The following is a 60,948-nucleotide window of genomic DNA, read 5'->3' as shown; positions in this document are numbered from 1 at the left end:
TCCTGCTCATTTAGGAGTCAAAGGAAATGAGCAAGCAGATAAGAACGCTAAGAAAGCGTGTGAGTCATCTGAAGTCACCATGAATATAAGTTTTAGTAAGGCTGAAATTAAGACCATAGTCAAGGCCAAGTCTAAGAGGAAAAAAATGATTGTAACAATGCTATCACCAGGAGGAAGTACTATAGTGTACAAAGGTATGTTGGTGAAGCAAGGTCAACATCTAGAACTACTCAAGAGGAAAACATAATCTCTAGGATGAGATTTGGGCATACTGGGTTAAGTAGTACACTATTTATTTTAAAGAAACATGCTGATGGTAATTGTAGTGTATGTAACAGTGCAGAGAATGTGGAACATGTAGTAGAATACTTTGCTAAATTTGTCCAGCAGAGACAGCAACTCATCCAGGAGCTGGAATCAGAAAGTGAGCCTTTAAACATAAGTACAATCCTGCAGAAAAAATCAAGTGAGGTTTGCTTCAGTTTATTGTTTAATTTCTTGAGAAGAACTGTTCTGATCAGTTGAATTTAGAATTATTATTATTATTTTTATTTTTATTTGTTTTGGTGTTACTAGTATCCAGACTCACACTCCATATCGGTAGGTGGCGGTAATGCTTCCAAACGTTGTTTGCCAACCACCATTAAAATATAAGAAAAAATGAATTTGAGGCACTATTTTTCTTCTGGTTTTTTTAGATCTAATTTTCAAGTTTCTAAAGAATTGCAGTTGCTTGGGAGCCACAGGGAGGCTATTTCATTTCAACATACGTCATGATACAGGAAGTAAACAAACCAGAGAAGCAGTTGTCATCAAGACGCTCATGAGACCTCACATCTCGTGCCATGACAGCTCGTGCAGGTTTTTTATTATTTATTTTTTTGATAGCTATGGACATGTTGATCTCGGAAAGGATGACACTTTATCATTATGCATGACTTTACACTGCACGCGTGATGTGCTCTCTAAGTTGTAACGTTAGCTAGCTTGGTCCTAGCCAAACGCAAGCCACAAATGTATCAATTTAAGTTAGTCATGATTATTGGCATGAAGGTACACTTTACACGACATAACTACCGACCTCAAACAAATGATTGGTATCTTCTATTCATTTCGGCATGAATTCAGCACGCGATAAAGCCTAGTTTTATTTGTATTTCAATTTGTAAGCCCCCGCCTTCCATCTCGAGTCCTGTTCCATTAGTGATGAATTAACACCAGCGTAAAAGTGAAGGTGTAGACCGAGCAGGATTAAAACGTCAAATGAATCGCAACCTATATATAATTTTTGGAATATATTGTTCCAGGTCGAAACATCTGTGTGCCGAATATTCTTCTGTCGCATGTAATGGAGGAAAATGGCTTAAAAAACATTTTTCTCAGGCAACCAGGTAACGATATCATAATCCAGACACGTTACGTAGCTTGTGGGGGTTACAATAAATGATGAATACAGCTTAAATAATAACTTTCTAAACACAGGTTGTGCTAACGTTAGTAGTTCAAGCTAAAACACATTAACTGTCGAGAAAACTTAGCATCAATGTCCATATGTATTTGATTTGGCTTTGCAAATGCTGTTCAGTTAAATAAGCAGTTTATTATTAATGCATTGTGGTATGATTAAAAAGTGTACATGAGGTATGAATAACAAATCCCTTCTTAATATCTTATTAATTCAGCTGATATTGGTGTTGCAAAATGTTAAGTAGTTACATCTGTCTCTAACAAAACTATACTAAAAATATCAAGTATGAGCCATAGTTGGTTTCTGTGGTTTAAGGCAAGATCATTTAATACAACCTGCCAATTTTAGGCAACACTGTTCTCCATGGTTAATTACAGCACCATAGTACATGAAAAAATAGCTTGAGGAAAAGGGGTCAGTAGCAAATACTCGATCTGACTCTTAACCTACTTAATTTCTTCAGCTTCTGTTTTAATATAATAGATATCTGTATTCTCCATTGTTTTTGTTCAAGGTGTGATGTTGCTCTGGCATGAATGATCTCCAGATCTCCCATTGAGGGTGTCAAGCCGGACACGAACCCCTGCCGTATCATGGCAGAGGTGTTAGGACAAAGGAGCTTGTTGGGCTTTGGTGTGGTGTTGGCATGGCTGGTGCTGTTCCACCTGCTGGTCAACATATGGCTGCTGTGCGTGTTCACCAGCCTGCTGGTGGTGCTTGGGGGCTGGCTCGGGTCACAGGCTGTCCTGGAGTCCAACAGTGTGGTTCACCTGGAGAGGTTTATCTCCATGGAGCAGGTAAATGTGCATTGAACTTCCAGTGTTTTTGGAAACAGTGTGGGATCATTCCAAAATAACATAATTTACACTTTGTCATCGCTAAATCTCAGGTTCCACCGACTGTTGAGGACGAGCACAACTTGGACCAGGAGATTCACAACACAGTGAGGAAAATCATCAGGGACTTTGTCAACTCCTGGTACTCCACTGTGTCCTCTGAGAGTGCTTTCGAAACAGAGGTTCAAGAGGCCATGATCTCTATGGCCATGGAGCTGAAAATACGTGCTAGACAGCTCGACAGGAAGGTAATTTGATTCAAGATATCAATGTGGGGAAAAAAGGTTGATTTGGATAAATGTTTAAGAGATAAACAGTTAAAAAAATTAAAATGTGTTTCTGTTGATAAATGTACGAATAGAGTTAGGTATTCAGGGTTTTTACTGCTGATGTATCACTGGTTATGTGTGTTTCAAATAAATTTTAAATACACAACAGGTTGTAATCAGAAACACAAGGCCACATCTGTCTGTTCTGACTATGATCTTTTTATCTCCTTAATCCTGATCACAGGTTTTTGCATCAATGTGGACATGAGCTTTTATCATTTCATCGAAAAATTCACTTTCTCTTTCAGTCTTACTAACTATAGATTTTTAGATGCCTGTGGAGCTGAGTATTTAAAAAAATCCTATATTTGTATGACTTAGTGTCAACAATTACTTTTAGTATCCTTTAAATCATCTTATGACCGATCCCTTTTTTAATTTTTAATTTTATTTTAAAGAGTTGAGGACAGTCCTTTAGGCAGCAATGGCAACAGCTTAGTTGGAGTAATTTAATTTCAACATTTCAACATTTATTTTATTTTATTTTGCATCAACAAAACACCATTCATACTTTCTAACATCCACCTTATATTGCATTACTTGTTTTTATAAACACATTTGAACATATTGAACCATGTACTTTAAAATTAAATTAGAGGAAAGGAACAAAAATACCTAAACACATTAATTTGGATCAACTAGAGAAGTCTAATCTTTGATTGTGTATTGCTAAACGCCATGTCTTCTGCTTATTATACGTATATACAGTATATGTATAAATATTACTGTATGATATTTAAAAAAATGTCCCTCATGCAACAGAGTTTTTTTTTCTGACAAAGAGAAAAGAATAAATTGTTTTCATTTTGGTAATGCTGAGGACAAACCATCCTTCAATAGTGTATATCCTATATGCTGTATATTGCACAATAATGCTGGTGATAACAGAAAATGTCACGAGGTGAACTTAGCAGATAAAATGATAATGGTTTTATCTTTTTTTGAATGACTGCAGGAGCTGACCCAGAGGATCCTGGATCTGTTTGGCTGCCACCTGCAGGACTACATCAGAGCAAAAGAGCTGCTGACGGAAACGCCTCTGACTTCGAAGTGCAGCGGTGAGAGCGAGCAGTTGTGGAAAGCGTATTCCATGGTTACCCCGCCTCATCTTGCCAGCGACACGATGGAAGTCAACTACACTAGAGCGATCACAGATTTGTTGCTGCATGTTTTGGTGCCATCGCCTCACTTAGAGAGCCGCACCGGTCGCTTCGTTGTCGGTGAACTCATCACCTGCAACGTAATGCTCCCTCTCATTGCTAAACTGTCGGACCCAGACTGGTTAAACTTTCTTGTGATCGGCATATTCAACAAGTCCTGCGAACCACAGGAGCCAATTAAATCAGAGCCACGTGCTTCATCACCATGTCTACCACCACCACCTGCTGAATCAGAGCTTGCTCCACCGCAGGAGACAACACACGTACCGCAGAAGAATAATGACGTTTCCGTGACTGAAGCTGTCAGTGATGCAGAGATGGCCTTGCCAGAGCTTACCGCCTACGATGTGATTGACTCCGACGAGGTGAATGAGAACCTAACTGAAGAAGAAGAGCCCACTCTACCCTTTTTAAGGCGTTACATGAGAGGCACCAAGTCAAACCCATTCTACCAGGAGAACGACTCTGACTTGGACTCTCCTTCTGCTGACTATAAGCAAAGTTCCATTGATTCCCTTGTCATGGTCGGGCAAGAGGACAACAGTAATGGTGGGGACCTGGAGGATGTTTGCCCCAGCCCACTGGATGGCGCTTGTCCTAAAGTCCTTGTGAATTCAGAACCGGTGGGGCATCCTTATGGCTGCGAGCTGTCGTCAGGTAGGACAGCAGAGGGGACTCCTGGTAACGGTAGACTTCAGGACGTGGAGAAGGAGGGCAGTTGTTCTTTGGTAAATCCAGCCCGAGAGTTTCTTCTGGGACTAGAAACGACTGGGTTGGGGAATCCCAATGAGCTGACCGTCAGTCCGTTACAGGTCTCCTCCCCTATACAGTCCTTCAGTTTTGAGCCCCTCAGCAGCCCTGATGGTCCGGTCATGATCCAGAACCTTCGCATCACTGGCACCATCACAGCTAAGGAGCACCGTGGCACCGGCTCACACCCATACACCCTTTACACTATCAAAGTAAGAAGATTTTTTATCTAGTTCTGCTTCTTCTTCATCTTTATTAATCATGTTTTGTATATGTTTGATAATGTGGTTTTCCAGGTTAGCATGATAATATTTGTAATCCAGTTGTTACATAATAATTTGATAAAGGGGAACAGGTTACAACCCAGAAATGACCATATTTACAAAACAAGAACAGTTAAACATTTGAAGTCACCCTGGAAAGATTTAAAATTACTAGTAGTAATTCTGACCAATGCTTTTAAGTTGCAAACAACAAAGCAGTGCACCAGCATGGACAATTAGGACAAAAACTTGATATCGTTACATATTTCAATGTTTTGTTTCATCCAACCATTTGTCCAAAACCAAAATATATTGAATGTACTAACATATAAAATAGAGTAAAAGCACAAACTCATCAAGTTTGAGATTTGTAATAAAAGTATAGTTTTAGCATTTTTCTTTCTTGAGAAAAAAGAGGTTGCATAGGTTGGTGTGCAAATGGAATTAGTTTTTTCTATTTATTACTTTCATAATATTGTAAAATGTATATATTTATTATTTTATTAACATTGTGTGAGAGCAAACAAGGTCGTGTTCACTTTTAACTTGATTTTCTCAGAGCTGAAATATCTTTCACTATTTTATGAACCATATAACTACAATGAGTCAAATTAAGCTAAGAAATCTGAAAATGAAAATTACCAAAGGGAAAGAAAATGTATGAAAATAGAAATTCAACTATTGTTTTTTATAGTGTAATAATTTCCATATTTTTTATATAATTACATTTCATTTAGTAGGGATAAAGTCATCAATCACATCAGGATTGAATGTAATCTCCTTTTGAACATACAGTATTTCACCAATTTTTTTTAATGTTATTATCACCCTGTGTTTCAGTAGGGTTTGTATTTACCCAATTTTATAGATTAGAACTGTCATCGTTGGCATAGAAATTGTGAAATTGGATAACTATTGAATACTGGTTCAATAGTATCTGTCAGGACTTTAAATACACAAATGTCAACATCAGACTTTTTACAAAGTGTTTCAAAAACATAGTTTAACAGCCCCGGGCTATGGCGCAACTGGCTGGGGCACCTGCACCATACACCGGTGACCTGGGTTCGATTCCCGACCCGTGGTCCTTTCCAGATCCCACCCCGACTCTCTCTCCCATTTTCTCTCACTTTCCACTATCCTATCCGATTAAAGGGAAAAAGTCCCCCAAAACATAACAAAAAAAACCAAACATAGTTTAACATCGGTTAAGCCCAATATAATGTATTACAGGATTCTGCAACATATGACCTTAAACTTTGTTGTGTTTGTTTTCAGTATGAGACAGCAATGTGCTGCGAGAACCCAGAAGGTGTCCAGCCAGGCTTTGAGGAGGCTGAAGTCCCACCTTCAGGTTGTGAGAATCCATCACCCATTCAGCAGGTGGCCTATCACATGGTCAACAGACGATACAGCGAGTTCCTCAACCTGCAAACACGGCTGGAGGAAAAAAATGAACTACGGAAACTCATCAAAGGTAGGAAAGATCTGGATCACCTTACTCAAAAAAGAAATCCATGCATGGCTTACAAACAAACCTGGTCCAAGTCTAGGCCATTGCTGAAACATTACATTTGATACATGTTTGGTACTTGAGCTAGCATCCAGGATTGTTATCTTTCAGGTGTGAAAGGTCCAAAGAAAGTATTTCCCGACATGCCGTTTGGAAACATGGACAGTGATAAGATAGAGGCCAGGAAAGGACTTCTGGAGACCTTTCTTAAGGTATTTGTATGCCAAATGTACAACTTATTTTTGTTTTGGAAGTTTTAAGATTGTGAAGAAGCATTTTCTCATCTTTTTCAGCAACTATGTTCCATCCCTGAAATCGCCAACAGTGAGGAGATGCAGGAGTTTCTGGCTCTCAATACAGACGCCCGGATTGCCTTCGTCAAGAAACCTTTTATTGTGTCACGCATAGACAAGGTTTGACCCTGAATAGATTTTTTATGGTACAGCTGATACTCTTCTTCAAGTCATAAAGACAAATATACATGATTCTTTGTAATGCTTGTACATTGTTCATAGTGAGTTTGTAATCAGGTTTTGTGTGTTTTTGGGTTTAGATTGTGGTGAATGCCATCGTGGACACTCTGAAGACAGCGTTTCCTCGTTCCGAACCTCAGAGCCCGACAGAGGATAACGAGTCAGAGATAGATGGAGGGAAAATAAGTACAGAGAAGAAGAAGTATGACAAACGTTTATCTACATTCCTAAAATAGTAACCCAATCAACTGTCATTCATTCAGGTTGGAGTAGCCAAAGATTTTGCTGATTCAACCTTGCTTTACCTCGTCACGATAAACTATGAGTCAGCTTTTGATCCTGATAGCAATACTGCCAGAGGGTTTTACAAACAATATTAGCAGTTGACAGAACCTCAATATCTATTTGGCTGGTGTTCTGATGCTGTAGAAAATATCACATGAACTTCATCAGCAGATTGATTTTGTCCAGGTTTGGAAATGTTAACTTTTCTGTTTTGTTACCAAGCACTTTAACGACCTCTCATCCTAGTTGACCTCATAGTCAACAGCATGAAGTGTCAACCTCAAATTCTGACCCTGTCAGTGTGTGGGAAGACCGCGAGGGGTCATGACCCGCATGGAGGTGTCTAGGACTTGACTACACTGCTTGAAACTCTTTCTGTATTATCCTGGACAAGCTCCTTTCTGGCCGATACAGCTTAACTAATCGTTTTATCACACTATACGGGATGATTGTTACAGGGTTGAATCAGACTCATGCGGTCATAATACAGGTTTAATTATTGCACAATGACAAAAGATATATTAATGTGTCTGTATGATCCCAGGTCTCGTCTGAAGTTCTCCAGTAAAAGCATCCCCTTTATGAATGGATCAGACATTAGACCACCGCTTTTGTTCAGTTGGGACCTAACGAGCACAGTAAGTAGTGTCACTAGCATGTTGATAACCACCTATTTGACATTTAGGTTGTCAACTTCCTTTTTGGCATGTTGAATTTCTTTCTCCATTTAATGCTTTTTCCTCTCTGTTCGCAAAGGTGTTTAGCAGGATGTCTTTTAGAGACTTGCAAGCGTTTATCACTGATCAAGAAAAACTGTCCGTCAGAGTCGAATCAGAGAGGGAGGGCAGTCCAGTGAGACAAGAATTGGGAGGACATCTTGATGACTGCTCGGGAGAAAAGCACAGTCAGGAATCTGGTAAGAGAGGAGTTTTCACTGTGTTTGATCTCAAAATTCACTTAATTTGCTAGTTGGTACTCCATGTCTCAAAGTCGTGTAGGTATTTTTAAAGAGATCAAAGTACAGACCTCAAAAGTCAGATTAAACTAAACACCCTATCATCGTCCTCAGTCACACCCAAACCACAATTTCAAACAAAGGGATTCTACTTCTAGATGGACCATCTTAAATTGATTAAATCAAACATTTTAATCCTCTTATTCTTCTTGTCATTTGAAAAATATCATTTTTGCCAGGCGTATGAGTTTGGTCGTGTAAGTGCATGTGTGTATCTGTTTGTCCATCCGCATAATATTTTGGGGGAAAATGTATCTCAAAGAGATCTCGTGGTTTCCGTGATTAACCTTTTTTGATACACAAATTTTATTGATTGACTTCTTGCTAATTTCTAATGGCAAGTAGGGATCCCAAGTGATTGACAACTGCTTTAGTAACAAAAGCCATATCAGACCATTGGCCAGACTTAGAAACAAAACCTCCATTATCGCAGGGTTGTTTTGGCTTAGGTTGGCTTTATTGTCCTATGCACAGTGGCTACAGTGTAGATATGGCAATGAAAAACTGAAGTCCCAGGCTCCTCCAACAATGGATCATAATAGATATAAGACATAAAACAAATAAAACCAATACAAATAGTGAAAGAAATAACAGAATAGAAATAAAATTATGCAAGAGAATGTTGCAAAAGGTGCAAGTAAATACAAATAATAAAAATTAAGAAAATAGTGCAAGAAGAGTCTATATCCATGTAATGTAATGTGATTTATACATAAATAAATTGCAAGATGCAAACAGATAAACACTTATGAAGGCACTTTACAGAGCATGTGTTTAATAGTGTTATGGAACCGGAGCTTTTCCAGATTATTTTAATACCCGATATCTAAGAATTCACTTAAGTAAGGCACGATATAAATTGAATAAATCCCTGCTTTGTTATCTTCAGAGGGGAAGGAAGATGTACCTGACTCATATCTGCTCTCTGAGTGCACTTTTCTAGTTATCTATTCAATCATCATGTCAGCTTGTTTGACTCGTCTGCTTTCCTTCTTGCTTTGTGTCTGTTTCTGCTTAACTCTACCAGTTTCCATTTACTATTTCACCACGATTGCAGCTAGAATAACTGATAACCAGATTGTTATTCATGAAAAATACTTGTATATGCCTTGTTTTTTCTCCTTTTCTACACCAAACACTAACATGGGTTAAAACTTTGATGGCCGAATGGTAAAAGTGAGTAATACAAAATAGTTCAATAGCTTCTTCCATTAAGTGACAATCAACATTTAAATAATGCACATTTTTGGACGATGTTGTCATTCATGACTTCCCCCTTTTTGGTTGTTTTGTTGTCAAATTCCTTGTTTTGGTCTTAATCAACAAATAATTTTTTATCAATTGGTTTGTTTTTGTGAGGCTGGATGACTTATTTTCCAATACTTAAGAACACATCTCTTGTAAACAATAGATTTAAAGAAGTTTGTGAAGACACTCAAATCAGTTGATCGATTAGTCATCAAAATCGTTTGGGGGTTAAGTCAACTGAGAAATACTTTAGACAAGGACAGTCCTAATATTATAAGTATTAAACTGTGTGTAAATATAGATTTGTTGGTGGCTGCATTGTTTCCTTCTCCTGTGATAAAAACATTTAATTGATAAAAGGACTGATGTAACAATTTCCAAACCGTGAGATTTTGGTAACGACGCCAAATCTAAACCTTTTTTCCACAATCTCCATAGAAGCTTTGAATACAAAAGATGGGTTTTGTGTACAGCCATAAAAATAGCACTACATGTGGGGTTGGTGTGTCCCTAAAGGAAGCCTCCCAGTACCAGTGGGGATGGGGTTTTTCAGGACATTCACACTGTCTCCGGAAAATCTCTGACAATTCATGTTTGATCTTTACTAACAGGAAGCATTAAAGAAGTACTCTGCTTTTTCTCATTGCCCATCTATAACTTTATGACTCATGATGGACAATCCATAAAAGCAGCAGATATATTTTCGTTTTTAATTCCACACATTTATTTTTTCCTTATGAATGGACCCCGTGCCCATTGTTAGCCCTAACCCTATCCCTCAACTGTTAGTTGTCCTTAACTCTTAACCGGATTGTATCTCGCCATCCACCATATTGTATCACGTATCGTCACTACTATTCCATCCTTCTCCATCACAGGGAATCTCCATAGGAAAAATGGATGATATCATTAACGTCATATGGGAACTATCTCTGCATTGCTAGACATTGGAATTCAAAATATTCCACTTTAATTGAATCCAAATTGCATTTTTCCCTTGTTAGCCATCTGGCCATTGTCTTTTTGAAGGACAGATTTTTTTTTTCCAGACAGTCAAGGTGATGAGAAGTGAATACGCACGTAGTCCTGACCAGACCCTGAAATGTTCCACTATAAATGTTAGTTGACTGACAGTTTATTGAGAACTAATTAGCTGCTTTCACATCAGATGTAAAGATGTCTGAATACCTCAATGTTTCAGTAACTGCGTTTTCATTTTGTTAAATCTTTAAAAGCAGTACTTATTCCATACTAAAAAAATTCCAATTTCCTAAACTACAGTTTCTTTATTTGGACTGAGCTTGTTAAACTTATACATAAAACACTCAAGCTTGTATGGAATTAACTTTCAAAAATATGATCCCAGAAAGAAAAGTTTTCTTAAAGACTTCTTAAACCAAACCCTTTTCTTTTACAATTATAAAACCAAATTAGAAAATTAGAAAATCAAATGCAACAACTCAGTCAATTCAGATTTAATGGATTGAAATTAAGACGGGTTTGTTTTCCGATATATCTAAAAGCGGTCCAGAATTAGAATCAGAAATCTTTTATTTGTCCCACAGCGGGGACATTTACTTTTGTTTCTGCAAAAGTGGCATAACAGGTAAAAAAAACATCCATGGCTAAAGAAATGATGAGCAGCAACTTCACAAGGGCATAGGTAATGTAAAGTGTTGAGACATTATACAAATTGTGATTAATAATAATAATAATAATAATAATAATAATAATGATGATGATGATGATGGTGATCATGGCACAGTGTTTCAAGAAAAGTGTCTTGTCTTGTTATTACACAAGATCAATACAATAGAGAGGTTGACATGATTTACTTCTGTGCTTTGCAGCCAACTTTTACACCTCACTTCCATATGAAAAATAGTCCTAAAATATTTAAAAATACAATTTTAAGAATCTTGTTTTATACAATATGCACACAAAAAGGTCACAAGCCTGTGGGGGCAGTGCTCTGATCTGGGGTTGCTGCAGTTGGTCTGGTCTAGGTTCAGCAACGTTATGTGCCCAAAGAATGAGGTCAGCTGACTACCTGAATATACTGAATGATCGGGTTATTCCATCAATGGATTTGTTCTTCCCTGATGGCACAGGCGTGTTCCAAGATGACAATGCCAGGATCCATCGGGGTCAAATTGTGAAAGAGTGGTTCAGGGAGCATGAGACATCATTTTCACACATGGATTGGCCACCACAGAGTCCAGACCTGAACCCGATTGAGAGTCTTTGGGATGTGCTGGAGAAGACTTTGCGAAGTGGTCTGAATCTCCCGTCATCAATACAAGATCTTGGTGAAAGATTAATGAAAGACAGAAATAAATGTTGTGACATTGCAGAAGCTTGTGGAAACGATGCCACAGTGAATTCGTGCCGTAATCAAAGATAAAGACGGTCCAACGAATATTAGAGTGTGACCATTTTTTTGGCCAGGCAGTGTAATTCCCTCAACATAATCATTTAACTGGAGAAGTTTCATGGTGATATCTATAAAATACATCTTAAAATTACATATTCTGCCGATGGCAATAGAAAGACATAATAAATCCAAATTTAATGTAGCATAGGTGAGTTTAGTGCAAGAATACAAAAAATGACTCTTAGCAGAACAAGCAGCCTTTCGGTGTGACCACATGAGGGCAGTGTTACTAAATGTATGAAGCTGATGGTATTGCTGGATCAGATGCAAACAGAATAAGCATACTTCTAACAGATCACTTATGTTAGGTTTGCGATATACATACAAGTCCCTCCATCTTTTTACCAGGTGCTGCTTTTGCATGCTAAACAGACATACATTATGAGTATGATATTTGAATGTAGAAAAATGATCTTTGCCAATCACCAAGTAAGTCATTAAAAAAATAAATGACATGTAATGTAATTATCTTGTAATATTGAGTTTTTTTTGTCTTGCATTTTGTGGTGTAGCTTCTGAGATGGCGCTGGCTGAGGTGGCTCTGAACGTCCTGTGTCTGCTGATGAAGGAGCAGTGGAGCTGGCTGTGCACGGAAAACATTCAGAGGACCATCAGGCTGCTGTTTGGGACTCTTATCAACAGGTGACGTGATACATTTGTTTGAGAATGCCTCAAAAATGTATTATTAGTGACGTTTTTACACTAGCAAGAGATACAGAGACACAAAACCATGGTTAAAACTTAGATACGTAACATTGGAGAAGCAAGCAAGAGTAAGTTGGATTTTAAAAAATGATCCACCCAAATCACACAGTCTTATGTTGCTTTTTCTCCAAGGAAAGTTGCAATCAACACTACCTCCAGTCATCTTGCAAGAAAACAGCAACGCTGACATAGTGAATAACTATATGACATACAGACTGTAGAAAGTAAATTAGAGTTTAGATATGTTTAGCAATGCAATATTTTCATTTTTGATTGTATCCTAATCTTAAAATGATCCAAAAGGCTGTATTTATTTGCGCTGAAATGTTTGTATAATGGATATGCCTTTCGAACCCTCTGACATGTTCTTACTGTATCTTTGTATTCTGTCAGCTTTTTCACTACTCTAATAGGGAAGTTGCAAGAACTGATACTTAGGCAAGTCAATGCCAAAATTAACTAAATGTAAAGTTGTTTTTCTGAAGTAACACTAGTGGGATCCGGTCTTGAGAATAACGGCATTGCATTGTCTAGCAGTAAACTCACTATCTACTATCTGTCCTGATACATCTACACAGTTAAAAACAAATCTGTGTTGAATTTGGCAGGACTAGAGCTAGTTAACGTTAGCTGTTATCTGTTAGCTGTTATCTGTTAGCTGTTATCTGTTAGCTGTTCTCTGTTAGCTGTTAGCTGTTCTCTGTTAGCTGTTAGCTGTTATCTGTTAGCTGTTAGCTGTTAGCTGTTAGCTGTTATCTGTTAGCTGTTAGCTGTTAGCTGTTAGCTGTTCTCTGTTAGCTGTTAGCTGTTAGCTGTTATCTGTTATCTGTTGGCTGTTCTCTGTTAGCTGTTATCTGTTAGCTGTTATCTATCAGCTGTTACCTGTCAGCTGTTATCTGTTAGCTGTGATCTATTAGCTGTGATCTGTTACCTGTTAGCTGTTACCTGTTAACTGCTATCTGTTAGTTGTTAGCTGTTACTGGCCAGCAGTTGCTCTATTGAGTCCAACTCAGTTTTAGGTGAAGGTTAATTATAAAGTCATTAAGATGTGTTCAAATAGAATTTAGTTATTTAGTTAATATTGTTCAAGAAGATGATTTCACAGCAATAAAATAGATACAATAGACGGAATTGTGACCTTTTAACTTCCCAGCAAAGTAGGTAAGTATGTGTGGTAATTAATTGGGTATCGAGAATCTCACTGGTTTTGGAAGCAACTAATAATTGTTATTCTTAATGACAATGGAGATTATGTAATATTGCTGAAACACAACTTTACTTGGAAACTGCAGACACTTTCCCCATCCTCTGTGGCTAATTCTAAGCAGATGCCGGTACCAATTTAAAACCACCTAATATAGATATTTCCAAGTGAACCTGGCTGATGCTGCCACAACAATGCAAATCATTTTTCTCTCTCTTTAAAAGCAGTAGCCTCTGGTTGACTCTTGTCTTCTTAAAGTACTTTTACGAGGTTCTATGCTACAAGCTTTCTGCTGCTAAGAAGTGATGGAAATGTAGACGTAGTGGGACGTTGTGGACTCAGCCAGGTCAGGACATGAGAACACTTGGTTCCTAGTGGAGATTCCACAGAGAGGACTGTTTATGAGCTGGAGAGGGGACTCTGGCTCATGTACAGTCGTTAGTCAAGAGAGTTGATATTTTGGACAAGGCTTGGCCATGAGTGCTAGCAGTGGTCCGTGTTTTAAAAGCAGCATCACTTGCCATGCAATGCATTAACAACTTTACAGAAATGAAAAAAATCAGAGAACCTTGCTCTTGCTTGCACAGTATGTGGTATTTTTATTCGTACACTTGTTTAATAATTTATGTGCATACGTGCATGAATGCTCACCTATTTGGCACTCAAAAGAATGCCTGACAGCAACTTCCCAAACATTTGTCGCAGATAGGTATAGCTCTGACTGCCAGTAAACTGAACATGCAGACAATGTTCTCGGGTTCTAGTGTTTGTGGTGTCAGTGCTGTGACCTCACGTTCCCCGGGGTGTCAGTACTGAAATATCGTTTCTTCACATTGATACTGGGTCCTCTATTTTAAGAAGTTCCACCAGCCAAGTATGAAAGGCCTTTTGTTTGGCCTTGTCTATATGAGGCTGCCGTCTGTCAACATTGCAGTGACAGCTCTCGGTGTGGCAGGTATCTCCTCTCATCAACTGGTTTCTCTGTGAAAAGGAGACAAGATGCTCTGGACAGCTGTTTACAGAAACACTACCTATGAAATTGTGTCACTAAGATACAGTAGCTCTGTTCTCGATCATTTTTCAACACAGTTTTAAACAAATGCTAAGTGGTATATGGTAAGAAGATGCAGAATAAAAAGTTATGTGTGAATGAAATGCAGCATTTGCTTGCATTTTAATTGAAAATATTAATAAAAAAGGACATTAAAGCACATTTCAGTACACCTTCAGTGTCAGTCCCGTGATATAATTGGGCTCAAAAATACTTAATTTGGGAAAAAGACATCTTTTGGTATATGCTTAATGAACTACCTAGTAAAAACAACCTGGTTTGAAAACCTTAAAGTTGTAAAATGCTCTTAAAGCCAAATCCAAAGTTATTTTCTCTTTATAATCATTTTACTTAGACAGGAGGTGATGCTGTCATGATGGTTTGGTTTGGAGGCGAGGTTTAAGGAAAAGGCTAGTGACCATGCTCTATTGGCCCACTGAATAGGGAAGATTGCCAGAAGGTCCCGTGATGATCTGGGTATTTTTGTTCTCAAGTCAGGCATACAAACGCTGTATTCAGTTCTCTTTATCCATCCATCATCTAGACCCATATGTTTTGGGCTTAAACCATGATTTACTGATGTTTAACAGAAAACATGCTTTTTTGGGGATTTTCTCCTATTAATTAAGACATACAACACATTTTGAGGTCCATTCCTACTATATGTAAGCCTTTAATAAAAAATGCTTTTAGCCATGCCAGCGTGACTTTAAGGGTGGGAATAATGGCTGGCCAGTTAATCCACCACTCTGGTCCAGACTTATTTATCAATAGCTTGCCATGGAGTCTGTCACAGACACTCATGACTCCGAGTGGAAGAATTGTAATGACTTTATTGATTCCCTAAAATGAATCTGGCACCATTAACAGGTCAAACATGTAGTTTGTAACGCTACAGTTTATAAGTTGGACTAGCAGTTTCTGTCAAGTGCTGTGAAGTTTGTCTTTTTTTCATAATATAATCTGACAACTGTTTGGTAGCTGTCAAGTATAAACTGCAGAGAGAAACCATATCCATGTTTGTTGGTGGGAGATACAACCAGGACCCAACAGGCCGTGTGTGTGTGTGTGTGTGTGTGTGTGTGTGTGTGTGTGTGTGTGTGTGTGTGTGTGTGTGTGTGTGTGTGTGTGTGTGTGTGTGTGTGTGTGTGTGTGTGTGTGTGTGTGTGTGTGTGTGTGTGTGTGTGTGTGTGTGTGTGTGTGTGTGAGAGACAGGTCTGGCTGGAAAAGCCGGCTATGTGCTCCTATAAATGGGGTCCAAGGCAAAGCTCTGGTTTGGGACATGTCTGAGTTTTATGGACTGGAAAGTGGGAAAGTTTAGGATGAATATAGTCTCTTTCTCTTAGACAGCAGTCTGGATGGAAAATCTAGCTGGAGCCAGATTGTTGTCGGTGTCTAGATGTAGAAGGCAGCCACTTTATGTGAACATCACCAGCGTTAATATGAACGCTCATGTTCTGTTTATTAGTTCAACGTGACGCTTCCTTCGTCTGCCGAATAAAAACGTTTATCAAAGGCCATCTTGAGTTGCACTTGGGTTTAATCTGTAAACCTTAAGGCGTAAACAAAAAACAAATATATATCGCTTATTAATGATGTTACCAATTTCACCCCAATTTTGTTCTGTGTAATGCAATGCACTGACTGGAGTACACTAGACAAAACATTGACTTTAATTACATTTATAGATGAATTAGGTTAGTTGAAAGCAATTGTATTACTCTTCTAAATATTAAACTTAATATTATTGCTTTCCACTCACCTAATAAAGTTGTGTAATCTGTTGTCATAATTCATTTTATTAAAGTCAATGTTTCAGTTATTTTAGTGCAGTAAGAAGCATCACTTCCTCGGTGTGATGGCACACCTAATCCTTCTCAAATGTTAACTGTACTCACAGAAACTGCTAGTCCCACTAAAAAAACTTTATGATTTGTATTTAATTTGTGGATCAATTTATTAAAAGGAATCACTGACCAAAACGAAAACAATGAAAGCCCTCCAACCAAAACCCTTCAGTGTTGTTGGGTTCTTGGTTAGAATAAACATCTAGGTGGTTGCTACTCGTGATGTCTATATTTCAGTCTGGAACAGAGTGGTGGATCAACTGGCAAGCCATTATTCCCATCCCTAAAATCTTGCTGGCATGGCTAAAAGCATTTTTCATTAGAGGCTAACATTTTTCCCGGAATTGACCTCAGAATGTGTTGTATGTCTTAATCGAATGCAGAAAATCCCTAAATAAAAAGTCATGTTTTCTGTTAAGCATCAGTAAATCATGGTTTAAGCCAAAAGGCTCTGGTGAAAACGGATGAAAAGCATTTAGCTGCTACAACCTTCACTAGCCAGTTTCTTGAAGTTGCACTACTGGAGATAGGGGACACAGATGGTGCTTGCTAAATGTTGGCTTGAGTAAGAATACCCCTCTACGATATATGCCCTGTTTAGTGTACATTATAAGGAGGGGAATCCCAGCTGCTCTCCGTGACAGTCGCTTTTTTTTTTACGGTTTATCGAGTGTCCAAAAATTGACGGACTTCATGCAATAATTCTGAAATAATAATAATACATAAAATTTGTATAGCACTTTTCCTAATGCTCAAAAACGCTGTAAATAAAATCAGAACAGAAATCATCAAAACTCGAGTGAAGTGTTATAGTAAAGTAAAAAAAATCTGTCAATTTCTCTTAGCATTTTGCCATGCATGTCTTTGTTGCAACACTTATTATTTTATCCATAGACACCACTTACCAAAATACAAACAAGTCAATGACAAATTCAGAGTGCTGAGACTTATGTCCGCCTTTTAAAATGTGTGATGTCATTTCCATAAATGCTCGCGTGAGTGTTTAGGTTGCCCTACTACAGAATAAAATATGCCCTCAGAGACTCTTGATATTCACTTACAAGCAGCAGACATCCTTGGCTGCAGCGAAGCGGTGGAGAAAGACAGTGAGTCGCAATGATGATAGAATATAATGATTGTAATTAATCTTATTGCATCAAGTGGCTCAGATTTTCTTGGAAAGCTGTTTTGCCATTGGGCTGTGGTTACCAACACACTAAGTTCGGAACATTTCCCTTGTGAGTGAGTTGACGTCATTCGGCCTGATGGACGGACAAATTTACCACTCCAACTTATTGGAAAATGCTTTGCCAGTTCACCTGCTCTATGGTGCTGTGTTTGTCTTTTCTCTTGTTTTTTCACTCGGTTATTTGTAGGTTGGACCGCCTTCCTTATTGCTTTTCAAGACATTTTACCGCAATAATCTCCATGTGGCAACTTCATTCTGCCCATTACTGCACCTGTCACACAATGACAGGATTCTTTATTTTTACTCACTAATACAGTATATTAATACTTCTATAAACAAATCAAATGGTACCACCAGTTCTTGCTGACAGCTTGATGATGGAGGTGGGGATGAAGGGAGCATGGAGGATTTGAAGCTTGTCAACAGTTGTCATAGAGAAGGAGAAGGCTCTCACTCCCTCAATCTTTTTATTTTGCCCTCTCTGCTACAGCTACACTGTTAATTAATACCAAGGGATCTCTGTCTGACATACAGCGGCCTGCTTGGGTTTCGCCGGTGGTGAAAAACAAGTTGTTTGGCTTCAGGAAGGTGGTTTTGGTCTCACAGCTGCACTATTTAGCTCGCAACCACATTGTGGCATTTGGGGAGAACTCTTAAGATGCGGTCAGAACTCAAACATTAACAAAGTACAAAACACTGGGTTTTATAAGTAGTATTTTTTATTCACCATGACTCCATTGGCATGTTACTTCGTAATTTTGTTTTTCAATGTTTAAATATGTCAGTTTCACTCTTTGGTTCGGGGTGTATCCAATAACAACAGTCTTCAATGTTAATCTGGTTTATAGTCTTTTCTAGTGTTTTTGCTTCAGGCTCATGTAGATTACATTGTGAAGACCCTGTGATATAACAGTCTGAACAAAGCCAGATACCAAAGTCTCCAAACTAAACGGGTTTTTAAGCCACTGTAAAACCATAGTCAGGGGTTTGTCGCAGAACAATATTAACACATGGACCTCAAGCTAATTATTTTCTCAGAATTGTTATAGGAGTATCTCACAGTCTTTTTTCTTACTGAAATAAAGTCTTCAAGTCAAGAGATTGTCTTTTATTGTTTACAAGGCTTTCTGCAGAAAAGATTCAAACAAAACATGAACACAGCAAGAGTCTGAAGAAGAGCGCTTGTGTTGTATGCTCTTGATCTGCTCTTCGTAAGCTAGAATCGCAGCATTGTTGGGACTGTTACACAGTGTAAAAACAACAACAACTTATCTGTATTGCAGAGCTAGACAGTACATTTACTTAAGCGTTTTGCAGTGTTAGAAAAAACACACGGTAGAAGAACATTCAGTAACGTGTTCACTCTTGCACGTGATTAAGCAAACTTTGCAAATTTTCAATGACAATAGAACAAATCTATAACATGTATTATTTATATATACAGGTGTCACTCAGTTACAGATATCTTCAACAAGTGAGCAAAAAACATCTAATGAAAAAGACTAGGAAATAAGTGTTAGTGGACCTTGCGTTATGATTGGTTTTTATTAAAGCGATATTTATCATGTCAGGATAAACCTGATACTTTATGCATGGACTCTTAGTATATGAAAAAAGATATGGTAAATTATGGTCCATTTTAGAGTTGTTAATGGTAAAACTAATTGGTTAAGGCACACTGATCTAATGTGCAAATATGTATCAGCAGATATTTAGTTTGAAGTATAAACAGTAAAAGAAAACAGTCATACGTGTCTGGCTTTGAAGACTATTATATATCTTCTAGTTCTAGTTCCCAGAATGTATTATTTTGGACATTGTGTATCATTTGGCTCGTATGCCTGGCTTTACTAAACTCTGAGCTTATTTTTCTGTCATGTCCTTACATAACAGAAAACGTCATGCAGTATTCTGGATACTCCAAAGACTTTATTATTATTATTCTCAGTGGTGTGGGGAGTCCAGGGATTTAGGTATTTTGATTTGTCTAAAAACCATCCATCCTCAACTCTAGGATTGTTTTAGACACCCCTGGTTATTCCTACAGTGAAGAAGTGATATCCTTCGCCATTTTTCTGTTCCTTGACATATGGCTCCCGGGGCCAGGCGAGTGGTGTACACAGAACACCCTGCTGGGAGCTCCAAGCTTCTCCTGTCAGCAGGAATTTGCTCTCAGGCCGAGTGTGCTGGTGGCCAGACGGGTGGGCTACACGACACGGATTTGGTATTGCTGGGAAGAAGAGGAGGGAGTGTTGGATGGAAAGCTGCTGTTACATAATGGTGCTGGGCTTCTATCAGGCTCTGTTGAGTGGAGTCAGTGCAATGACCCTGGACAGGCTGTTCCTGAGAAGAGACAAACTCAGACGCACCCCGTAACGTTGGGTCAGTCTGTAAGTGGTTTATATCTCACCCTGTATTTCAGTTGGACGTGTGACCTATGTCGTGTCACTATCACGTTCGCTTCAAGAATTATTCTCTTTTCACATCTACGGACATTTCTGAAGAATAAATATTGTCTTCTATTACAGGCTAATAGTAGTCTGCAGTTGCTTTCCAATTCTTACAGACCTATGTAATCCTCTCAAGGGGACATAATAGTTCAAATACTTAGGTCACTTTTCGTGAAGGTTGTGAAACATACTTATCCCCGGCCCCTGGGTGCCATCAGTTCAAGCTTGCCAGCCTCTGTGTTCATTTATCCTTATTTAGTGTCAGCAAGTTGAAAGGACGACAAAATCCTCCCTCTCCAGGACATGAAAGATAATATGTGTCATTATTATCCACACTCTTGGGAAGATTAGATGAAGAACTAGTGTCGTGTGCTTGAACACCATCCGGATGTTTGCATTATGAACTTGATAAGTGACCCCTTTGTCCTCTTGGCATCTCTGGTGTCTGTTTTCACCGCTCACCTGAGCCCTGGGGGCCGAGACGTGGCTCCAAAGTTCGTCTTCTGTCTCCCGGGACATACTTGTGCAATGACATCTTGTCTGTCGAAAACTGCCTGTAGGCTTATTTTAGCTCCAATAGGACTTGGTTATGCTTGTCTGTGTTTACCATAGATGGTAACTAAAATAAATCCCACTGGAGTCCAACACATGCATAGTTGTGCGCCAGCTCAGCTGATGTTTTACGTTTTTTTTTTTTATTCTCTTGCGTCACATGTTATTGAATTCCTGCCAAGTCACTGAGGTATCTTTCTTCCTCTTTTAGCCTGATTGTCATTGATTGTGTCAGTTTCATTGTTGGAGTTGAGCCTTGTAGTTCATTTCGTCACTCCATTCAGACCCTTAAGCTTGTGAGGGAAACTGGACTTTATCTCATGACTTTAAATGAGAATCTTTTTGAGGTTAAATCTAGATGTGTTGTTGCAGCTAGAGGAAAATTAAATGAATTTTTGCTAAAATAGCATGAATATCTGTGGTGGTTGTTTAAAATTGCCATGTTATATATGTTTCTGCAGTGTTAGCACTTTCATGTTTTTTGTTTCATCAAAAAGCACCTTTTCGGTTCTTGTGAACATTTCCATTTTGCTCATGGGTGCAACTATATTTGAAATTTGCAAGAAAAATCATAATAATGTAATAACAAGACATCCTAAAATACTTATCGTTCATGTATTGCTATGAAGGGGGGACATTTCCATCTGCGATGTTTGTGTGATATAAAATATGACATTATCCAGTCAGTATTGAACAAAATGTGTCTCCTGTCAATGCCAACCCTCAAATGTCAGTAAACTTCCATGGGACAGAGACACAAAAACAGTTTTGTCCCAATTTTGAAAAGTGGAAAAACATGCACAATAGCTGCAGAATATTTACATTTTACCCTTTCTTTCACAAAAATAGATGATCATTCAATTATGTACGTGTAAACTATATATCCAAAATATAAGGAACAACATTTAACTGGGATAACTAGCTCAGGTAGGTTTCACAAATTCCGTAAGAAGTATTACCAGTCAGTCCAGATGAATTAAAGGAGTAGGAGGATGTCATATTTGGAGTTGCCAGGGATCTTCCTCTGAGCTCATCCTGGGTTGGCACTGCCTACTTTCTACGCCTGCTTCTTGTGTATCTTTGGAAACTCAAGGGCAATGCTCAAGGGAATTTTCCTCAAAGGATCTCAGTATGTCACCTGCACTGTAAACATCTGTTTCCTGGCAATACTAACAGAGTAATCACTTCCACAGGGAGTAGCTGGCTCTCCTCTCCTGAGAGCTGCTTGTTTTTCACCCAGCAGTCTTGGGTTGGCAACTATGTGTACAGCACTGCTAGACTGTTCATATTAAACAAATACAGCTGTAATATACATTAATTTTCTTTATGATAACTGCTGTATACATAAAAATATTTCTAAATGCCAGTGAAGAGGGTGCATTTGAGTAAGGTTTGTAAAACGGCATGCTGATAGAACTGACAAACTTAGCAAACTTGTCCTGACAAGATCCGTACTGATGTTAATTTAATCTGTTTTTTGATCAATTTAAACCTCATCAAGCCCACAGGCAGAGAGCAAAACATTAGTTCGAAAAATATTTCTCTGACAAGGGTAGCTGGAAAAGTACTGGTGGTTTTCATGGTAGTAATAATTCTGTACACAGTCTAAAACCTTACCAGACCACAATCCCTCATATAGAATTACTTGGCATTTGTCAGCTCTAATTGGTTGAAAGCAGTTTGTGTGTGTGTGTGTGTGTGTGTGTGTGTGTGTGTGTGTGTGTGTGTGTGTGTGTGTGTGTGTGTGTGTGTGTGTGTGTGTGTGTGTGTGTGTGTGTGTGTGTGTGTGTGTGTGTGTGTGTGTGTGTGTGTGTGTGTGTGTGTGTGTGTGTGTGTGTGTGTGTGTGCAGGGTCTAAAGCTGTGTGCGGTTGCATGGGCCAAAGGGAAAGTAATCTCTTCGGTGATTGCCATAAGACTGCAATGGTGATGACAGCAAGTTCGAAGGATGTTAGTGTAGCATAGGCAGGAACCTTGACCTGTGTGTGTGTGTGTGTGTGTGTGTGTGTGTGTGTGTGTGTGTGTGTGTGTGTGTGTGTGTGTGTGTGTGTGTGTGTGTGTGTGTGTGTGTGTGTGTGTGTGTGTGTGATTTCGTGATTTCATGTTTTCATGCACTGACCTATCTCAGTAAGGATGTGCTAAGATGTGACGTATGGTACCCAGACGGTGTTAATGCAAACCTCTGCGGGCCATATGGGATTAGATTCTGGCTCAGGTCTGTAACATCACATGTCTGTGTTTTGACCAGCCATGGGGAACACGGCGCCATGACAGTCCCTATAAAACCAGACCCGCACACTCAAACATACACAGAGAAACAGAGCTGACTCTAGACATCGGGGCGGTCGGCTGTAAGATGGCACCGTCTCCTGAATGGAGGTGCTGATGTGATGAGCTGCACTGAGGTGTACGCCTCGCTGGGAGCAGACACATTACACAGTGAGGTGAAAGCAACTGTTCCCACTGCTGACATCTGTGTTCCTCACAACTGGAAGTCTGGTCCTCTGATGGTGTAGTATTATTACTGTAGTATGAGTAATACTGTGTGGGCTGTTAAAGGATGATGAAATCCACCTCACTGTTATTGCATTTGCCTTGCAACTACCCACTAGTGTTGGGCCTAACGGTCTCATCATGCCTTTTGCATCTGTTTGTGCTTTTCCTTGGTTGATTTTTTTTTCTGTATTGGGCTTGTACTTGTTTATAAATATTCAACACTTTCAGATTTTCTGTAATAAAACTCACATTTCAGACAAATAATGAAAAATAAATACCCAGAAAACTCACTTTTCAAATAAAAGTATTTATCTATACGAAAATGAATATTCATAACTAAATTAGCACAAATCTAAGATTGATTCGGTCAATAACAATGCCCTCTCAACATCAGCCTGCTAGTTGTTAGCATGTGAAATTGTTCTAAAGTCTCAACTCTCTCAACTGAGCCTCTTCAAACTATTTACAAGATATCAAAGAAAAGTACAAATACTCCAGAGTGAGATTGATGTAACTCACCATAAAATGTTGTGATTATATGTTTGAACTTTCTGTCCAAACACTCAAATTAACAGCACATTTATTATATTGTAGAACATCATACTTTTGGAGTTAATATGTGAACCTTTTCAGTGGAGCAGCCCTGTGTTACTAGGAATTTAAACATCATCATTTGAACAATCAGGGAATCCCTCTAAATCTTATTTAAAGTAGACTTAGTAGCACGTCTGTTTTAATTTACTTGCTAACGTATGTTGAATAGCGTGCACTCCTACACCTCAGTTTTTATTGTATAGACATCGTTTCTCATACTTTATTAAAAAAAAGGTTTTTGTCTGGTGGGCTTTAAAACAGCATTGAAATGTAAAACCAACCTTCCATCACCCTTGAAAACACCATCCACAAATGTATTTGGGTAGGTTGCTCAAATACCTCATACAAATTGTACATTTATTTTAGCAAAGGCTAATTTGGTTTAGTAATCACCATCATGCTACTATATTCTCAAATAGCACATGTTGTAAATAAACAGATAGCGATTTTAATCTTAGTCTCTTCTTCTGTCTATATCCATGACTGTTCTAAGTAAAGGTTGGCTGTTAATGCTGGATAATTAACACTTCATCACATGGACTGACCTCTAATGTTATCCCTGCTTCTTAAATTGAACAGAGCTGGTTTTGGTGAGTAGCTGGCACTGACTTTTATTTTTGCCATGACGAGCAAGTTTCTCTTTAAAGAAACATTGGAACGTACTGTATTTCGTTAGATCTGTACTAATGACATGTATATATGTATCAAGACAATCAGTAATGGTTTTGGAAATGCCTACTCGATCAGTAGCTATTGTGGTCAACACAGTTACAGGTGGGGGTTGTGTGTATGTCTGCATGCAGGAATTATTGATTGTTATCGGTAGAATTTGGTGACACTTTGACTGTCGATCAAGACAGGGAGGTTCTACAGCCAAGAGCGACTTTCAAATGTGTTTCTCTATCCAATCATACCTTTCTTGCCAAAGTGAAGGATGGCCTAACAATTGATCTGCATTTTGTTCTTAGTGAGAGCAACTTTCATATCCCAATCAAAAGACTCAAGATTGAAAAAATAGGACAAAATTGGCCTTTAGTCTTAGTCAATAAGCCATGCTTACAGCACAACTTCTGTGCTTATGGAACGTGATGTTGTATTCCTATGAAGAAACTCAGCGCTGTCCATTTTCCCAGGAAATCTTTGGTCATGGTCTTGCACAAAGATAATTTCCACATGACTCCTGTCTGCCACACAGCCGTGTCCACGTCATGACTTGTGATTTCTCCTTATTGCTCACAGGCTACAGACAAATGATCTCATATGTGGGGATGCAAACTGTATTCATTATCTCCATGTGCCCATGCTGTTCCCTCTGATGTAAGACCATTTAATGACAAATGAAGTATAATGGGAACCAGGGTGAACAGTAAGGTTTCCCAGCCGTCGCACACTTACCTGAGAAGTGAGGTCACAGATAAATCCGGTTTCTATTACAAATGTTGGTACTTAATACTTATTGGCCACGTTCCTCCATATGGAAATCTGCGTAAAATGTCACCTTTACAAATGGCTCATGCTTAGCCTCCAGACTAGACATGGTGTAAGAAGTAAAAATCTTGATGTGCCCAGTTTAGATGTGGTATTTTTAGGGTTGGTAACCGAAACTCTGTACCAAATTAGAACCTAATCCCAAATTTCATGTACCAGGTATAAAACACATTTATTTACAGTATCTGCAAGGACGTATACGTAGCTATTTGTCAGGACCTGTCTATGTGACACAAATACTAGGACCTTTAACTCTCATCTCTTTTTAATGTTTAGTTAACACTCAAAATATTAATATTTTTCTTATCTGAACATTTTACCTTTTTCTTTGTCTTTTTTTTCATGATTTGGAAACAAAACGTAGATCAGTACAACTCTGAATTCTCAATAATTTAGGTGAGTTTTATGTCATCCATTTTTACTAGAAACCATACAATTCTTTGTTTAGTCAGTGAAACATAATAATTGATTTATTGGATGATGCGCAAGTATGCCTTTTTCCTGGGACTTAATATACATTTTTATTTATTATTTCCACGTACATTTCAGGTTCTGTTGAAACACATACAAATAACTGACAGGCTTGTGTGAGAACATTAAACCACAACCATTAAAATGTTTATTCATTTATTTGCTGTTTTCGACTTCACATCCTGCCTGGAGAATATGAGCCTGCGTTTAAAAATAAAATAAAAACTTGCTAGCAATTTATTTAATAATGTTTGGATTTACTACGGTGCAGATAATGTTAAATGTACCCTGCAGAGTTTTAAATCTCTAACAGCACTATGGAGCTTGTTTTTCCATGAGTGGCTGCCTGTTTTGTTTATCATTTGCACGGGCTGGAGCATGCACATGCGCGCACCAATGATTCAACACTATTCCTCTGATCCACTGGTGGCAGATATGAAATCCACTAACAGTAAATGCTGTGAGCGAGTAAGCTATATTTGACTGCTTTTAGATCCCAAAAAGTTGGGATTTGATCTGATTCCCAATTTGGCTCTGGCTATCACTCGGGAATGTTATGCAGCAGTAGAGGTTGCAAATATGTGATCCTTACTTTACATCTTAATATCTTTAACCATGAGTATTATAACAAATAGTTTCTGCTTGGCCCTGACAAGTTGCTGCCAGGTGTTCTTGCCTAGAATTTGGTATTTTGTTATTTCATTGTCTTGATTATATTTTGATTGGTCTCAGACGATGGAAACTTGGAACAGTCTGCTGGCTGCGCGACCTTAATTAAATCTGATCACAGACCAGACCGTGTCAGCGTGTTAATTTAGACTGAAGTGTGAAGCTAGATTGAGACACTCTGTCTTTAACCAGCGGGTTATTTATAGGAGCATAGTGCAGAATTCCGGCCATTAACACAGACACAATTTACGGGTACCAAACGCTATTTTTATCTTAAGGTCTTCAAAACACTTTCATGTTCTCCACATTTACCCACATAGTAAGTTACTGTCCTCATCTGTTAAGCAAGAGCTGCTGGACAGTAATGTTTCCATGTTTTGAAATGTTTTATATTTATGACATTTATCATATTGTTTGCCTGGTATGACGAAAGTTTTGAAGTTAATTTCCCTTTACATGTTATGTGTTTACGTATAGCTAATTCACACACTCCCACTATAGTGATCCAAGACGCTGTAGTGGGAGTGTGTTTGGCATTCAAAAACTATAGTTGTAGTAGTATGCTTATTAAAGACATTACATTAGTTCTGATCAAAATCTGCATTTATCTCTCACTCAGCCCATATACAGTATGTACTTGTAAACAAATACTGTAGGGTCATTCACAACTGCTTCAAGTGCAGTATATGCACACGTTTTGGCTCATGATGGCAGCCCACAACTGCATAAGGAAATACATAATTTGTAAAGAATGTACAGTATGAAATCAATATAAATGGTGATGATGTTTTAAAACAGTATGATCTGAAAATGTGCAATGTGCATGTATGCGCCAAAGGTGGCAATTATTGACACATAGAAACAATACAATTATTAATATAATATAATTATTAGCAGAGTCTGAATAGTAGGCTCACTTTACAAGCAACTAACATAATAAGTAAGGCTGTAACACATATATGTAACGCATTGTAAAATCAAAACCATAATCTACTTTTACATTTTTATTTGTTTGTGGATGTGAGATCAAATGTGAAATTCTAGCAGCATTTTTGTTCCAACACATATGACATACATTAGCTGCTGCATGTCCTGAATAGCCTCTCACTTTAAACATTTCCACATGTAAACAAATCATTTTGTAGATTTCAAATGCAGTAAAGGCCCCCGCCAAAACAACTCTTAAGGGGAACTTAAACACGCAACCAGACAGAAAACAAACTTTCCATTCTCATTGTCCAGTGTCTCTGAAAGTATGCGTCCATGCAATCGTAAATGATGTGGTTTCAGTCGGAGAGGCATTGTTCAGTGTGTTTACGCAAACATTAACCGACCATTTATAAAAATGTTATAGTGTTGAGTTTGTTTATCCTTCATAATTTCCTATTTCGAATCATGTGCGGTACATCCACGTTAAACAGCTTCCAGTCTTCTTCATCCCCTTCATTGCTGGCAGATTGTTGCCAATCTTGCCGCGTTACCGCCTCTTCTTGACCACTGGATTGGTGAGCAAGTGTCTGGAATGTGCCACAAGTTTGTGTGCATGTGCGTCCTCATGCACTACACGAACTAAAGAGGTTACTAGAAGTCTAAAACTCAATTTGATACCTTTTTATTAGACCCTTTATAGGTGTCAATGTTCCCTGCTATTCATTTTATGATTAACACAATTTAATCTAAGCTTGCAGCTCATTCTTAACCTTTGAAACCTCAGCTGACAATCTCAACTCGAGGTCCACTTGATGCTTGCTATGGAACATTTGATTTCAAAGTACAGTATTATGGCAGATAATCAAACCTACTGCTCTTAGGATTGTGTGATAGTGTCAAGTGAGTTGATACCGATTTCTGTAAACTGAATGTGTTTGTATCAAAAAGGATGATGTCTTTAGGGTAAGATCTTTTAATGTTTTCTGTAGCAGCACAGTGATTTACTCCGATAATTTATCGTTCGTCTTGTAGATTGAAACTGTGTGTAGTTGTGATTGCACCTGCTTTTATTGTCTTAATTTTACAGAGTCTTTATCAACCTTGACTGGTGGCAGACTGGTGGCATTGGTTGCCCCACTGTACACTTCTAGCTTTCCTTCTTCCTTTTTTTATATCACAACAATTGCACCTCAGAAAACCATTAAGGATAATACCCTCATATGCAGAAAGTCTTAATACTTGTGTACAATTCCATAAAGGAAAATTGCTCCTATTTTTGTTAACAATTTGTTTTGTTCAAAGATACCCTACGAGTAAAACTAGAAAGGTTTCTCCAGTCCAAATCCAAAACATTTAAATGAATGTGTGGCCGTCATGGGCCCTTCAAGCCCTTTAAGGAAAGATCATCACTTTTCTCCTGTAAAACCATGTAACCATGACGGGATTCAATTATTCTGAAGATTTACAGTCGTTGCTCTAAAGAGCCGGTTGAATCCCTCACATAAACTCTAAGTGTCCAAATAATGTCATTATTATGCTGTCAGTGAGTGTCGGTCTCTCTTTCCATATGTTCCTTTTTGCAGTCTTAACCCAGTGTGATTCAGTGAGCTTGTCTCTGACTGGTATGAGCTGGTGAAGAAACAAACTTCATTGTCCACCTGCTGAGCTTTAACCAGCCTGCACCAAAATACACTGTTACTGGGGGTGAGGCTAGACTCCAGTGGGCAACATACTTGCATAATCAGCAACAATGTGTTTGTGTATGTGTGAGTAAAGAATTTACAAACTCATTTATGTCCCTTTAAGTTATTTTCAAACCGAAAACTGAAATGTCCCTTGTTTTTGTGTTATACAATATAAACTACAGCAGGCATATACCTTCAATTAAAAAAATACAACTAATTTGAATAAATTTGAGTGTAATATTCGGGCAATTCTAATAATTGTTTAGCTGAAGTGGTTGACTGGCTACTGACTGAAGAACCTTTACTTTAAAGTCAAGATTCAATTAAAAAAAAAATTAAAACTTGACTTTATTTACATTAAAACAAAATATGCCTACATAATTGTATTAGGTTAGTTCAAATATATATGTACAAAAATATGAAGTACAACACAAGTTCAGCATTAGTTCCCCTATATATTTGGTAAGTGTATTGATCTTATCTAACTTAAAACAATTAAGTGAAACCTGTTTGTCAATGTTTAAACTTTGATTCTGAAGTTTTATAGCTGTGTATTCTGACTTCCTCTGAATTCTGATAAAACATTATTATTTACAACTTTTGAGAAAAATCTCAAAAGTTTAGAAATCTCAATTAGCACTGGTTTGTAATTCTACTTTAGAAACACAGTGGATACTTGTTGAACCAGATTGATAACATTTTCACTTTCATTTTCCCACATCATACAAGAAAGGGTCCAGTTAGCATTAGCTGTACAGTATGCCTTATAGTTGGTCCACCTGCGTACAGAGTGCTTGAGTCACAAATGAGACTAAACAACATCTCATGAGGTTGGAGCCATGCAGGTTAATTGCCTGTTTTGTGTTTGTTGGAGCTGAAGTTGTGAACTGTCTTTCCCGGAACATAAATGAATACATAATTATCTGAGAATGTCTTCCAGGCCAGTTTTTCCGCTGCAGTTGTACAACTTTATGAACAGAAAATACCTAACTATTAGCATTACATATTTGGCGTCCCTTGTGCTGTTATGAAACACTATGAAACGAAAAAAGTGTAAAGTAGGGAAACCCAAAATTCTGGCTGGCACAACTTGTCCATCCATTGCTTCTGTTAGAGTAGTTCAGCAGCGTGGTAACTGGCCAGAACAAGCTAATGAAATAACTTAATTTGGGGCCACATGAAGTGAGCAAAAGAAGCAGAACATTACGACCAGAGGGAGGTCCCTGTTTTTTTTAACAGAGCTCTGAAGTTTTTTGTTACATAACAGCATCTGCACAGTGTTATATTTTAGGGTCTGTTAGCCCTAGAAATATCTTATAGTACCTGAAATTATTTTTTTCAACACCCTAATTTTATATATACTTACTTTGTTTTCATTTTGACTACTTCAAAATGACTATTACCTCCCACGGATTTATGTTCCTGACCTGTAGAATGCTTGAATACTTGAGCTACATCGAGATGTTGTTTTTAGCTTTTACTTTGTGCTTTTAATAACCTCCTCATCCAGTCTGGGTGGTGACCGGCTGTGTTTTCAACCCCAGATGGTAAATCTTGGCATGACAAAGGTCAGGTCAGAACTACAGGGTCAGCGTTTCCGAGCTACACAGAGCCTATTGAATGTATTCATCACAAGACTTTAAATCCAGCAGTTTTATAGAAGACTTCAGGGTGATGGCCTCAGTTTGAGATCACTTCCAGTGTGAGACTGTGCCAGGCTGGACCCCTCTTATGCATTTTTAAAAATTATAATCCGTGTGGGAATGCAATGAGGCGTGGGTTAAGTTGAAGAGATTGGGTGGTCTGAGAGCAAGATCATTGAGCAATGGTGAGGTCAGGCAAAATGGCAAGGTCACACCACATTGACTGACCGACTGAGGGACCTTTAAAGTCAGGAGGTTAACCAACTGTAAACAAGGTATTTATACTGTGACATGAGATATGCTCTTGAGTAAAGCAGCAGTGACATGCGCATTGGGAGGGCCAGATGCTTGGTGATGTAATGACTTCTCAAGGGGCTTGTTTGTGACCTTCAGAATCTGAAGAGCTAACTGCTAACATGCTAGCAGGGCTAATAATTAATCTCCAAGAGCTTCTTTTGATTTACTTTCTACTGTTATGTTTTCTTAACATAACTTGTGTACACCATTTCTACCAATAAAGGTTATTGATGAGAGAAAATAAAGCTCCTGTGCTTGGATACATTTGAGATTTATTTGTACCATCAACATAAATCCAAAAGCTGCCAGCAAACCAGCAATACCTTTTTTTTGTAACATTTGTAAGTCTTTATTTAGTAATCTAAATAGACATATCTTAAAATGCTAGCTTCTAAGGGTGCACTGATGGACGAAATTGACGCGTCATCAGATGGATTACGAAGAATGTTTGCTATATGTAGATAACGCTTATCAATCTATTTACAACTCAAATGATGCTAATGAACAGTGGCTGATCCACCCAACACCCAACAGTTCAACATTTTAGGGATTGAACTGACTTTTCCACTCTAGGAAGTGCCCTGATGGATATCACGATCAAATTAATTGAGTTTGCAGCAAAGTTTAAATACTACTGACCGTACTTTAAGAGAGGATTGTTTCAGTCCCCAAAATCACAAAAATACAATACATATCCCAACATCTGATAATTCATTGATGTTAAACACCATAAAAAATGGCTGACATGGACTGTGGCCACTTCTAGACTCTTCTCATCAACTTTTCTAACTCCGGACCACTGTTGTGTGTTTGTGTATTTCAGATGGCTGGATGTGAGCGTAGCCAACCTGACAACCACTGCATACTGGGTGGGGTACCTGCAGGTCATCCAGGAGTCTGTGTGGCCAGGAGGAGCTTTGCCCACTGACCCTCAACTTGAACGCAGCCAACAGCAAAAGGACAGCACCAGGCAACAAGCCTTACACTGTCTGATGAGCCTCCTACCAGGTACATGTACGCACAAACAAAAAGTAACAATTTTGAGAATATGTATTGTAGAACCAGACAAATACATCTCAAGCCCATTATTATTGCATTTCAGATCATTGATAATTTTGTTGATATAGTTTATATTGATCGAGGTATATGTAGGCTAATAATTAGCTAAAACTTTTCTGTGGAAAGACATGTTTGAGGTTAATTGAGGAACTCAAGTATAAGCCGTGCTCACGTTACACTGTGTTAAATAATCCTCTTTTTTTTGGCTTTAGATCTGGTCTCTGACATGTTGGGCTCAAACAAGTACAAACTGAGCTGGGAGACAGCGCTAGACTCTCTTCAAAACCCCTACATTAACAGGTAAACAAACACTATACACTCAATGGCCTCTTTATTACAGTCGGACAAAATGTACAGTTTAGGCAAATTTACCCAGGGCATCAGTGCTTTGGGGATGCATGGAGAAGGGGAAAGAAACGCTGGGTCGTCACTTGCACCCCTACTTCCAGTTCTTATCTCAGTCAAAATGCAAACATTGATAGTGGTGTTAGCTTCATGTATCATCACTGCTAAACATCCAATAATACGCTTAGAAATTTAGAGAGAAAATATGAGTACACAAAATGGAGTTTAAGGTCAAGCCCAAATCTAGCAGAACATACCACCAAAGCATGATTTACAGTTTCTGCAAATAAGCAGAACAGGAAAACGTATTCATGAAGTGTGGACTAATTTCTTCAGTAAACAAAGAGCTGAGTAAACAGCTGGAGAGGATAAAGGTTTACAGATGTAGAAACAAACTGTCATGTAGTGTTTTCATTTGTTACAAACAGGCTCAGACAGACATCAGGATTAAGTTAACAAAACCAAACAGAGAAAAAGCTTAACTTTTCCCATATAATGTTTTTTAAAAGAACACATTTACATTTGTATTTCATTAAGACTTTTCAGGCACGGTGTCTGCAAGACAGAGCGCGGTATAAGAAGTCTTACTTATGATAAACTTGTTCCATTTGATATTAATTATGGAGCACATTGTGAGTAGAGCCTTTTGAACCGTATGACTGTGTTGTTTTCTGTCATTAATTGGGAATTTAACTTATTTAGACGGATATATGCCTTATTGAATTATGTCCAGTGAGAGGAAGTTTGTAACTCAAAGAAGTTACAGAGCACCGAGTGTAAACAAAGGGCCTCACATCAGCTATGTTAGCATAGCGTCTCCTAATCTAGTCTCCATTAAATTAACGCTGAGTTGCATGAAACCCTTCTCTTCACTTTAAATAATCTAAATCTAAATTAAGAAAGATTAAATCTTACGCCTCCTAATACGTCAGCTTAGTTTTTACTCTCAACATATATCACATACGGTTGGTACTGTTGCAGGTTATAAACATGGCTGCCTTTTTAAAATTGAGCATCAAATTCAGTTTGATGTTGCGTACATTTAAACATCTAACATTCTGCTAATTTATAGACTTTTTAGCGAGCTAGATGTCAGACAATATAACGTAGATTATAGTGTGCATTATTATAATTTGGGTCAGCAAGCACCTCTATATTGATTAAACTCTATTTCATTTTCATTACCTATTTGGAATTAATCATGTACGGTCAACCGAGCCAAAGACCCTAACGAAAAGATGCTGACTGCTGGTCCTATGGTCCCTTAGACATCTGGTCTTCTGCCTATTTGATCTTCTGCTGGAGTTCCTGGTTCCTGAAATACCTGAAGAGGGCTTCCAGAGAAGCCTGCTGCAAAGCCTCTCAAAGAACCCAGAGAAGCTGCTGGCATGAGGAAACCCACAGGCACACCGGCACACCCAGATTAAACCTCCATCATCTGGACTGATCATTCAAAAACGATGAGTTGTTGACTGCTCCTGTTCTACTTACGTTCTGCAAGACTGAATGTAATGTGAATGTTTCTGGTGAGACCAAATACTCTCTGTTCAGGCAAGACTTTAATTATGTGTTGATGCATTGTTATACAAGGCTGCATGCACACACAATAACACAAACTGCAGATGAAACGGCTTTGATTACATGAAAACACCTGGTTTGTGTTTGATCTCAGAACATCTCTGAAGTACTGGTCAGATCTAAACATGTGGCAAAGCCTTTTCCAATATCTACATAAGGCCTTTTCATGCTTGCCAAACTCTCTGGCTTTAGTGAAACTCAATTCAGATGGTCTTTGGACTCTGCCCTCATTCCCTTTAACAGTTTTGTGGAAAAAGAAATCCCACACCTGTTGCTCTAATCTGGGATTTGCTTTTCACCCCGAACTTAAATCTCAAAATGCTTTATTTGTATTAGGCATCACTGTTTCTATTCTCTGTTGACCCATTCCACAATATCCTACTGGCTCTTTATCAAGACAGACATGTCTTTATGACTTAATGTGATCCATACATCCTAAATCTGAGCCTTCCTGAGGGATAGCATGTATCTGGCAGGGTTTTTTTTTTTACTTCCCCAGGTGTAGGAAAAGTACATACTGTGGTGAAGTGAAGAGTTGACCATAAGATATTTTATTGGCTTCACAATGCGTCACAGTTCCTTTAACAGGTCCCTCTGAGAATTATATGTGCAGTTAATGTCTGAATTATGTAAGAACTGGGCACCACAAAAACAGGTAATTGAGGGATTTAGGATTGGTTTTGGTCCAGTCAACGCGAACATCGGAATGCTGGAGTTCCCTCAATTTTTTTCATCTCCAACTTTTAGTTCTATAAATCCATGCTATCCAGTCCAGAAATGTATGCCTATACCCGGAAATAAATACCTTTGTGGTGATTATTTTTGAAAAATTCAGTGGCAATCATTAGTCGATGTAGTCTTCCTGATGTCAGACCAACAGTTTGTTGAATACGGTATTGGAGCCTTAAGTTTGCCATTTTGGTTAAGGGGGAGTGAGCCTGGTACACCTGAACACTAAAACAAATTGAAAGGCAAAAAAAGGTCACAGTTAACTGAAATAACACTGAATGGGTTGAAGTTGTAAGACCAACACATGGACAACACCCAAACCGGACAACATCGTGGAAGCAACCTGCCCATCACAATGTAGCCCAGCCCTAAAACAAACATCTATAGTGAATATCATGCATTGTTGACAAAGACTTGAAACTAGTGATTAAGATCATAAACTGCTAACGAGTTTACTAAGCTTATAAATCAAGCCAGAAGTAGGGTCAATTTTCATAGACTTTCATATATTTATACTTGTTTTGCAAGAAGGGCAGTCTCCCCTATTAGAGCTAATGCAAGTTTAAGGAGCTATAGCTTCTTTTGCTGTGGAAAAAGTTCCAATGAAAACTGCTTGCTTTGTAAACACTTTTCACACTTTTACTCGTAAGATTAACAATAATTCTGTTCTAATAAAAAGTCCCAGTAAGTCATGACATTCTGACAGCTAATGGGTCAGTACTTAAAGTCATGCAAACTTCGCTCTGATCGGCAGTGCTACAGTCATCTCACATTTTTCTTCTCCACCTGATTGGAGCAACTTGAGTCATTTGCTAAAATCTTTCCAAATGTGCAAGGGTGGTTGATTTTTGTCCTGATTAATGCAATGTGCTGCTCTATGAATTACCACAAAGCAAATAGTCAATCAACCCTTGTCGACCGATGGACAGATTTGTTGTGGATGTATTCAATCACTCATTCCGAACATCCACCTTTGCTTTACATAGTCATAGAGTTCAAACTATGGTCATTATCTAGTCAACTTAAAAACCTTGTGGAGAGTTTTAGTGGTGTAACCACCCGGTATAGAGAAATGTTCAACATATTGTGGAAGGTTTTTGCACTTTGTAAATCAGCCTTAGCATCTTACTGCGTTCATGGTGGTTACACAAACAATCAGCACTTAATTTCTCAGTTGGATAGAGACAAGGAACAAAAAACTGTTGTAGTTTGCTGAAAATATCCAAAGTATGCCAAAACACAGGTTATCCTTTATATCAATTGGGGTAAGGGTTAAGGTCAATACAGTGTAACCATAATGTCTTATCCTTCTTCAGTTGCAGCTGGCCATGACAATCATGAAGAGTAACCTTTTCCGAAACGTTTAAGGTTCAAAATGTTATGTCTTGAATTTGGACATGTTGTTCTGAACATTATAAAGCCACTTACTTTTGTGTTTTATTTTTGGGAGTATAAAGTCCAAATTGGTCATGCTGATATTAAGATATGCACTACTTTCTCAAATATGAAATAAGTCTCCTGTGACTGAATCTGCATATCCTGTTAAATCATGAGTGGTTTAGATGCCAGGTTGGACAAATGTTGCATTCCATCCTGAAGGTAAAAAACAAGTTTTGCATTCCACTGTTTTGCATTCGTATCATGGTCCAATGTGTTCCTTTCTGTTGTGGGATCTTGTGATTAAGCCTATTTATTGACCTATTTATTTGTTTGATTTACTAAATGATGACTTTTCCGAGGTGTCTGAACCAACAAAGAGGTGTGTCCTCGCTTATGAAGTGCTTTTAACTGGATCTTGCCTTACAAGGTGGCTTGGCAGCTGAGCCTGCTTCTGTACAACATAAGCACTAAGTAAACAGCTCTCTGTAGTAAAACCTTTTTTTCATTGTGTCAAATTTGCATAAAGCTGTTACAGTTATTGGTTTTGAAGAGATTTTATTTTGCTTGGTTACATGTATTGTCATGAAGGAATCCTATGCATGTTGCCATGTGAAACACCACATATATTCCTGCTTGTATTTGCCATTACATATTGCGGATAATGTTGGTCTTTACTTACCATCACTTTTTCTTGTTATAACATAAGTTGGTATATTGGTATAATGAGAAATCAAAGCAGCGCCCATATTATGGACAGTGTAGCCTGCATTGACTCATTTATATTTGGTTATGTTTTATTTAATGCCTGGGATGAGACAGGGCCAATGTACAGTATCATTTAAAGTTAGAATAAACAATGCGTTGCAAGTATACAAAAAAAATACAACTCCCACAAAGTACTTCCCTAAAGCTGGGAAGTATCCTAAATGTAGTGCATATTTACAGTCAATAGTTTTCACAGAAAATCTGCCTAAGAAACTCAATGTATGCATGTTTTCATCTACTACTGTTACATACGCCTATATCCATTTCTCAAGGTGTTTACGCTCTTATCTGTCCTGTTTAAGAACTTCCACAATATAACAAATGTCAAAGTGATAACGTTTTGTTTTACATCTAGTAAGTAAGTACATACACATAAAATGTGATGTATGACTGATTAACCTGCAGTAACTTTTTATTAACAGTATACCAACTTATTAGGTCATAAGAAGGAACTTTTTCAGTCCTAACGGAACATGTTGATTTTGTGTAATACTGAAAACGTTTACAGGTTACAGCGTGATAAAAATAATTCATATGTAGCAATAGATATTAAGTTGTCATAGTCATGAAAAATGTCTTGTTGTAATATAACCTGGATAATTCTGCTTGAGAAATGTTTGTTTTTATTACCAAAAAACAAATACTTTTTTTTATTAAAGTGGCAGCAATATGCTTCAGTGCTTATCTGCTTTTTAGATTTTAGATTCTTTGTCACACATTTATGCCAAATGTTAATTAGAGCTGCCAATGTTTTATAAACAGTGAATATATAGATATTAAAGCCTTATCTGTATACTTCAGAAGTATATGAAGTTGTACGGTGAAACTGTTAGGTGTAATCCTGTTCTCTATCACCTTTGCACTCTTTCTCACCCTTTCCCCTCCTGTCCCGTGTCTGGTGTTTATCTGCTCACTTGTCACTTGCGGACACGTGGCATTGTGTTGTACACTGTGAAACTCCCTTTGCTAGCACATATTGTTTCACAGTCTTTTAAACATTTGCTGGGTGTTCCTGAACATATTTGCAAAAACAATAAAGTTACCAAACATGAGTTATTAAACCTTCAACTGTTGTTCACACTCATTATTTTCTTGGCTTGCGGTGGGTGATGCAGTTTACAAGAGGCTGGTGAGTTGCTCTGTTATCTTTTATGAGATTTCACTTTAAATTTATCCCAGGCTTGTTTTAACTGTCTGGAGGTTCACCAGAAATATACTGAGCCTCCTCAGGGTCATTTATACATTTCATGTTATTATTTTCTTACCCCTCTGTATGGACCCCATTCACAATGCCCTATCATCTCCCCGCTCATTTGCTACAGCCTGCAGACTTGTGGTTCACGTCCAACAACAACAAAAATGTGTGGATGAAAACCTTTAAATACCCCATAATAAAGATCAGACCCATTTCTTGGAACAGTTTCTGGTCAGCTCCAATTCTCTAACAACAAAAGCTGAGCTGAGGGTTTGGAGGGTGGCTTTGCCGTTCTGAAGAATCCTCTTAAATCAGATTTACACATAAAACTGTAATGAATACGAATGTGATCTTTGCTTGATTCATATTGTTAAAACATTTTTACATTGAATAATTGATATTTCTTAATGTCAAATACAAAAGTGTCTAAAGGCTCTGACACACTAAGCTCCTCTCAAAGCAGTAGTATCTGACTGTTGGCCAAAAAGATGCATTTGAACACACAGCAAAGACTAAAGCCTCCTGCCAATTATAAACAGAAACGTAGAGTGTAGATAAACAAGCTGTCGTTTGGATTCATACATTAAAATAAAGCAGCGTTTGCATAACATTGTCCATGTATCATAATGAGCAGGTGAGATGAGGATAAAAACTGAATAGATTCTCTGCATGTGTCTTGACTTAAGACGTTAGTGTTTCTCCTGTCTCTTTCTCTAGTCGCGCACTTAAGCAATACGGACAATCTGAGTTATTGATTTTGAGAGGAGGCTTCACTGCTGATTCAACATGTATAAGAGGCAAAGCATGCCAGTGCGAAAAGTTACGATAGTACAGGACATAACGCAAAAACATGGCTGACGTGCTCTCACCAATGGCTCCAACTTGACCAAGGGCCAATGGGCATGGTGTGTCAGGGCCTTGGGACCTCAATCCTAGGCTAAACATTTTTTTCCTATAATTAAGTCATTTAGATATGATAAGGTCCTCTAACTTCAATTAGCGCCACTATCTGATTGAACATTTATTAACACTTTGGTTTACGACCTGCAAAACTAATGACATGTCAGCCACAGCTGTACTTGTTCTGTTAATGTGAGCATACAACATGCGAAACTCAAATAGTGAACATGGTAACATACCTGCTAAACATCGGCATGTCAGCATCGTCATTATGAGCATGTTAGTATTTACCTCAAACCAATGCTGTACCTAAATATCCAGCCTCTTTGTTGTTAACATAGCTGTAGACTTCTGGTCTTATTGCTATTGACTGAATTTAGTTTCAGCGCTTGAGTAAATTTCATTTCTTCTTTAGGGAAAATTGCGCCCGGACTGAGAATGTTACTGCGCTTTTCGTTCGACCAATATATCTGCTGGTCGATTACTCACTTGGCAATTCTATTTAATCTGAATAATCTGGTAGTCATATTATGACTGTATTTTGTCATACATCCCATTGTAAACACACATATGCAAATAATCAATCCTAGATAGTTATACAGAAATAGATTTTTCTGATCAGGTCTCTCAATGACACAAGGCAATAGTGATATCCATCTTAGGCGACACTCGTTTTAAAAAGTGATTTAAACTTCTTTATTTTCTTCATTCAAAGCATCATTTATTTGCAAAATAAGTATTCTGTGTTTCCCCTGCGTTTTAATCATCAGTGTGGAAAACCCTCAAAAGCATCACACTACACTTAACTGAAATCTAGATAGTTTAGTGGTTTGGCCAGCCACCATGCAGTAGCAGGAGACCTCTGGGATCCATAACTGCTTTTAAATAAAGTACAGTAATTCCCCAAAATATTGCACAATTAAATGAACAAATGCAACTTCCAATGGAACGAAAATGTAACAATGATATTCCCAGACTGCTTTAATGTGATTGTGGTTAAGGAGGCGCCTCGTGGCATCATGGATGGCATAACACTGTAACATCAGCAGCACTGTCCTCTCATTCAGAAGACACTTAGAAGACACAGTAGGAAAGATGCGCTTCTGGATCACTGGACCGACTTTTGCTCGGTCCGCACCAGCAGGATGCCCTCGGCTGAACGCTCTTTGTGCTTTTTGGACTATGTTTTGAGAGAAGCCAGGGCTGCTGCCACCCCACACACATGACCAGACCGACTCACAGGGTCGCTGTAGCAACTGCACCCAGACATGGAGGAGGAGGGGTGCTGACATGGTAAAGAGAAAGTCACAGGTTGCTATGGTGACCCATTTTAGCTGAATTCTTTATTACTTCCTGTAAGAGATCATCTCATACCATAATAGTCATAATACATTTTATCAAAATTATTTTATTAAATGTTATATTTAATTGTATGTAATCTTATCTGTATTTATAAAATAATTAGAAATCATACTTGTGTTGATTATATAAACATGCCTTGTCAACACTGTGTTATATGCAGTACTGTCAATAAAGCCACTCAAATTAGAATTAAAGTGGTAAAATTATTCAAAGTATGCAACTTAATTATAAATCTTACAAGGAAAGTTTACTCCAAATCCAAAATCCACAATGTTTGTGTTTTTTTGTTGTACCGTAGTGCTGTTTTTCTGAGCTGTTGAAAAACTGTCACTGTATTTGTGTGAATACAATGAAAAATGTAATCGAATCATCGTCATACAAATAAATGAGAAACAATCACACAGAAGTTCTCGGTAAATTGTAAAAAAAAAAAAATCCACGTGCCAAACTGACTGTTTTTGCAGGCAGTAAATGAATTAAGATGTTTCTTTCACGTCAGCGTCAGTCTGTGGTGGAGCTGATTGACATGGAACCCACATGTTCTTTATCCTCGGCAGGTTATGCAATGCTCTCCCCCCATGCACCACGCACACTTTAGTTTCTGGTTGTTTTCCACCTTAGCTCCCGGTCAAACTCTTGTTTTCTTTTCTTTCCTTACATAATAAAATGCAGACACACACAGGCCTGCAGCTCTGAGGTAATATAAGTTCGAGCTGACTGCGTTTCAAAAGGACAAAACCTGAGATTCAACCCCAAAAACGTATTTTCACTGACCTGACGTCTATTTGTGGAGGCCTCATTACATGCTCTGCAAAATATGCCACTAGGATATTTGGATGTATTCCCCATTTTCGTTTTAATTTCTTGTAAAAAAAACATTGTTAAATTGATCTCTGAACGCTGTGGACAGCCAGACGAAACAGCTCAACTGCGAGTGGTTTGCCTTTTTAAAATCAATCTGTCCAAGGTAATGAAATCAGTGTATGCAAATTCTTAGAAATGGCTGCTCACACACACAGACACCTGTAACACATAAACGAGGACAGAAACAAGAACTTGTTGTCCTTTTTGGAGAGAACGTGTTGTGTTCTTTTCTCTGCTAAGATGAGAAGCAGAAAAACCTAAATTAAAAGGTATTTCTTTTAGGAACATCTGCAAGACTCATGTTATGTCTACAAATGTCACCTTTTCTGAAGTTTTGGAGTTGAAAATGCAGCTGTTAACTGTCTTCTCACTTGCTCTTAAGACCATCAGATGGTGCTTTTTTATTTAATTGTTAAATGAAGGAATCTATTGGTAAAGGTTCAATAATAGCAAGGGGACATGGTGCTGCAATACTCTGCCCTCTAGTGCCTCATAGGCAGGCACACTTGCAAAGCATCTTTTGAACACAGTCGAGTGCCTTATATAAGCTCTATATTGTCGTATGATGAAATCTAAATGATATGTAATGGATAATGCATCTTGTACTGCATGAGCGTTAAAGTTTTTAAATTGTAGGGTTTTGTCCATTTACCATTTGGATATATTCATGGTATTATTTTGTCATAACATCTAGAAATATTCATTTGACTTTATTCCTTAATCTCTCACACAAAATTATTTAAAAAACAAATATAATGCATATTTATTCATGGCATTTCATAGGAAATGTTGGGCATTGTGAATCATTCACTCTAGATGGCAACACAACCAAACAGCCGATCTAGGGTCCTCTGAGAGTAACCACAAGGAGGCGCTGCATGCTAAGCTAACAGAGATCCACCTGTTACTGCTCTGAGAGGAAAGGGAGGCTGTGGATGAAGCAGAGTCGTTTCTGTGTGCTCTCTTTTAATATTTATAATTATGAAGTTTACTGCTAGTATCTCTTCCTTTACAAAGTCTCCTGAAGTAATGCATCAGTTTCAATGCGACACGATGGTAGTAAATAATGTGAATCAATAAGTTTTGGTCCGATTGAGGAATATAGAGGGAAATGTGAGAGCAACAACAGCTGGAGGCGGTTAACTCCCAGTCCAGCCAGTTGTTTACTGGTAACCAGCTCTCTGCCCCGCAGCCGCAATCCAGCTAAACCGCTGAGCAGTCAAAACAACCACAACAGCTGTAATTGCACCCACAGTCCTCCGCTGCGTAATTCGTTACAACTGCCTGTATAATTGGCTGTGTTCTCTGTATTTGTTATTGTTTGAGACTGGGGAAATAAGCCTCCATTTGTCAAACCATACCAAACTTTTTAAAAAGGGGAATTTAACAGTGCTGCTTGTTCTGGATTATGTCCCGTATACTATGTTACAGCCAGTGAGGTCATGTTGAATTAAAGAGGAGGGGAAACAATGACATGCTAGCAGTGTTCAGCCTTACTTAAAACTGGCAAAAATATTTCTACAACAACATTAATTTCAACTGTGTTCCACTTAACAACAACCGTTTCAGTGAACAGACAGGAAGCAACCCTGTCTTCTAGAAAGTGTGTTCGTTCTACCAATTTGCAACGGCAAGGACATTTTAAGAAAACATATATCCACGAAAATTCATTTTTAATACCAAAATGAGGAAAGGTTTTTTAATAAATGTATCAAACAATAATTAAGGACAGCATATTTTGTATTTGTTTTTCTACAATATCCACTCTCAATATTCACAAAAGTAAATCATGTTTTATGTTTTCTATTAGCCAATAGCAGCATGACTGGAAAAGTCAGTCTGTAAAATTAAATATAATTTGAATCAGTTAGAATTGACTGAAATATATAATTAGATTGACATGTTGTTAGAGTGTAATGAGATGAATTACTCTGAAATTTGAAAATACCTTGAAAACTAATGTAATTCATTGTACATCAGCTATATTTTGTATTTTAATGTTAATTCACAATTGCTAGCATACTAACATACCGATCTGAAATGATTTTGGGTGGTTTTCGATCATTTGGGCATCTTTTTATATCATTAAGACTCTTCCCCCACCAAAAACATTTAGGATTTAGGTCTAGTTCAACAAGTCTTCCTCTGATAGATCCTCAAAATAGTATGATGAAGAGTTGATTAGGCCGGTCTGTATAGACTGACATCCTGGAAATGACCACATTTTAGATCATTCCAAGTTAGAGCATGATTTTTTTTTTAAATCACCCTTAAAATAATGACGTAGCTCTGTGATGTAAAAATAAACACAAGACAGAAATAACTGAAAAAAAACAAAACAAAAAACGTTTGTAATGAATAAGCATCGGACCAAAAGTGGCCCAGTATAGGAATGTAATGTATTTCCCGTGCCATTCCCACCCCCCCAAAGAGGCCAAGCTCTGATAGGTTTTTTTTTTTTAGCATTATGGATAAATAGCTGGCTTGGCTTTGTCCTCCACAACACAAGGAAATTCCACTTTCAACATTGGACATTTTCCTTTTTTAAATTTGTTTGTGAACAAGTTAAACAAGAAACATGTTAAATGTGAGCTTTAGATGCACTGTTATTGAAGTTTGGCCAAAGCAAGGCTAGCTGTTGCCAGACTTTATGCTAAGCTAGGGTAACCACCTCTTGGTTTCACTACACAGACAAGGGACTTACATCCAATCTTTTCATCTCACTCTCTACAAAAAAGCAAAGCATATTTCCTCTAATTAATTTAAAGTACTCTAAGTCATATAAACAGTGTCTGTTTAACTTGATCTGTTCAGAAAAAAAACAATAATCCTTTTTTTATGTCAGTCATTATCTAATACTGCCATAAATGGTATTCCTATTTTCATCGTATTGCCTTCATTTTTAACCTCCACATACAGTATTGTCTGTAGAGTTCTCTTTGTTGCATGAGTTGTTGATTTCCTAAAGCAAATAGGAAATCTAAAATGGTTTCATGCCAAAAGAATAGTGAGTGTGAAACGTCACTGCCATTCCACAGACCTTTACACAATGCTGGCAATGAGAGCACACACGCACAAGGGACTGGTGTGACACACCTTCACACTCATTTACAGTGCAAATGGTAAGCCACACACACAAACACAACCACACACATGGTGTACACATCAACACGCCTTCAGAACTTAAAAAAAGAAATATGCTACTTGGCTCCGTGGATGCTGCGTGAACTTCAAATGAACTGCTGCTCATCACATGGGAATATCTGCACAGAGGAACACAAACATTTCCTTTCAGTCACACACACACACACACACACACACACACACACACACACACACACACACACACACACACACACACACACACACACACACAACACACACCTAAAAGGGATCCTTCAAATAATTTCCTAAAACGCTCTCCTTTAATTGTGGAGAAATGTTCAGCAGGAAGAATGTTACTGGAGGGTTTTAAATGTCGGTCAGTAAAGCTTAGGGCCGTGAAGAGATGTGACCTGATGCTACTGCAGCCCCGAGGGGCCGACAGCACAACGCTGAGGTCGAAGTCATTTCACGTCATGAATCAATTTTATGACATGCGAGTTGCTGTGATTTAAGTTGCATCATAAAGTCAATAAATCAATATGTTTGATACACTTTAATATTCATTCATACAAATAATCCTTCATTGCTACTGAATATCTGCCAGGGGAGATATTGGAAGAAAAAAATGACTGTATTCTCTTCAAGAGAGCCAAGTATTTTGCTATACGGGAAGGTTGTTTTTAAGGGGAAATATAGTTTTAAATAAAGCAACACTATTGTAGAGTTTTAGGGTTATTAATAACACAGGTGTGAGATAGAGGCTATCCATGTTAGGAATGTGACACAAGTAGTAGAACTCAAATGCATAACTGAGACAAGGTTACAAAATCCAAAAGGTCTTTTCTTATCACTCAAGCAAAATGTAGAACAGCAAACTGGCAAAAACATGAAACTAACTAAACTTGGCTGTGGAATATCACTGTTCAGATTATTGGTTCATTCGCTGGCTCTATTGAAGACACAAGACGGACTGGCACAGCACAAAGGGAGACAAGGACTATACGTACAGTATGTACAAGAGGTAATGGGACACAGGTGGCAACAATCAAGGAAGGGGCTGACAATCACACTGGAGGGAAAACACACAATGGCAGAAAGGGCTCTGAAACGAGAGAGAAAGGTACATTCAAAATAAAACAGGAAGTAGAATGACAGACTGTGCATGACAAGACTACACATGAGTGACTGTAACTTGACAACTAAACATTGAGAATAAACATGCATCTAAACATAAACTATAACTAAACATAACATAAACCTGATGAATAACTAAACCTGACATAAGTACATTAACAACAGTTGAAGGAAATATGAAGTGATCAAGTCAGAAAGTGTCACTAAATACATTTGTATTAACCTCAACCAAATGAGCATAAACTAAAGCTGAACAGAAAACTCAACCAAGATGGAATTTGATTTCTATGTCTGCCGCATTGAAGAAATAGAATACAAGCATATTATATTTGGGGGAATTATGACCATTCCTTTTTTTGCATACACTAATTATGATCTGAAAAGTAGGGTTTTTTGCAGAAAACATAGAAAATACCACTTTATTGTTCTCCAGTGGTATACCAGCTCGATAATACAGATTTTAAAGGTACAAAATGCATTAAACAAAGACCACAGCGAAGAGTTCAGCTTCAGTAACACAAAGAAGGAAAAGTCGAGTTATAAACTTTGAGCTAAAATCTCTTCAGTATCATCTCATTTTTTATATTCATAATACTTAAGTTTCACCATTCATTGGACAGTTATCATTACACTGTAAGTCTACAGTCATGTCATTTGTACTTGAATTAATTTGCTTGGGATGTTATGGAGCAGAAATGACCTCAGCTCTGCATAAGTAGCTGAGGGTGAACTAGCCTCTCCTGGTGTTATATGGATCTGTTTTTACTGGGTTTCTTTGTTTATAGGACTACCTGCAGCTCTGCAGACTAGTCTAGCTGGCAGCTGACTGTGTGATCTTCATATTGGTGGATGATCAAAGACCTGACCCCTGTGTGACCCCTCAGGCTACAGTCTGATCCAAGCCTTCTCGAGGTGATGTTTACCCACAGCCCAACGAGGCGGTCTGAGTGGGAAAATTAGTAGCAATCTGTCTCTCTTCCAGTCATATACGGAGAAATATTTAAAAATATAACAAATGTTAAGCATTGTATTTTTTAAAGATCACAAGAATGTCTTTCTTCAAGCACTTTATTTATGTCCAATATGTCTTTTGTAATTTGCAGCTTTATAATATTACCTTAATGATTACAAATATGTTTCAAGTGCTGACCTTTTTTAATTAATTAAGTATTAAATTGCATTGTGAATACAATATGTCAGTGTGAAAGGAGTGGCTTGTATTGATCCGGATGCCCGTGACTTTATAGAGCTTTAAATAGAACTTGTTGTTTAGCTTCCCTCCAGCAACATTACATCTTTGGTTTCCACTTACCGATCTTATATCATTGTTTCCGGCCTTAGTCAGCAAGTGTTGTCATTAAAAAAGTGCTAAAAAACCTCCTCTTTAGTTGCCTGCTTTTTCTCAGGAATTGGTTTTAAACAAAACAGCGTTAAAGTAGAGTGTCCTGGTTCTAGTAACCTTCGTTTGATGGACGGGAGCATCACTCTAAGGGAATGCTAATGTTCCTCCATTTCTGTTAGCAAGTTAAGTTGATTTCATCAATTACATCTTGTTAAAATGTAAATGTTATGTTCCCATATGTTTCTTCTGCTCTAACTTGCGTCACTTGCAGAAACTGAACTCTTCACACATCATTCAGCACTGCCCAGCGCCCATTTGTGTCTATATGAGTCTTTGCCTGGACTTTAAATTGAATTCTCTTCGCTTCTGGTGTGAACTCACCATTACAATGCAGTACATACAATTTAACTATAGATACAGTATGGTATTCTGTTTCTTTTTTTGGTGCAGTTCACATCAGGTCTATGTTGCTGTTATGATTTGTAACATGGTAAATGGTAATCAGCCGCATCAAAGTATTAGAAATATTTAAAAACTTGACGGTGTTAATCCACTCTTGTACACGGAAATGGTAGATTGGGTTCATCCGGCAGTCCAAAAGTTTGCACTTGCACAGATTCTTATTTAACTGATTAGGATTTACAAGGATGTATATGACATTTTTCATAATCCGTAACTTCCATGTGCTCTTTAATCCTACTATATTTTAAAAAATAATAATGAGGATTAATGGCAATCTTCTTATTACTAACCTTGTTACAGGTGTAATTGGCTAAACATAAGAGTTGTTTGATTGATTGAGATTGAAAATGGACAGATACTGAGTTTAACTGAGTTTTTAACAAGATTATCAGCAGAGGATTGCTGAACTATTTTGCAGTCAGCCATGATTGGATTTCAAGATGGTTAGCGCCTGCCTTCTTTCTGCCTGTTATTTTGCATTTTAATGGATAGCCTCTCTCTGTATCTCTCTGTCTTTTTCCTTTTCGCTTTCTTTCCCAGTACAAAAAACAGATACACTTACTAACCTTCAGGCCTCAGCTGGTCTCTGAGAACTAATCATTCACAACTTCAATCTCTCTGGATGTGATTTATGCAAAACACGAGAGGTTTCTCATCTCCCAGAAAGTGGCCCATCTGCTTCTATCTAAACAAAGAATAATGGAGTTAAATCTCATCTTATCCTCTGGGAGAGTAGGTGGCAATTGCTTCTGTGATGATCCTGCAGAAAGCAAAATGACATTTACTCAAGTGTTGAACTTTTCTTTAAACTTTTGTTTAAGTGCCCTGACTCACATATAGATGTACTAGACACTACACTGTTACACTGTTTCAAACAAACTATATGACACAAGTCTAAGGGCAAAAGAACAGAGATGCACATTAAACTGTGATCAACAACAGCTGTTTTAATCTCTTTACTCTTCCTAATGATTGCTTTTCTACTTGTCTACTCTGCTACTCTTTTTGTGATACATCTTTATCATATGACACTTGCTACGTTTTTATTTATCTCTTAATAACATTTTCACATTAGGTGCAGCCTCTTTTGCTGCAGTCTAGCCGAGCCTCCTAGCTTAGCCCTTATCCACCTCAACAGTAGGCTAGCTTTTTGTTAACAGTTCCACCTTCGCAGTTAGGGTTTCAATTCTAGAAAGACATGTGTATATCGGCAAATAAGTCAATAATAAAGCAGAGATCAGAAAAGCTAGCATAGCCAGCATTGACATTAAATTAAACTATCTTGATACAATTAATAAATATATACTCCTAAATGCCCTAGAACATCTATCTATCTATCTATCTATCTATCTATCTATCTGTCTGTCTGTCTGTCTGTCTGTCTGTCTGTCTGTCTGTCTGTCTGTCTGTCTGTCTGTCTGTCTGTCTGTCTGTCTGTCTGTCTGTCTGTCTGTCTGTCTGTCTGTCTGTCTGTCTGTCTGTCTGTCTGTCTGTCTGTCTGTCTGTCTGTCTGTCTGTCTGTCTATCTATCTATCTATCTATCTATCTATCTATCTATCTATCTATCTATCTATCTATCTATCAACTATCCATCTATCTATCTATCTATCTATCTATCTATCTATCTATCTATCTATCTATCTATCTATCTATCTATCTATCTATCTATCTATCTATCTATCTATCTATCTATCTATCTATCTATCTGTCTATCTATCTATCTATCAACTATCCATCTATCTATCTATCTATCTATCTATCTATCTATCTATCTATCTATCTATCTATCTATCTATCTATCTTGGGGCTTGGACTGGGAATCTTAGGGTTGCCGGTTCAAGTCCCTGAACAGACTTGAAATATGGAAAGTGGACTGCTACTTGGAGAGGTCCCAGTTCACATCCTAGGCCCTGCTGTGGTGCCCTTTAGCAAGGCACCGGACACCTCCAATCCCCCCTCCCCATTGCTCCCCGGGCGCTGCACAATAGCTGCCTTACTGCTCCTAGTACTAGGATGGGTTAAATGCAGAGGACCGATTTCACTGTGTGTGCTCTGCTGTGTGCATGTATGTGAAGAAGAAGACATACTTTTATTAATCCCTTACAGGGAAATTGCTTTCTCTACTCTGTTGTGTTGACACACATTAAACACACAGAGGATATACATGCACAAACACAGAGGAAATACATGCACACACAACCACATGCAGAGGAGAGGTGGCAGAGCAGAGAGGCAGCCAGGTACCCGGCGCCAAGGGAGCAGATAGAGGTTAGGTGCCTTGCTCAAGGGCACCTCGGCAGTGGCCTAGGAGGAGAACTGGCACCTCTCCAGCTACCAGCTCACTCCAAATAAAGAGGGTTTCATCCTCTGATTCTATCCATCTATCTACCTACCTACCTACCCACCCACCCATCCATCTATCTAAGGATGTTGTACCTCAGGTGGTTGGTTCTCTGCTTTTCACTTTTTACATATGTGCTTGTAAAGTTGGATGATGCCAAAGTGGAAACTAATGCATCCGTCTAATCGTCAGGATGTTTTTTTTTTCCACCAATAGCATGTGAGTGTCTAGTCCATGTATCTCTCATTCTCTTCCTAGTTTCTCCTTTTTGTCTACTCTTCTCTCTTTTTTTCTGTGCTGGACCTTCAGCTGTGCTGGGAATTCTCTCTCTCTCTCTCTTGGCTGTCGGGCCTCATTCCAGATGTTTGGATCTGGATCTTTTTCCTCCAGGAGACTCAGCCCCCTCCTCTCTCTGTCTGTCCCTTGTTGTCGTTCTCTTGTTCTCTCTCTATGTGTTTGTCCCCTTTCTCCTATCTGCTGTTTTAAAAGAGTGCTTGAACTTTGCACTTGTGTCTTTGTGTGGTCTTTCTAGGTCACAATGGTGAAATCATGTTATGTGATGTGTTTTGATCCATTTGTATACATGTTCTATCAATCCTTATATCATTTGTCATGCATACTGTAATTTTTAAATGTGTGCATTCTGTTCAAGTGAAAATGACCTGTCCTTGTAAAGGGGCCTCTCCAAATTGTCAAACTTTATTTACCCATTAAGGATTTTTGTTTTACCATCATCGAGGGTCGAGGGTAGAGGGTGTTGTAAATGCTGTACAGATTGTTTTGTACAGATGAGTGATTTGTGAAATTTGGCAATAAAAATAAAATTTACTTGACTCTTCTTGCACACTTTTGGATAGTCTCTCCTTAAAAGTCTGCACGGTTGTGAACTTCAGTTGTGACAAGTAAAGGATGAAATGAAACTAGAAGACCAATGCAAACCACAACATTTCCAATACAAAAATCTTGTCTTCTTCGCAGACACAATTCTGTATTCTTATGCAGATGTCTGTTTGCAAAAAATGTGGCAATCAGCGTCCCCCAGTTCCACCTTCAGAAAAGAGTCTTCCACCAAGCATTTTGTTTGGAAAAATCCTTAAGAATGCATCTGTTGAACCCATGATGATGTGGTTTTTTCCTTAAGAGGAAACACAGCTAGGCTTAGACAGCTTAATGTAACTTGACATGCACTGCAACTGATATTTCAACATGAGTTTCTTTTAAAATGTTCTTCATTTTGTCAATACAGTGGCTTTTGTGATTACACACAAAACAGTTTTTGGCTGACAATTGATTTTTTAATTTTAAAATGGGTAATCAGCAGGAAATATGGTCTTTTCAACTTGAAATATGATTTATGTTTCTGATAGCAGCAACAGCAGTTGGTTTGATATAACGTAAGATCTTGAGCAGTTACCCAATCTCCAGAAGTTATTGGTGAACACTTGTCGGCTCCAGACTTCACATCAATGACAAGGTGACGTAAGGGGTTTTATGTGGGTGGCTCCATCAGATGTTGAATGCATTACTGTGTGTTTTCTCATCTCCTTTGGCATACCTAGCGGGGTCGTGGGTTGATGTCCGTCAGCAGTATTTCTTATTATATCCTTTAAATGACACACTGATTTTCTCATCATGCCCTTTAAAAATTCAGTATTCAATGAAAATGTGTGTGTACACGACACACAATAGCAGTAGATTGAAATTGGTGAAGATTTACTAAAAACTAAAAATGTGGCAATTAAAATGTACCAGAGGTTTCAGCTGTCAGAAACGTAAGCGGCTAACCTCTAACCTCTAATATCACTTTCCTGTTACTCACAACTGCCATAAATGTTATCGTCTTACTCATTCTCAAAATTGCCATTGTAAAGCCATCTTACATTCTTCAGTTCATTCAGATAACATCACCTTGAGGACCTGAAGGCATCTTTGGAGCATCAGACTCAGAGGTCAGGAAAACATTAAGAACCTTTCAGCATTAGTAAATCACTAACACTGTCACATGCCAAGAGATAAGATGGGTCAGTGGGAAGACGTGCCTCTCTATGTCTTTTTTAAACAGTATGTAGCTTTTAGTAATGGTTTCAGTTACACATGTGCCTAAAAACCAAAATGCCCGATGTTAGAGGTTTAATATAAATGGTTTATTTTCCCCCAACAATACTAGGTAGCTTGCTAATAAATTGCAGCCATTTTCATAACTTATACCATGAATAGCTCAGAGGGAACAAATAACCAACCAATCTGTCAATGACAGCAAAGATTGAGAAATAATTACTGTTATTTGTAACTCCTGTGCTTAGCAAGTCAAAAAATGTTTTAATGAAATCCTACTTTTCGGCTCTTATCACCATGCCAACCCCATACCTGTGATTAACAGGCAGCTGAACTAAATGTAGAAATACAATTAGTGTTGTCAGTCCTGGCATTCATTAAAAAACTCCATTGCTGGCTTTCAGTGATGGAAAACAACTTTTCCTCCTGCATTTGTCCTTTAAAATATATGGAAAGAAATTGTAGTTATCTCATTTGATATTTGCAACATGTGTCCAGCTAGATAAGTACTCTTCCATTCAAGCGCAAAAGCAGATGAAAGATAATAAAACTGAGAATTCACAATGTTTTTTACAATCAATGCATTCCACTCTTTCCATATATTGCACATCTTTCTTGTTTCTAAAAGTACAGCTTCTAGCAGTACACAAACTGCAAATCATTAAGCAAAATAGTGACAAGGGCAAATCAGTCACACAATGCCGGCTTGTTTATTGGCGGCAAATCGTCCAGTGCTGCAACTAAAAGCCTCAAGCTAACATCAACCAGAAACAATGTTCTCTTTGCAACTGGAAGAGACAGAGGCTATGGGGGAAAAAAAACTTCATGTCAAGAAATACAATGTAACAATGCCACTGGTGTCTTTAGGTTTCAGTCATCCACATTGTGTGATATATTGCATATCACTGACGTAAAGCAAGAGCATGTGGACTTGCTGTTTTAAGCTTGAAGACATTTCACCACTCATCTGAGAAGTTGTGTTAGTTCTACTGAAAGGTGGGAAGACAGGCGAGACCAGACCAAAACTCCATTCTACAATCTCATGACAAGACTCAGCTCTGTTCTCACAGTGCAAGTCCCTGACAAGAAATAGGAAATTGTTAGAAAGAGGCATGCTGTATATCTTACCATTTAATGCACATTAAGGTGGAAACAGAAAAGTCTATGATGTTATCCATCTAGTTCTCCCATTGATTTGAACCTTACCATCTAACTTGACCACTTGATGAGTGAAATGTCCTTAAGACTCACATCCTAAGTCCACTTTCTTTAGCTTTTTCAAGGATAGATAATAACTTTGTAAAGGGTCACAAAGGTCCTTGAGTTGAGGTTTTAGAGAATTATCTCTAAAACGGTTTGCCTAATTTGCCTGCTCTGGATGGTTTGATTTCAGGGCATCTAGCAATCCCTTTTAGAACATGTTGCATGAACAAAGAAACTCTAATATACTTAGTACAACAAAAAGTAACTACATCTACATTTCATTCTGCATATTGTATGATGACAATTACAAAATCTTAAATCCTTTTTTAAATAAGCCATGTATTTAACATAGGTTATCTACTGATACCAGGTCCAGTCCAATACTTGCTTATTAACGTAAATGTTGAAATAAATCTGACACATTTAAACAACAGGTGTAGTTACTAAATCTGGCACAACTTATTTTTCACAGTTTTGTTTTTTTTTACCGTAGGACCATACGATCTGTGCCTGCATATTGCTTATGTCAGGCTCCTGGGAAAAAAATCATAAGTTGTGGTTTCACTGCTGGATATTCCCATGCCTGTCTTTGTCTAACCAGTTTACACGCTATACATTTTGTTGAGCCCCAAATGCGATGGACCATCTGTGCCTGCGATGGAGTCTGCCGACCCACCTCCAAATGGGTTGCAGTGACATCTTGCCAAACACATCTGTAAAGACTCCTCTTTTTCTGATAGAATTAACGAAACATTTAATGAGTTTATCCACTGTGTTACTGACGCTCCTTTGATCAATAGTCACAATTTGGGATAAGCCAACTTTTAATATTCCTAGAATCCAATCCCTGCTGTGCTGGCCTGACACGCCCAGTCAAACCGAGTAAAGCCAATCCAGCACATGTGCATGCAAAAGGTCTATACACGACTTGAACACATATGTTATGGTTGTATCTTTCAACTTCCCCTTGAGCCCCAAGTTCGTAAAAAATCAATTATTGGATTGGATATTCTACCATTTGTCTCTGTCATCATGTTTACATCAAACATATCCAGGTTTAACAATTGGACTGACAATGATATGCTGATGATACGCTATTCTTTATATGGCACGTACAACAAGAACAGCTGAAACTGATTAAGCTAAACTGAGGGGGATCTTACATGTTTCTTTTTGGTAAATACTCCAATAAAACTTCAGAAGGACGGTTTTCCCTGGGAAAGTTGCAGTTTCGGACCCTTAAACATATCAACACTGGATACGTTGCCAACAGGACCACTTCATCTTCCCTTGTTCTCCCTACTACAGCTAATCACTGTGAAGAAAGCCTATTGCTATCATTTTGTTGCCAGTGCTGCAATTACAAGAATATGTTTATATTATATTTAACAGAGGGAGTGTTCTTGAACCACAGCTGGATTTAGGTAACAATATCACAGCCAGTTGTACTAGGACAAGTAAGGAAGAAGTAGGGGGAGGAAGGAGTGGGAGGAAGAAACTAGGAGAGGCATTGTTATGACATGGGAAGAAGGAAGCAGAAGAGGAGAAAAAAGAAACTCCCCCTTACATACCCTTTGATTTATGAGGGCTGTAGGTTAATTTAACATCCATTTGTATGTCGAGGAACCCTGCTAGTCTAGTAATTCCCAGAACAGAGATTATCAGCAGAGCCATTCATTTCCCTGTTCTCATCCAACCTTTTGTTATTCGTAAAGGAGTTTCATAGTGTGATATATTACAGGAATTGTATGAATTATAGCCTTAGTTTTACTATTATTATTGTAAGTAGCACAAGTTAAATTTGTAAAAAACTGCAGGTTTCACAACTGTACATTTCCCCGCAGCGGGATTTATAAGGGAATTTTAATTCTGATTAATGAAAGTGGTTCCATAGAACTCTTACTACCATGTCATGCTGGATCACTGGATCCAATCCCAAAAATCTGAAACAGTCTTTCAAAAGACCTCTCTGGAATTACTGGGAAGATAGGAGGTGATTGGTGGTCCAGCTATAAACGCAAAGAGGGTCCAGCAGTAACTGAACGAGTGAGCAATGTCAAATGACAGTACAATTGACCAATCATATTTTCCCTCTAAATGGGTGGGCTTTAATATCGCGGACTTTATGACAAGTTCCGACCGCTGTCAAACTAGTGGACAAGTAGCTAGTTAGCATCAGAGCAAATGTCAGTGCTCGATCCGTTCCCCCCCCCCCCCCCGGCTGCACATGCACGTAATCACGTACGCAGAAACTCAACGTTTTCCTGCCCGATTTGTACCACGCATGTCTACATTTTACGGTACCTGACGGCAGCCAGTTAGTTTACCTAACCGGAAACAGCTGGTAGTTGTCTGTATATTGGCGATCGGAAACAGTTTGTTATTTTCGCGCATGTGCAGCCGGGGGGGAACGGATCGGGCACTGACATCTAACGTCGATTAGAATGAGCGTAACACATGCGTCACCTCCGGGGGAAATTACGGCTCCGCCCACTTTTGAGGGAAAACAACTTTCATTTGAATAGTGGTAAATACAAATTCTGAAGTTTCACAAATGAAAGAAAACCGTGGATTTTAGTTATTCCCGATACAACTGGATGACAGGATCGACAAGGGTAGGCCGAAGTTATATTCAATGTAGGCCGCCGTGTTGACAGAATTCATTCTGCCTATAAATGTATCCCCAAATTAATTAATATATTTTGAATTAGCGGTGCTCCAAAATGCAATGATCCCTGTCCATTGTTACCTTGCTGTGTGCGCCTTGTCAAGATCGGTGTTCATATAAATTCTGTTTTGTGTGGTGGGGGGCTGTCATTCATTCGTTTTGGACCCCGGGCGGTTGTTTCAATATATCGCTGAAATACACTCAGCTTGTGTGATGATTGTTTGTATTTTTAATTAGTAAATAAAACGTTTTTAAATAAATAAGTCGTTTTTTGTAATAACTATTTCTCTCTGTTGCATTGATAAGGCTCGTTTAGCGTCTTAAGGCTAGAGTTTATTTTTTGTTCGAAGAGGGAAGGGGGGTTCAGAGGGCCTAGGTATAAAAGTCACGGCTTGCCACTGCTTAATTCTCAGATTTATTGAAAAGCCTAAATATCCTCTCCGTGACAACCGCTCACACACCAATTACGGACTCCATTACTGAGTCCTGGGGGTTGATGGATGAAAAGCATCTATCCAGAGAACAGCTGAGATCTCTCTATTCTATTTGGATCAAAGCCAAATGGACGAAAAGCAAATGTTCCCACTGGGAGAGGAATGGAGTGGAGTTTTTCCTCTTGCAAAATTCCTCTAAGAGAGAGGGGGATTAGTTAATCAGCTGCACCTGTTGCCTCTCCAGGACCACTTGGTGGGAACACACACACACACACACACACACACACACACACACACACACACACACACACACACACACACACACACACACACACACACAGTTTTCACACATGTATGTCCACACACCAATGTTCATGTAAATACACAAGCATGCACATGACAGCCAAACACACACAGATCCAGATTTGTGGGAACATGCCTGTGTGATTGGTCAACCTCTCTGGAGGTAGCTGAGGTCAGAGGCGGGTGTTACGCAGTGTTGTGATCATTGCTTTCACATCTCACCAGAAACAGAGGGACTTTCCACTGTAGAGCGCTCCAGCACAAAATGGTTTATGCATTCATTATGTCATCTTTCAGTATGTGACAGCACATTTGGAAGACGTTAGCACTTGAATCGTGCTGCAGCCACTTTTCAACACATGCATGACATAGCTCAAGTGAATATTCAAATGTATGTTTCAGAGAATTATTCATAGAGGTACTTTTTAAGGTCAACTGAAAGGTTCCTGCTTTAGCCCATACTGAAGATTTCTTCAATGCTTTGCTTAGGCACAAAAAGCCAGTGGATGAATAGAGGAGGCATATCATTTTGATGATAACGTCTCCAAACAGTTGTGCATTTGTTCATGCTCAGACCAAAGGGCTAATACGGGGCAGCACTTTCCTGCCCCCTATTAATCCGATTATATGATTGGTCATTGTAGTTTTTCTCTCTTGAGATTAACATTCCTCTTCTGTTTGACTTAATTGTCACCATCCATTCTGGTCAATACATCGGCCAAAGTGCTGAGAAATTTCTCACAATGACAATGTCGGGGAGGACGTTTTTCTGTCAGTGATTTGCCCATGAAGCCAGCTATTTCGTGCAGAATACTCATACCATGTATATAAATATATGCATTATGTAAATTCATAGTTTTTCTTATGAATCAGTATAGACAGTAATAATAAGCCTGGAGCTATACTGTGCACTCTTTACGCCACAATGATCACCATCCAAATAGATATCCTATGTATCGTCTCTTTAGTTACATAATACAATGCATAAATGTAATGTAAAGCAACAGCACATTTTGTGCACTTGTTAGGGTGGACACAGCCATGTGGCCCTTAAGAAACAGTGTTTTTGACCTGGGAGTGCTAGCTAGCCGGATGCTTATTCAGAACATCTGCTCTAGCTCAGGTCCTGTGCTCAGCTTCCAGCATATTGGCAACAACATTATGACATAATTGACTTCAACGCGGAAAAGCGTGCAAATGCAGTGTACGTATTGCATCTATATTTGGAGAGCTCAGACCTGTCAGGGTAAATGTGGATGACGCCGTTAGCGCTAAGCGGCAATGCGGAAAAAAACAAGCACTCTGGATGCATGTGTGCCTTGTTAGTGTTGCGTTACCTGGATCTTTCAGATTGAAAATGTGAGAAAAATGGACAGAGTGAGAGAGGTGAAGGCAGTAGATGTTGGGTGTGGTGGTTCGATGATGGTGTCTCACTGAGCATTAAAATCAGCGAGGCATTGCAGCTGTTAGTGTTGGCCAACATGCTGTGTGGTTACTAACTAATGTGGTGGGTCTGGCCTCGAGGGGGGATTTCTTTCCTCTCCCCTCGTCTCTCATTTCTCCCTCAATCTGACATACACACACATACACACTCATTCCCTGAAACCCCAATCATACACATGGTGCACACATGTCACTCATACACACACAAAATCAGGGGTGTTGAGAAGGTGAATCCAGTTCATCCTATAGTGTAAATTCCCCAAAGCTATTTAGTAATTAGTGTCATATTTATGTTTAATAGCTATTATTCTGTAATTTTGAGATTGATGGATTTTTAAAATGAATGCCGGTTTCATAAAAAAACAACAACAGGAAGTCATAAATCATGTTGTTTTAACTGTCAACAAACATAACACAACACACACATCACATTAACACCTCTGAATTAGTTCTCCGTTACTGGAGAAAGAGACAATAATTTGTTATATATGTGGTACAGTATAGTACATAATTTCAGTGAGAACAGAAAAATCTAGAATGTGGGATATATTTTATCTCGCTTGTTGATCTTTTTATTTCTTAACCTTTGCATTGTGGCAGTCGTTGGCCCATCAGTTGATCAAGAGATGGTTCCCATTGTTACAAACTATGAAATGCCTCAATTTCAATTTATGTGTTAAATGTTTCTTTTCTTTCTTTCATTTTTTCGACGTGTTGAACATAAAACTAAACAAACTATATTGACAAGCCAAATACACTTGCTCTGAAACCAGAGCCCAGTTTGCTCTGATTGGTTAGCTGGCCAGATCTGTAGTGATTGGTCAACTACTTGGATATGTCCCGCCCCTACAACATCTACTCAAGCCCCCAGGAAGTGCTCCGGACTTGAGAAAATATTCGTAGTTGCCAAACAGCGGTACTACAACTTTCCTATCAGTCCTCGGCGTCGCCCGGCCCACAAATACTTTTTCCCATTGACTTACATTATTGGGAAAGAGTCGTCTGTAAAAAACAACAACCAAATAAACTACCCAGTATGAACCCTTTTATAGCCCTTGTTAAAAACATTATGTCCTTAAAGTTGTAAAATGCGCAAAAAGGTGAATCCAGATGTATTTTCTCTCTCCATTCATTCTACGGGGGAGGGGCTTAAGGGGAAACTCAACTGCTCATGCTCTATGCTCTCGACAGCCAGGCATGATGGGTAATTTGTGTCGTTTTGCTCTTGAGAATCTCAGGCCATTTCGTCTTCATGCACTAATGAGCAGCTCTCATAGGAATGACGAGGTCCCGCCTCCAATGCTGTATCCAGTTCTTATTATACATCCATGCATCTACCATGTACAATTTGTTAGAGCGCTAGCCAAAAGAAGCTCAAGTTTTACTTAGTTATGTCACTATGTTATAGATGTAATCAAAGGTGTCCAATGGAGGCGTTTCAGGCAGAGGGGAGAGTGTGTTGGAGAGAAACTCCCTCTGGAGGGAACACAGGGATTTTAGCTTTTGCAGACCATTTAAATGCATTAAATCCTATATAACACACAACAGGAAAGGGAAAACCCAAAAAAACGTATTAGGCCTCCTTTAACAAATTCCTACTTACATTACATAAGTGCATACACACACGCACACAAACACACACTGCACCTGGACTGTGATTGACAGCTGGGTGGTGGGTGACTTTCGGTGACAGCAGCGGTGACATCACACCGTGTGACATCACAGCGGCCGCAGCTTGCTAAAGCTGCCAGATGTGAGGCAGCAGCAGGTTTTCACAGTTGCTCGGGGATAGAGGCATGGACAGTGTCCAGTAACAACCTGCTCTAGTGCCATGGTCCCCAGAGAATCGTGGCTACATAAAAAATACTTTTTTACAAGAGCAGGATGGGAACAACTGTTAGTGCAAGCTATGGCGCATTACCAGGAACAACCAAGCCTTTGTCGTGTGTTAGGCCCCCAAAAGCTGAATCATTTGAGATATCTTCCTGAAAATGTGATGGCAGAACTTTTTTGCAGCAGTAAACATGTAAGAAGTTAAGCTGTATCACATCCATCATTTTGGAGCATAATGTTACTGATTGCCTAGCTATTTTTCCGTGTGTATGGGCCAACATCAGCAACATAGTTTAGGGTAATTGTAGTTCTTGAGGGTGGATGTTTTGCACTTCACAATGTTTCCTGGGACAAAGACTCAGCAAAGCCAAACAATGTTCTCTGTCAAGTGATTGGCGTTTTACTATTGGTTGTTTATTTGATTAGGGTGTGAAATAAGTTAAATTGAGCTGATATCATGTAAATACTTCACGCTGTGGCTCATGTGAATATTTTGCTAATTAGGTGTCTTTTAGCACACACATACCATTTGTATGCGCGTGTGTGTGTTTCTGTACTGTAAGTGTGTGCGTGAATGTGTCTGATTAGTTTTGGGAGTTGATTCTTTTTCAGTACCATGAGGATGAGATACAGAGCACCATTAAATTGTATTTTGACAGCTGACTTAATTCAGACACCTTTCTCTCCCCTTCTGCGTGACATCATGTGATTCATTATAAAGTGATCTGCATGTTCTTTTCCAGTGAACTCGACATGTTCTCAACAGGGTACCGCTACACTTAGTGGCTTAATTCTTTGACCTGAACTTTAATCCATGACCAATATAATATCTCTATCTTTTTGTTCTTAAAAAGGCTCAGTCATTACAAAAAACAAAGACTAGACTCTTCTACATTCATCCTTCAATGAGTTATGTATCGCTCACTAATAGAGAACACAAGTAGAACCCCTTTATATATTCACAAATAGACCAGTACAAAACGGCCAACATTTTATCAGTATGCCAATATAAATAATAAGACATTTGTTAGAGCAGCTTTTGGGTTGCCAAGTGAACTCCCTTTTGCTGGTGCATGTCTTTCTTCAGCATAAAGTTGTTATGTTTTTAGTTACCTCTTTAATTTATAGGTTTGACAACTTACTGTGTTGACAAGCATCTTGACATAAATCTATTCATTAAAATGTTCACAGGTGGGGGACTTGAAGTATACTTTTACTGTTAATGTATTTAACTGGTGGTCGGTCAGTCTGTCAGAAGCAAAGAACTTTTGATGGACTGTAGTGAAACGTTTGTGTGGATCATCCTACTGACAATGGTTATCTTTTTTTGTTGTGTGCCGTCATAAAGTCTGAATTTCAATGTGTCCAATACCTTGGATTATGACCAAATACTTGGCCTTCCTTG

The 60,948-nt window shown here is 38.4% G+C and overlaps 1 protein-coding gene across 3 annotated transcripts; it reads left to right on the top strand.

The window, feature by feature from the left end:
* Positions 1-661: 661 nt before the first annotated feature.
* snx19b (sorting nexin 19b) lies at positions 662-37,967 on the top strand. Of its 3 annotated transcripts, none has more exons than XM_063907233.1 (14): positions 662-861; positions 1,983-2,265; positions 2,358-2,552; positions 3,589-4,755; positions 6,085-6,283; positions 6,431-6,531; positions 6,613-6,732; positions 6,873-6,994; positions 7,622-7,715; positions 7,834-7,993; positions 12,287-12,416; positions 31,867-32,051; positions 32,315-32,402; positions 33,716-37,967. In XM_063907233.1, exons 2-14 carry the CDS (start codon positions 2,005-2,007, stop codon positions 33,837-33,839), a joined length of 2,946 nt encoding a protein of 981 aa, XP_063763303.1. In that variant the 5' UTR covers positions 662-861; positions 1,983-2,004; the 3' UTR covers positions 33,840-37,967. The 3 variants fall into 3 exon arrangements, with proteins under 3 accessions (XP_063763303.1, XP_063763302.1, XP_063763305.1); XM_063907232.1 differs by having other exon boundaries at positions 674-861; positions 2,016-2,265; XM_063907235.1 differs by lacking the exon at positions 662-861 and adding an exon at positions 1,332-1,391.
* The last annotated feature ends 22,981 nt before the right edge of the window (positions 37,968-60,948 follow it).

This window comes from Eleginops maclovinus, chromosome 18, assembly GCF_036324505.1.
Source record: "Eleginops maclovinus isolate JMC-PN-2008 ecotype Puerto Natales chromosome 18, JC_Emac_rtc_rv5, whole genome shotgun sequence".
NCBI classification, from domain to species: domain Eukaryota; kingdom Metazoa; phylum Chordata; class Actinopteri; order Perciformes; family Eleginopidae; genus Eleginops; species Eleginops maclovinus.
Note: the sequence above shows the minus strand (reverse complement) of the source record. Positions and strands in the feature narration are given on the sequence as shown.

Coding starts and splice junctions, on each gene's coding strand:
- snx19b (XM_063907232.1), top strand. CDS start 824: ATGAGACCTCACATCTCGTGCCATGACAGCTCGTGCAG. Junction 2,266..2,357: donor GGTTTATCTCCATGGAGCAG/GTAAATGTGCAT, acceptor GCTAAATCTCAG/GTTCCACCGACTGTTGAGGA. Junction 7,716..7,833: donor GTTGGGACCTAACGAGCACA/GTAAGTAGTGTC, acceptor CTGTTCGCAAAG/GTGTTTAGCAGGATGTCTTT.